The sequence below is a fragment of the Nicotiana tabacum genome, chromosome 13 (genome assembly GCF_000715075.1).
Source record: "Nicotiana tabacum cultivar K326 chromosome 13, ASM71507v2, whole genome shotgun sequence".
NCBI lineage: Eukaryota > Viridiplantae > Streptophyta > Magnoliopsida > Solanales > Solanaceae > Nicotiana > Nicotiana tabacum.
In genome coordinates, this window is record NC_134092.1 from 16,552,362 (window position 1) to 16,613,309 (window position 60,948).

General features: G+C 33.7%; 1 protein-coding gene, 1 long non-coding RNA gene and 1 pseudogene across 3 annotated transcripts; 2 read left to right on the top strand and 1 right to left on the bottom strand.

The window, feature by feature from the left end:
* Positions 1 to 39,527: 39,527 nt before the first annotated feature.
* Positions 39,528 to 43,678, bottom strand: LOC107763458 (pentatricopeptide repeat-containing protein At4g21170-like; annotated as a pseudogene).
* Positions 43,679 to 43,960: 282 nt separating this feature from the next.
* Positions 43,961 to 46,490, top strand: LOC107763459 (uncharacterized). 2 transcript variants are annotated; one of them, XM_075227759.1, is made up of 2 exons: positions 43,961 to 45,380; positions 45,833 to 46,490. In XM_075227759.1, the coding sequence occupies exons 1-2, from the start codon at positions 44,296 to 44,298 to the stop codon at positions 45,840 to 45,842; spliced, it is 1,095 nt and encodes a 364-aa protein (XP_075083860.1). In that variant the 5' UTR covers positions 43,961 to 44,295; the 3' UTR covers positions 45,843 to 46,490. The 2 variants fall into 2 exon arrangements, with proteins under 2 accessions (XP_075083860.1, XP_016437432.1); XM_016581946.2 differs by having other exon boundaries at positions 45,891 to 46,486.
* A 1,870-nt stretch (positions 46,491 to 48,360) lies between these two features.
* Positions 48,361 to 49,544, top strand: LOC107810429 (uncharacterized). The gene is made up of 3 exons (XR_012698249.1): positions 48,361 to 48,545; positions 48,641 to 48,665; positions 49,469 to 49,544. It is a non-coding gene; the product is annotated as an uncharacterized LOC107810429 (long non-coding RNA).
* The last annotated feature ends 11,404 nt before the right edge of the window (positions 49,545 to 60,948 follow it).

Below are 60,948 nucleotides of genomic sequence, written 5' to 3' on the forward strand. Positions count from 1 at the left end.
TCCTTATATTCTTCTCGTGTTATTACTTCTATTTCTTTTTCAGTCATTAGGTTTCATCATCTTCTTTAATTATTTCATCTTCTATTTCATCTTCTATATCTGATATTTCATATACACTATCTTCACTATCTAGTTCATAATCTATATATTCCATCTGCATATATTCTTCATCATTAATTATGATTTCGGTTATTTGCTTTTTCTTTAGGTTCCTAGGTGCTTTACAGTCTTTAGCTATATGTCCTAATTTTTTACAGTTATAACAAGTACATTCTGTTAGTTTCTTTTTTGGTCTAAATGGTCTTTTAGCCTGATAATTTTTTACATAATATCTTTTTCTTGGTTTTTTATTTTTATATTTTGACTTATATTTATTATATTTCTTTGTTTTCCATTTTTTATTATATTTATCTGTATCTGTACATCCGAATTGTGGTGTTGTTTTATTTTTACAACATCTTAAGTTTTTTATTAATATTCTTTCTATTTTTGTTTCTTCTTTATATTTTTCACATAACTGTACAAACCATTGTTGTAGAAATTTTATCCTAGCTCCTAAAGTATCTGTTACTCCTGCTTCATTCCAATCTTTTATTATTTTAGTATTAAAAGGTTCTGGTAATTTTGTGAAATATAATTTTCTTATTTCTTTGCCTTCTTCTGTATTATATGTTCCTTTATAATAATATTCTCTAAATGCACAAGTATATTCGTCTATATAGCACATATTACATATTGCTAATTTTGTTATTAGATTTCTATTTATTTATTTTTCCTTATTTTGTTCTTCAATTTCTATAGTCATACTACTAAATTCGTTTCTTATGGCTATTTCATATTTGTATAATATTTCTATATTTGTTGTTGCTATTTCACCATTAAATTTTTTATTACTTCTTAAGGTATCTATACTTTCTTTTGTTAAATTGTGCAACCATAATTTTACTGTTCCTATGAGTGTTCTTTCTATATATCCTGGTGTTTCTGCCATTCCTATTTTATTATCTACCAATTGTTTAGATAAATATCTTATCCATAGTTGGATTGTTTTATTTATATCTGCTACGCAATCTAAATCTAAAAAGTTATATTGTTCAGATATTGGTTTTGGTGTCCATTTCCTATTTAGTCTACTATCCCATAGTGTATTATTTCTATCATGTTGTTCATAGTTAGCTGTATAATAATTTGGGTATAATCCTTTTGGATTTTTTACACCTGATGTACTAGGTTTTTCATCCATATCTACATCTCCTGTATTTATTTCTATATTTTTTTATTTTTTCTATATTTTCTAAAAGTTCTGTATATGTTTCACTTATTTCACTTGATTCTGACTTTTGGTCATTTATATTGTTATCTATTTCTTCATTTCTATCTATTTCATCAATTCTGGGAATTTCCTCTGGTTCTAATATTTGTTTAAATTTATTTATCTCATCTGTTAATTCTATTTCTTTATTTTTCTCTCTTTGCTTGTTTTCATATAGTGCTTTTAACATGTTTAATTCTTTTTCTAATGCTATAATTTTTGTGTTTTTAGTTTCTTCTAATTGTTGTATTTCCCTGTTTGCTTGATTTTTAATAATTTCTATTTCTTTTTCTTATCAATTTCTTCATTCTATTCCTGACATTTTCCAGTATAATACTAATGATTTATCTATATTCCTATCGTTTATTGCTATTGAATAATTGGCACTTATTATGAATTTAAATTTTTGATATATAAGATTTCCTTTTATTGCACTTATTATGCTTTTTTCTATAGGTTGGATTATTCTATCATCTGCTAAATATATTTCTATAGGGGTATCTATTCCTTCCCTAAAACATGCTTTTATTAATATTTCAGTTCCTCCTATGTGTACATATTTAATTGGGTTTTTTGCCTTTATATCTTGTATTTCTTTATTTATTATTCTTTTGTTTATTATTGGTATTTTGGCTTTTCCTTTTGTATATTTACAGTCAATTATATGTTCTTTTTGGCTAACCACGTAGTATTCTTCTTTTTGTCTTTTGAACCAATTTTTTATTGTACGTACTTCAAATATTTTTTCGACACTGAGGTCTAATTCTTTTCCTTTTATTTGTTCAAATATATTATTATCAAATATAATTTTTTGTTCTGAGGATTCTTCATCCTTATATTCTTCTCGTGTTATTACTTCTATTTCTTTTTCAGTCATTAGGTTTCATCATCTTCTTTAATTATTTCATCTTCTATTTCTGATATTTCATATACACTATCTTCACTATCTAGTTCATAATCTATATATATCCATCTGCATATATTCTTCATCATTAATTATAATTTCGGTTATTTGCTTTTTATTTAGGTTCCTAGGTGCTTTACAGTCTTTAGCTATATGTCCTAATTTTTTACAGTTATAACAAGTACATTCTGTTAGTTTCTTTTTTGGTCTAAATGGTCTTTTAGCCTGATAATATTTTACATAATATCTTTTTCTTGGTTTTTTATTTTTATATTTTGACTTATATTTATTACATTTCTTTATTTTCCATTTTTTATTATATTTATCTGTATCTGTACATCCGAATTGTGGTGCTGTTTTATTTTTACAACATCTTAAGTTTTTTATTAATATTCTTTCTATTTTTGTTTCTTCTTTATATTTTTCACATAACTGTACAAACCATTGTTGTAGAAATTTTATCCTAGCTCCTAAAGTATCTGTTACTCCTGCTTCATTCCAATATTTTATTATTTTAGGATTAAATAATTTTGTGAAATATAATTTTCTTATTTCTTTGTCTTCTTCTGTATTATATGTTCCTTTATAGTAATATTCTCTAAATGCACAAGTATATTCGTCTATATAGCACATATTACATAATGCTAATTTTGTTATTAGATTTCTATTTATTTGTTTTTCCTTATTTTGTTCTTCAATTTCTATAGTCATACTACTAAATTCGTTTCTTATGGCTATTTCATATTTGTATAATATTTCTATATTTGTTGTTGTTATTTCACCATTAAATTTTTTATTACTTCTTAAGGTATCTATACTTTCTTTTGTTAAATTGTGCAACCATAATTTTACTGTTCCTATGAGTGTTCTTTTTATATATCCTGGTGTTTCTGTCATTCCTATTTTATTATCTACCAATTATTTAGATAAATATCCTATCCATAGTTGGATTGTTTTATTTATATCTGCTACGCAATCTAAATCTAAAAAGTTATATTGTTCAGATATTGGTTTTGGTGTCCATTTCCTATTTAGTCTACTATCCCATAGTGTATTATTTCTATCATGTTGTTCATAGTTAGCTGTATAATAATTTGGGTATAATCCTTTTGGATTTTTTACACATGATGTACTAGGTTTTTCATCCATATCTACATCTCCTGTATTTATTTCTATATTTTTTTATTTTTTCTATATTTTCTAAAAGTTCTGTATATGTTTCACTTATTTCACTTGATTCTGACTTTTGGTCATTTATATTGTTATCTATTTCTTCATTTCTATCTATTTCATCAATTCTGGGAATTTCCTCTGGTTCTAATATTTGTTTAAATTTATTTATCTCATCTGTTAATTCTATTTCTTTATTTTTCTCTCTTTGCTTGTTTTCATATAGTGCTTTTAACATGTTTAATTCTTTTTCTAATGCTATAATTTTTGTGTTTTTAGTTTCTTCTAATTGTTGTATTTCCCTGTTTGCTTGATTTTTAATAATTTCTATTTCTTTTTTCTTATCAAAAAGTTAATTCTATTCCTGACATTTTCCAGTATAATACTAATGATTTATCTATATTCCTATCGTTTATTGCTATTGAATAATTGGCACTTATTATGAATTTAAATTTTTGATATATAAGATTTCCTTTTATTGCACTTATTATGCTTTTTTCTATAGGTTGGATTATTCTTTCATCTGCTAAATATATTTCTATAGGGGTATCTATTCCTTCCCTAAAATATGCTTTTATTAATATTTCAGTTCCTCCTATGTGTACATATTTAATTGGGTTTTTTGCCTTTATATCTTGTATTTCTTTATTTATTATTCTTTTGTTTATTATTGGTATTTTGGCTTTTCCTTTTGTATATTTACAGTCAATTATATGTTCTTTTTGGCTAACCACGTAGTATTCTTCTTTTTGTCTTTTGAACCAATTTTTTATTGTACGTACTTCAAATATTTTTTCGACACTGAGGTCTAATTCTTTTCCTTTTATTTGTTCAAATATATTATTATCAAATATAATTTTTTGTTCTGAGGATTCTTCATCCTTATATTCTTCTCGTGTTATTACTTCTATTTCTTTTTCAGTCATTAGGTTTCATCATCTTCTTTAATTATTTCATCTTCTATTTCATCTTCTATATCTGATATTTCATATACACTATCTTCACTATCTAGTTCATAATCTATATATATCCATCTGCATATATTCTTCATCATTAATTATAATTTCGGTTATTTGCTTTTTATTTAGGTTCCTAGGTGCTTTACAGTCTTTAGCTATATGTCCTAATTTTTTACAGTTATAACAAGTACATTCTGTTAGTTTCTTTTTTGGTCTAAATGGTCTTTTAGCCTGATAATATTTTACATAATATCTTTTTCTTGGTTTTTTATTTTTATATTTTGACTTATATTTATTACATTTCTTTATTTTCCATTTTTTATTATATTTATCTGTATCTGTACATCCGAATTGTGGTGCTGTTTTATTTTTACAACATCTTAAGTTTTTTATTAATATTCTTTCTATTTTTGTTTCTTCTTTATATTTTTCACATAACTGTACAAACCATTATTGTAGAAATTTTATCCTAGCTCCTAAAGTATCTGTTACTCCTGCTTCATTCCAATATTTTATTATTTTAGGATTAAATAATTTTGTGAAATATAATTTTCTTATTTCTTTATCTTCTTCTGTATTATATGTTCCTTTATAGTAATATTCTCTAAATGCACAAGTATATTCGTCTATATAGCACATATTACATAATGCTAATTTTGTTATTAGATTTCTATTTATTTGTTTTTCCTTATTTTGTTCTTCAATTTCTATAGTCATACTACTAAATTCGTTTCTTATGGCTATTTCATATTTGTATAATATTTCTATATTTGTTGTTGTTATTTCACCATTAAATTTTTTATTACTTCTTAAGGTATCTATACTTTCTTTTGTTAAATTGTGCAACCATAATTTTACTGTTCCTATGAGTGTTCTTTTTATATATCCTGGTGTTTCTGTCATTCCTATTTTATTATCTACCAATTATTTAGATAAATATCCTATCCATAGTTGGATTGTTTTATTTATATCTGCTACGCAATCTAAATCTAAAAAGTTATATTGTTCAGATATTGGTTTTGGTGTCCATTTCCTATTTAGTCTACTATCCCATAGTGTATTATTTCTATCATGTTGTTCATAGTTAGCTGTATAATAATTTGGGTATAATCCTTTTGGATTTTTTACACCTGATGTACTAGGTTTTTCATCCATATCTACATCTCCTGTATTTATTTCTATATTTTTTATTTTTTCTATATTTTCTAAAAGTTCTGTATATGTTTCACTTATTTCACTTGATTCTGACTTTCGGTCATTTATATTGTTATCTATTTCTTCAATTCTATCTATTTCATCAATTCTGGGAATTTCTTCTGGTTGTAATATTTGTTTAAATTTATTTATCTCATCTGTTAATTCTATTTCTTTATTTTTCTCTCTTTGCTTGTTTTCATATAGTGCTTTTAACATGTTTAATTCTTTTTCTAATGCTATAATTTTTGTGTTTTTAGTTTCTTCTAATTGTTGTATTTCCCTGTTTGCTTGATTTTTAATAATTTCTATTTCTTTTTTCTTATCAAAAAGTTAATTCTATTCCTGACATTTTCCAGTATAATACTAATGATTTATCTATATTCCTATCGTTTATTGCTATTGAATAATTGGCACTTATTATGAATTTAAATTTTTGATATATAAGATTTTCTTTTATTGCACTTATTATGCTTTTTTCTATAGGTTGGATTATTCTATCATCTGCTAAATATATTTCTATAGGGGTATCTATTCCTTCCCTAAAACATGCTTTTATTAATATTTCAGTTCCTCCTAGGTGTACATATTTAATTGGGTTTTTTGCCTTTATATCTTGCATTTCTTTATTTATTATTCTTTTGTTTATTATTGGTATTTTGGCTTTTCCTTTTGTATATTTACAGTCAATTATATGTTCTTTTTGGCTAACCACGTAGTATTCTTCTTTTTGTCTTTTGAACCAATTTTTTATTGTAGGTACTTCAAATATTTTTTCGACACTGAGGTCTAATTCTTTTCCTTTTATTTGTTCAAATATATTTTTTGTTCTGAGGATTCTTCATCCTTATATTCTTCTCGTGTTATTACTTCTATTTCTTTTTCAGTCATTAGGTTTCATCATCTTCTTTAATTATTTCATCTTCTATTTCATCTTCTATATCTGATATTTCATATACACTATCTTCACTATCTAGTTCATAATCTATATATTCCATCTGCATATATTCTTCATCATTAATTATGATTTTGGTTATTTGCTTTTTCTTTAGGTTCCTAGGTGCTTTACAGTCTTTAGCTATATGTCCTAATTTTTTACAGTTATAACAAGTACATTCTGTTAGTTTCTTTTTTGGTCTAAATGGTCTTTTAGCCTGATAATTCTTTACATAATATCTTTTTCTTGGTTTTTTATTTTTATATTTTGACTTATATTTATTATATTTCTTTGTTTTCCATTTTTTATTATATTTATCTGTATCTGTACATCCGAATTGTGGTGCTGTTTTATTTTTACAACATCTTAAGTTTTTTATTAATATTCTTTCTATTTTTGTTTCTTCTTTATATTTTTCACATAACTGTACAAACCATTGTTGTAGAAATTTTATCCTAGCTCCTAAAGTATCTGTTACTCCTGCTTCATTCCAATCTTTTATTATTTTAGTATTAAAAGGTTCTGGTAATTTTGTGAAATATAATTTTCTTATTTCTTTGCCTTCTTCTGTATTATATGTTCCTTTATAATAATATTCTCTAAATGCACAAGTATATTCGTCTATATAGCACATATTACATATTGCTAATTTTGTTATTAGATTTCTATTTATTTATTTTTTCTTATTTTGTTCTTCAATTTCTATAGTCATACTACTAAATTCGTTTCTTATGGCTATTTCATATTTGTATAATATTTCTATATTTGTTGTTGCTATTTCACCATTAAATTTTTTATTACTTCTTAAGGTATCTATACTTTCTTTTGATAAATTGTGCAACCATAATTTTACTGTTCCTATGAGTGTTCTTTCTATATATCCTGGTGTTTCTGCCATTCCTATTTTATTATCTACCAATTGTTTAGATAAATATCCTATCTATAGTTGGATTGTTTTATTTATATCTGCTACGCAATCTAAATCTAAAAAGTTATATTGTTCAGATATTGGTTTTGGTGTCCATTTCCTATTTAGTCTACTATCCCATAGTGTATTATTTCTATCATGTTGTTCATAGTTAGCTGTATAATAATTTGGGTATAATCCTTTTGGATTTTTTACACCTGATGTACTAGGTTTTTCATCCATATCTACATCTCCTGTATTTATTTCTACATTTTTTATTTTTTCTATATTTTCTAAAAGTTCTGTATATGTTTCACTTATTTCACTTGATTCTGACTTTTGGTCATTTATATTGTTATCTATTTCTTCAATTCTATCTATTTCATCAATTCTGGGAATTTCTTCTGGTTGTAATATTTGTTTAAATTTATTTATCTCATCTGTTAATTCTATTTCTTTATTTTTCTCTCTTTGCTTGTTTTCATATAGTGCTTTTAACATGTTTAATTCTTTTTCTAATGCTATAATTTTTGTGTTTTTAGTTTCTTCTAATTGTTGTATTTCCCTGTTTGCTTGATTTTTAATAATTTCTATTTCTTTTTTCTTATCAATTTCTTCATTTTTTTTACTTATTCTCGTCATAGCTGTTAAGCTATCTTCTAATCTTGCTGTTTGTTTTTCTATCATTAGGTATAATTGGTCTCCTATTTTTTTATATCTTCTGCCTAAATTTGAAAATATTATTTTTATTTTCAATCCATCTTGATTTTCATATGTTTTTTCGTCTATGGCAAATTCTTCTTTATTCATTTTTAATCTACAGCTCTGATACCATTTTTAGTGGCCTTTCTTTATTTTTAGTATCCTTTCTATTTTTGTTTAATTTCATTTATAATTCAGTCATATGTAAAAGCTTTTTCATAATATTCTTTTTGTAGTGGAATTAGTCTAATTATTTCTTTTAAGCTTTCTAATATATATTCTATATATTCTATATCTTGGGTTCTTTGATATTCTTCTATATTAGTTTTTACTAGATTTGTTAGTAATTTTATACTGTCGGTAGTTTGTTGCCAATATTGTAGGTATATATTGTTCATTATGTGTTATCGAAATATAAATCTAGTTCATATAAATCTATTTCTGGTATAATTAATTCTGTCCAATTCTGGTCCATTATTTCTGTTATTTCAAAGGTGAGTAATTTTTCATAGATTATTCTTCTTACATCATTATTAATATCTTTCAGTATATATAGTATAAGTATTTTATAACTAAGATCGTCATCTATTAAGTAGGTGTTCATTTTATCATATGATTTGCTAAACATATTCCTTTTAATCTCTATGTCTATTATCCTTATTCATCATATTATAATAAGTTATTTTAATCATCTTTTCTGGTCACTACCATGATTTTCTGCTTCAATCAGTTACCCTAACAGCGCTTCAACTTTGTTTACTCCCCTAAACGGCCTCTCTGCCTACCGGTTTCAACCTTAGGATGCATAGTCTGGGCTTACTTATTCTTAGCATATTTTCATGGCAAACTTACTCAAGATGATTTCTATAACAGTACTATTATATGATGAATAATTATAATTTACATGTAAGAGATTATCAGAAATATATTAATTTAGCTACTCATGATTATAGTGTGACATACCTGTTTTTGTAAATTTTTGATATCTCCTTGTTGATCCATAGCTTTCATATCTTCTTGTTTATCCATAGCTTTCCTGTATTTTATCTTTAAGTATATTTAGTAAGAGAAGAAAGAGAGAGAAGAGAGAGTTCTCTGGATGCCTGAAGATCCAGCCTGTTTTTTATTCATAATCGAAAGGCTATTTAAAGATTACAAAATGACTCTTACTGTTCATGAACGACCTGTATTGTTCATGAAACTGAATCTTACTATTCATGAACGACCTTTACTGTTCATGAAACTGACTCTTACTTTTGTAAAGTAGAGAACTATTTACTTTAGGACTTTTACAAAAAACAAAATAACATTATTTAAAAAAGAAAAGAATCTAAATCTTTTACTTTATCTTGTCTGCCATAGTTTTTTGTCGTCTAGTTTGTTGTCTTCTTCTCGTTTATTCACGTTGTACGTCTGGAACAATGTTATCTTCTCCTTTGCATTTTGAGCATATGTGGTCTGGATATTTGTGACTGATTAGCTTGCAATATCTTGTTAACAGTTCTGGAGAAATGTAATTCGTCCTTATAGCTCTTGTAGTTGTAGGTTGTTCTGGTTTTAAAAGACTTAAGACCCATTGTCTTAATTCCTCCATATCTGCTTCTCGTATTTCTCTGCAATTTGAATATATCATTGTTTGTTCTCTTGAATAATAACTCCAAATAGCATTCTGATTTAGGTAGTTGTTTGCCAGTTTATTTAGTATAGTGGATATTCCAATAATCCTTTTATTTGCATAAAAGTCTGGAATATTTATTTTTTCTATCTCTTCTTGTTCTTCTATTCTTTCTGGTATGAGCATTTCTCTTGTAAGTCCGATCTTGATAAGTTGTATGATAGGCTTTATCTCTTCATATAATATCTCTGCTGTAGCTGAATAAAATCGTATATAGAATAATGTTCCTTTAGTTATTCTTTTGTATTGCATAAATGCTCTGTGTAGCTCCGGTATGGTAGCTATCTCCTGTCCTGTTTGTGTATATACAGTATCTAGTAATCCATGATTGTAGCAGGTGGCTACTAGTTTTGCATTTGTATTTGGTAGGGCTATTAATTTATTGTATCATGTTAGATAATGGGTAATATAATCTTCATTTGGATTCTGGGTAGTTTGGGATCTTGGGTTTTTGTTTAAAAAGTTTTGTATTTTGTGTATGTTGTCTATATATGTACGAGTTATATGGTTGTATGTCTTTTTGGCTTGGTTCAGACTTTCTTTGTAGGTATTTATCTGTGGTGGTAGGAATATTTCGTTCTGGGTATTTTGGATATTTTTCTATACGAATGGTTTTGAAAATAAATTGTTCATATTTATGTTTGTGTATCTAGATTTAATTTCTTCCTTCTTCTTTGCAGATGAACTGCTAGTTGTGCTGCTTCCTGCAACTGTATTTAACAAACTGTTATGAGTTTTTAGGTGTTTCTCAACGTCACCTTCTAGCTCTGGAATTTTAGAGACTTCCGATCGTCTTATCTCCGCATTTTTTGAGTCATACTGCTGACTACTAGCTATTTTTCTTATTATCTGTATCTCTTCATCCATACTTTCCACTTTCTTACAAAGTGTAGTCATGGCTAAGAGTAGATTTTTCATTGTATTATCTGGGTCGGTTTGGGTAGCTTTGTCTTGACAAGTAATCTGCAACAACATTCTTGTTAGTAGTGATTATTTCAATAGTAAATGTAAAGTTTAATATATTTAATACCAGTCTTCGTATTTCTTTTGTTGTAACTGAATCTTGTACTTTTCTGGTTATCCACCATTTTACTTGGGTATTATCTGTTCTTACAATAAATCTGTTGTAAACTATATATGGTTCAAATGCTAATAAACATTTACATAATGCAAATAATTCTTTTCTATTTATTTTCCATTTTTTCTGTGGTTCTGTATAAGATCCTGAATAATATCTGCAATGATGTTCTATTTTTTCTTTATCATATTTATATTTAAGAACTCCTCCATAACTATGATTACTCGAATCTGTTTCTACAATATAAGTAAATTTCTTGTTCTCATCTGGGAATTATAATTTTGGTAGTTTCTTACACAATATTTTAATCTTCCTTATTTGTTCCTTATCTTTTTCATCGAACCCATATTCTACATCCTTTTTTAGTTTTTTCTGTAAAGGTTTTAGGTTTTCTGCTAATTTAGGTATATATTCTCTTACTTGGTTTACTAATCCTAAAAATGATTGTAATTTCTTTTTTGTATCTATGTTTTCATCAAGATTGATTATTTTTTGTACTATGTGTGTTTGCATTTTTATTCCATTTTTATCTATTTGTATTCCTAAAAATTCTATCTGGTTTTTCATAATTTCTGCTTTGGTTTTGCTTAAGCTTATACCAGAGTTTTCTATAATATGTATGAATTTTTCTAATAATTTTATATGTTCATCTTGTGTTCTTGAATATAGTAATATATCATCTATATATACTATACAATTTTCTAGTTGGTTAAAATAATTATCCATAAAATGTTGGTACCTTCCTGTTGTATTTTTATATCCAAATAGTAAAACATTCCATTCATAAAATCCTTGTGGTACTGTAAATGCTGTTAGTTTTTTAGATTCATCTTCTAGTTTTAGATGGTAAAATTTTGATTTACAGTCAAATTTACTAAAGTAATTATATCCTTGGATTTGTCTTATTTTTAATATCTTGTTAGGTATTGGGTAATTATATGTTTTAGTTTTTGCATTTAAATTTCGGTAATCTATAACCATTCTGCTTTTTCCTCTTTTTTGTTCACTATATTTATTTACTATAAATGCTGGACTTGTATGTTTACTATTACTTTCTTGTATATACTTGTTATCTAATAATTCTTTTATATGCATTTTAAATTCTGCTAAATCATCAAAGTTATATTTTAAGGGTTTTTTGTGTTATTATACTATTTTCTTCTATTAATTCAATTTTTATTTTTGTCTTATGTTTATTCCATCCTTTTAGAGGGTTATCATTATATAATTTTTCTAATTTATTTTGGATTATTTTTACTTTGTCTATTGTAAATATGATAATTTCTAATTGAGTAGTTGTATTTTTACTTATATTTTCTAATTTTTGTGTGATTTTTTCATTTCCTCGTATCCATTCTGTAGTTTTTCGTTGTTTATTATTTACTCTTTTTGCTCCTACTTTATTTTTACATGGTGTGGTAAACCACCAGTGTGTTCTTGTTATTATGTGTGGGTATAATTTGTCTAAAAATGGCATTCCTAGTAACATATCTTTTGTAGTGAATTCAAAGTTATATATTTCTTCTATAGTTAATATTTTATCCCATATTTATATTTTTACATTCTTGGCTTTGTAGTTAATCATACTACCTTCATTATTAAATCCTGTTACTACCATAGGTGTTTTTAATTTTTTCCATTTATCCGTTGGTAAATAATTATATTTACATATATTAGCTTCTGCTCCTGTATCTATCATTGGTATATAGTATCTATTATAATATCCTTCCACTATGATTTTTGCGAGTATATATATTTTCATTCTTCTGTTCTTTTTATTATTATTTTCTTATCTTTGTATGTTATGGTTAATTGCTTATCTCCTAGACTGTATGGTTTTACCTTTTCTAACCATTTTATTCCTAGTGTAATATTTTCGTTTTCGTTTTCTTGATATATTTTAAATTGTATTATTAAAGGTATTCCTCCAATAATTATTTCTTTTTCTGTTATTTCTTCATTTATTATTAATTCTTTAGGTAATTCAGGGCATAATTGTTCAGTAGTTATTATTTCAGTTTCTGTTACTAATTCTCTTGTAATATAGTTTTCTTCTTGTCCTGTATTTATTAATATTTGATATTTTCTTTGTTCCATGATTCCAGTTATATAGTAGTGGTATGTATTTATTTTTTCTTTTGTGTTTCTTATTAAATTCTTTGGGATTATATATTCTCTTCTTGATGTACTTATTCTTGATGATGTTGGTGTTTCATAAGTTAATTGGTTTGGTATACTTGATGTACTTAATCTTTCTTTTACTATTTCTAAATCTTCTTCCATGTCAATTTCTTTATAGCTATATTCATTATTGTCAATAACTGTAACTATTCTTTCAAACGGGTTTTCTATTTTGATTTTATTAATTTTATTTTTTGCTGCTATTTTATGTTTTGTTGTTAGTACGTATAAATTTTTACATCTAGCTGTAAATATTTTACTTCCAGGTATTAATTCTATTCCTGACATTTTCCAGTATAATACTAATGATTTATCTATATTCCTATCGTTTATTGCTATTGAATAATTGGCACTTATTATGAATTTAAATTTTTGATATATAAGATTTCCTTTTATTGCACTTATTATGCTTTTTTCTATAGGTTGGATTATTCTATCATCTGTTAAATATATTTCTATAGGGGTATCTATTCCTTCCCTAAAACATGCTTTTATTAATATTTCAGTTCCTCCTAGGTGTACATATTTAATTGGGTTTTTTGCCTTTATATCTTGTATTTCTTTATTTATTATTCTTTTGTTTATTATTGGTATTTTGGCTTTTCCTTTTGTTTGGTTTTAATAGTTGTTCATAATCAATTACAGAATCGTCATTTAACCTCATGTTAACAAAAATCTCGTTGCAAACCTTCACAATACTGATAACTATATACGAGGCATGAAGACTTCATAATTATTTACCCGAATTAACGAGTCACATTTAATGCCACCTAGGCGGGCATCTATCTCGTAGGTTAAAAATTAATAATTACAACACGAATTTGACAACTATGCACAGAGAATTTCATATAAGAATTTTCAAATAATCCTAACAGGCATGACTCCCTATTAGTACTATAGTACAAATTTAATTTCACAATGGAGAACTTAAACACAAGAATTTTTCTCACAAGGATCTCGTCCTTATATAACTTCCACCGCAGCTCGTAGCCCGGTTTAAACATATCTATTTACATAAAAATGTGAGGATCTCGTCCTCAGTTCTGAATCACAAGTAATATGCATATCGTGCCAATTGAACATTTCCATTTTCTCCTTTTAAATAATTTCGGTTACACCAAATCATAACACATAATGAACCCCACACCGGTAGGGCATATAATTCATAATTTGCAATTAATTATTCGGAATTTACATCAAAATTTACCAAAATGACTAACAGAAAGCCACATTTAGTCTCGCAGCTCTTATTGGTGACCAACACGAAATGATAGGCGTAGTTTTCTCCATAAAATCTCCCAACAGGGGTAAACACATAAGTAAATTATAGAATTATGAAGCTCACTCATAAGTGGAGCACAATAGGAAGACTCGTTTCGATATTGAGAACCGAATCAACTTAAGGAAATTATTCCTTTATATTAAATCGAGGTCGTACCTGTAACGACACCATCTCTAGGATGCCTTCTACCCGTCTTTTCTCCACCCCTAACTGGTCGTGTGGGTGGTGTAGTAACTACAATGGGGCACGTAGCCTGAGTGCTTTGATGAAATAAGTCTGTCCCAAGGCAAATTTCTTCTTTTGTTATGCTGACTCAACACTGTTGAGCTGACCAATTTCTTAACAAACTCTTCGATTCTTCTTTGGAGTAAACCTTACCCCTATTTATACACAACGATCACGAAAGTAGAGCTCCATACAGACAAATCTTATCACGAACCACATAGTCCAGACTCTCGTCAACAAGTGTACTTACTCCGAAGCACCCCAAAATCCGCAACAATGACGTCCACGCTGAGTAGACCTTCTACAAATTTAGAGTTGTTTCTATAACTCCTTTGATATTGAAGTATAGGATTATTAAGGAGGCGGACATACCGCAAGTCCCAACCTTATCCTCCACAAAATCTCAGGTCTTAAACATGTATAAATTTTAGGGAACCTTTCAGTACCACATATATACATTTCAGGCCAAAACTGATATAATACATGACCCCGCAAACCACCCATTGGTAGTGGACTCCCCCCACTCGGCGCGAAGTCATAGGTCACAACGACCTGATCCTCAATAATAACCTTTACAGCTTGTATAAATCAACCAGACGCCAACGTCCATTGCACCCCGCACATGCTTCACTAGGTGATCACTCAATACGCCCACATCTTCAGTCGGAACCACACATTAAGGCAATGTTTGAGCATCTCTGGCTCCCTCATAGTCCATATACGGCATTACAAACATCAACGCACAACTGATACCGAGTGCGCAATGTCATATACGAGTGGATACAAAGGAATATAAGATATATGTTTCAAGCTAAATCAATGCCGCACGATAAGGAGTCAAAGAAGTGAATATTTCCTAACAGTTCCATAGCCTCTCGAAGATAAGTACATACATCTCCGTACCGATCCACAAGACTCTACTAAACCTACTTGTGACTCATAACACCTATGAACCTAGTGCTCTGATACCAACTTGTCACGATCCCAAATTCCCTCTGTAGGATGTCGTGATGGCACCTAGTCTCTAAGACTAGGTAAGCCTATCAATGCGGAATAATAATAAATATCTGAAATAAATAAACTATAATTCAAACAATTTCAACTCCCAAAACCCGGTAGAAATAAGTCACAAGCTTCTAAGAAATTATTCTCAATGTCTCTATATGTCAAGGTCTAAATAAAATATAAGGAAGCAACATTAAATGATAGAAGGGGGCTCCGGAGTCTGCGGACGCTGGCAGATATACCTCAAAGTTTCCGTGCGCAAGTAACTCACTGACGTCTAGGCTGGTAAAATGTACCTGGATCTGCACAAAAAGATGTGCAGAAGTGTAGTATGAGTACACCACAGCGGTACCCAGTAAGTGCCAAGCCTAACCTCGGTAGAGTAGTGACGAGGTCAGGTGAGGCCCTACTGGAATATAATAATGGCATGGTAAAATGTTTATCAATGTAGTAAAATAAAATGACATTGGAAATGAATCAAATAGTATGTCACATTTAATGACATCAAATAATTACAAATAATATCTCGTGGAATCAAAACAGAATTTCCTTCAACTTTATGAAAATCACAACAATTAATCGAAAGCAACTATGGCCATAAATCAATATCAACAAGGGCACTCCCGAGGTACCGCCTCGTAGTCCCAAATCATAAATAAATTCACAATATCTCATTTCCTTATATCACCGCAGGAGCCTTCACAATTTATTTAAAGAAAATATTTTTTTCCCGAAATAGCATCCTGCGTTTTAGCCACCCTTATCACACCGCATGACTTCTAGTAGTTCCCCTACTAGCCACGCCTATCAAGCCACCAATATCTCACCGCATGCATTTCAACACCCAGACCTTATACCACCGCATGCGTATCAATATCACAATATATCACAATTTGCACCTCAAGTGCTCAAATAATTTAACTTGTCAAAATAATTCAACAACAATATTTTTCCACAATAAAGAGCTCACGGCTCATGCCAAAATAAATCATCAATAATAGTTTGCCACAATAAAGAGCTCACGGCTCATGCCAAAATAAATCATCAATAATAGTTTTCCACAATAAAGAGCTCACGGCTCCCTCACAATGAGTATAAAAATATTCAGGAGTAAATAATTTAGGAAAATAATATTTCAAAATCTTTACTACATTGCTTCAATATCAAGTTTAAAAATATCAAATACTTCATATTAATAATATTTAATTTAAAGAAAATCAATCTTCAAATAATGCACAGAATAAAAGAAACCAAGTTTCAACTAAACAGGTAAAATAATTAGTAAGAAAAGATCAAACAAATTTGAAGTATATATCTCATATCAATGATGAAGAATATAACAAGATAAAATAATTTAATAAATGCGCAACAGTGATCTACACAATTTAAAAATATAATCTTTTACAATTTAGCCTGTGTACAAACTCGTCATCTCATGCACATGACTTTCAACACATTTCAATAATCACAGAAAATTTTCCCCACACAAGGTTAGACAAGTCACTTACCTCGACTTGCTCCAATTTAACCAAGTATTATGCTTTTTCCTCGAATTTCTGACTCCGATCGACTCGTATCTATTCATAATTAATTCGATACAGTCAACAAAAATTATAGTAATCAATTTCATAAGAAAATATTACATTTTCATTAAAATCCGAAATTAGCTCAAAATTTGTCCGTGGGGCCCACATCTCAGAATCCGGCAAAACTTATAAAATCCGACAACCCATTTAATTACGAGTCCACCCATACCAATTTTACCAAAATCCGATAACAACTCGACCTCCAAATCTTAAATTTTTGTTTTTGGAAGATTTTGCAAAAATCTTGATTTCTTCCATTTAAATCCGAAATAAATGATGAATATGACCATGGATTTATGAAATATAATCACATTTGGATATAGGACACTTACCCAAGTTGAAGTCTTGAAGAAATCCTCAAAATCGCCCAAGAACCGTGCTCCAAAACTCCAAAACGAAATGAAGGAAATGACCATTTTTGGTCCTTAAGTTTCTGCCCCAAAAACACTATTCCGGTCGCTAAAAGTCCAATCCCATCGCTAAAAGTATTATCTTTTCCTTTGGTAGGAGTATTAGGCTTGAAGAGCCTCATTTTTTCCCTGTAAAAATTCTCATGTTAGAAACCCAGGCATAGAGTTATTTTCTCCTTTAATAAAATCTATTTTGAAATCAAAGCTAGTTAGTAGAGCTTGTCATCTAGCAAATATTTATTTTGAAACAAGGTTTTTGACATCCTTTTGAAGAATCTCTTTAGCAGATTTACAATCAACTCTAACTAAAAATGCTTTGTTAATAAGATCATCTTGAAACTTGGTAATACATAGTACTATAGACAAGACTTCTTTTTTAGCAGTAGAATAATGTTTCTGAGCGGAATTTCAAATTCCGGATGTAAAACGGACAAGTTGTTCTTGATCTTCTATGGATATATTTTGCTTAAGGATTCCACCATAACCTATATCTGAAGCATCTCTTTCAACAATCATAAAGGCTTCTAGGTTCAGGATTCCTAAGCATGGAAGGTTTTGTACTAAACCTTTTATCTGGATGACTGAATTGGTTTGTTCAGTGCTCCAAGGAATAGGATTTTTCCTAAGTCTTTTATATAAAGGTTCACATACTTGTCTAATATTTGGAATAAAATTAGCTACGTAGTTGAGACTTCCTAGAAATCTTTGAAGTTGGGTTTTTTAAGTAATCTCATTAGGGTATTTTGAAGAGAACTCTATGGCTCTACAAATTGGTGGACAATATTCCTGTCCCTCCCCCACCTCCACCAATAGCGGATCCACACCGGGTGTTGCCAAACGAAGGATACGCAAGTGCCATAGTCCCACCCCGCATTAGGGCGGGCAACTTCCAAATCACCAATGTTATGCTCACATTGCTAGAGCAACGGGGATTCTTCATCATGGCTCCGACTCAAAATGCATACAAACACTTGAAAGGGTTTATGGACACTTGTTACGGGAGTAAACAGACCAACGTCTCTGAGGATGCTCTAAGCTTGAGGCTATTTCCCTTCTCTCTATGGGGGAAAGCCTTGGATTGGTCAGCAATATTGCCAAACCATTCTATCCATACATGGGATGAATTGACGGAAAAATTCATTGCTAAGTTCTTTTCTCCCAGGCATATGGCTATTCTTTGAGACGAGATTCTAGCATTCAAGAAAGAACCCAAATGAGCCTTTGCACGAGGTTTGGGATAGGTACCGTACTATGGTAAAAGAGTTCCCGAATAATGAGATGACTGAGGCTATGATTCAACAAACCTTCTACAGGGGTATCAATACTACCAATCAATGCATGGTCAACCAACTTGCCAGTGGGAATTTCATGACAACACCATATGACGAAGCTTGTGAGATTTTAGATGAAATGGCAGATACTTCATCGGCATGGCAAAGTAGAGTTAATGTTCCTCAAGGTGATCCGAATGTGATTCACCTACATAATGAATTGCATGATCATGGGCAAGAAATTGCCGAGTTGACCACAACAATGAATCAATTAGCCAAAGCTCAACTTCAACAAGTTCAAGGTCCTAAGCAAGTAAATGCAATGGAAGGTGTCAACATGATGAGGAACAAGCGAAGGCAAAAGGGTCAACAAGTGCAAAATCGTGTGGAACAATTTGTGCAAGATGATAGTGGGTTTGACCAAGACGAATCATACAATGAGCAAGAGGAAGAAGTGCAATATGTGAACAACTACCAAGGGCAAAGAAACAACTCTCAAGGCCCGAATCAACAACAATGGCGATCTCAAGGAAATGAAGGAAATTGGAACAATCAAAACCACCAAGGCAATTAGAGTGGTGGTAACAACAATTATGGTAATTGGAATAATAACAATAATCAAAGCAATTGGAATAATCAAGGCAACCAAGGCAGTTTGGGTGGCAACAATCAAGGATATTGGGGAGACAACAACCAAGGGGGTTGGAATAATAACCAAGGGAATCGGGGGTCGGGCTTTCAAAGGCCCATGATGTATCAACAACCAAGCAACCCGCCTCCTTATCCGTCTCATGGTTCTAGATCTTCCAATAATGAGATGGGACTGATTGAAAATATGTTCAAACAAATGATGAAGAAAAATGCCGACTCTGATGCTCAACTAGCCTCTCACAACACTTCAATCCGCAATTTAGAGGTTCAATTAGGGAAAATCTTGCAAGCTTTAAACACTCATCCTAAGGGGGCACTACCTAGTGACACGGTGGTGAACCCGAAGGGTGGGAACAACACGGGACATGCCATGACCGTAACCACAAGGAGTGGAATAGGTAGGGAGGCAACAGCCTCAAACCAAAGAAGAATTGTGGATGATGATGTAGTGATTCAAGAAGATGAAATTCCAAGCAATGTAGTTCAAGCTAATGACGAAGTGAGAATTGATATTGATGAAAATGTAGAGGAGACTCAAGAAGAAGTGAACCCGTCTAGGGAACACGTGATTGACATACCGGAACCGGTAGTGCCAAAGTCCAAGGCGCCAATGCCAAGGCCTCCTCCTCCATACCCTCAATGGCTCGCCACGATAAATAGCGAGAACTAATTCAAGAAGTTTATTGACATGATGAACAGCTTATCCATTAATGTGCCATTGGTTGAGGTGTTGGAACAAATGCCCGGCTATGCAAAGTTCATGAAGGATTTGGTGACAAAGAAAAGATAAATGAATTGTGAGACTATCAAGATGACACGTCAAGTGAGTGTTATTGTGGACTCAATGGCTCAGAAATTGGAAGATCCCAACGCTTTCACAATCCCTTGCACTATTGGGAGCGCCGACTTTGCCAAAGCTCTATGTGATCTAGGGGAGAGTATCAACTTGATGCCCTACTCGGTGTTCAAAACTTTGGGAATTGGGCAACCAAGACCCACATCTATGAGGTTACAAATGGTGGATCGTACTATGAAGAGACCATTGGGTATTATTGATGATGTGTTGGTTTGTGTTGATAAGTTCATCCTCCCGGCGGACTTTGTGATTCTTGATTGCGAAGTGGACTATGAGGTTCCTATTATCTTTGGTAGACCTTTCCTTGATACGGGGAAGGCTATTGTTGATGTGGAAGCCGGTGAGCTCACCTTCCGGGTGGGCGATGAAAGGTGGTTTTCCATGTATGCAAATCTATGAGGCAACCGAATAGCAATGAAGTTTGTTCTTTTGTGGACTTAGTTACTGAGGTGATTGTTGATGATGTTAGTGCCATGATGAATGTTGATGATACTTTGGAGGCCGTATTTCTTAATCATGATGATGATGATGAGAAGGAAGGCTATGCGTAATGTGTAAATGCATTACAAGGAATGGGGTCGTACACTTATGAACCCCAAAAATTGTCCCTAGATCTTGAGAACTGGAAGACTCCTCCAACAAAGCCCTCAATCGAGGAGCCTCCCACTTTGGAGTTAAAGCCATTACCTCCACATCTCAGGTATGAATTCCTTGGGACATGTTCTAATTTACTGGTTATTATTTCCTCTTGTTTGACTAACGTGCAGGTAGACTCTACTTTGGCGGTGCTACAAAAGAGGAATAAAGCTATAGGATAGATATTGGAGGACATTCGGGGTATAAGCTCTGCCTTTTGCATGCACAAGATTATTTTGGAGGAGGATGCCAAACCCTCCGTTGAACATCAAAGAAGATTAAATGAAGCAATGCAAGAAGTGGTGAAGAAGGAGATCATAAAATGGTTGGATGTCGGGGTTGTTTACCCTATTTTCGATAGCTCGTGGACCTCTCCGGTGCAATGTGTCCCAAAGAAAGGTGGCATGATTGTGGTCACAAATGACAAGAATGAGTTGATCCCCACAAGAACGGTGACTGGATGAAGAGTGTGTATGAACTATCGGAAGCTCAACAAAGTCACCTGGAAAGATCATTTTCCACTCTCATTCCTTGATCAAATGCTTGATAGGTTGGTCGGTGAAGCTTTCTGTTGTTTCCTTGATGGATATTCCGGCTACAATCAAACTCTTATTACTCCGGAGGACCAAGAGAAGACTACTTTCATGTGTCCCTATGGTACTTTCTCATTCTCGCGAATGCCATTTGGGTTATGCAATGCACCGACGACTTTTCAACGGTGTATGATGGCCACCTTCACCGACATGGTGGAGGATTTTCTTGAGGTCTTCATGGATGACTTTTTCGTGGTCAGAAATTCTTTTGATGATTGCTTGAACAATTTGGATAAGGTCTTGGCAAGGTGTGAGGAGACAAACTTGGTTTTGAATTGGGAGAAATGTCACTTCATGGCCGAGGAAGGCATTGTCCTCAGCCACAAAATTTCAAAGCATGGTATTGAGGTCGACAAGGCCAAAATAGAGGTGATCTCTAAACTCCCACCCCTACATCTGTGAAGGGAGTGAGGAGCTTCTTAGGTCATGCGGGGTTCTATCGCCGATTCATCAAGGATTTTTTCAAAGTGGTGAACCCCTTGTGTAAACTATTGGAGAAGGATGCCAAGTTCCATTTCAACAAGGACTGTATGAAGGCATTTGAATTGCTCAAATTCAAATTGACAACTACTCCTATTATCACCGCACCGGAGTGGAGCTCGCCTTTTGAGCTCATGTGTGATGCAAGTGATGTGGCGGTTGGAGTAGTTTTGGGGCAACATATCAACAAAATCTTCCATCCGGTCTACTATGCTAGCAAGACCATGAATGATGCCCAAGTCAACTACACAGTGATCGAAAAAGAGCTACTTACTATTGTCATTGCTAAGAGAAGTTACGCCCGTACTTGATGGGTACTAAGGTGATTGTCCACACCGATCATGCGGTGCTTCGGTACTTAATGAGCAAAAAGGATTAAAAGGCAAGGTTAATGCGGTGGGTGCTTCTATTAAAAGAGTTTCATCTAGAGATTCAAGACTGAAAGGGTAGTGAAAACCAAGTGGTGGACCAGTTGTCTCATTTGGAGGAGGAAGGGAGGCCACATGACATCCTCGAGATAATTGATTCCTTCCCCGATGAGCAAATTCTAGCCATTTCAATGATCGGGATGCCATGGTTTGCCGACTTAGCAAATTATCTTGTGATGAGCCATATCTCTTCCGGATTTGTACCGATGGTGTGATTCAACGATGTGTTCCGGAGGAAGAACAAGTGGAAATTCTTGAGGCTTGCCACTCTTCACCATATGGTGGTCACCACGGTGGAGCTAGAACGGCAACAAAAGTGTTGAGTTATGGATTTTATTGGCCTACTCTTTACAAGGACACTAGCGATCTCATCAAGCGTTGTGATGAATGTCAAAGGGCCGGTGGGATTTCTAAGAAAAATGAGATGCCCCTCACCACCATCTTGGAGATTGACATTTTTGATGTGTGGAGCATTGATTTCATGGGTCCGTTCATGAGCTCTTGTGGGAACACTTACATTTTGGTAGCTGTGGATTATATGTCAAAGTGGATTGAAGTCGTGGCTTTACCCAACAATGAAGCTCGAAGTGTGGTGGCATTTTGAAAAAGAACATCTTCACAAGATTCGGCACTCCAAGGGCTATTATTAGTGATGGGGGATCGCACTTTTGCAACAAAGCTTTTGATACCTTACTCACCAAGTATGGTGTCACTCACAAAGTCTCGACCCCCTATCATCCTCAAGAAAGCTTATTTAGTTTATAAGAATTATACATGTATTTTTCATAATCCTTTAGCAATTTTTAGAGCTTTAAAGCTAATTCTCTTGCACCTAAATTACTTGAATCTTTACTAATTATTCCTCTAAATTATTTTGTGATGACCTAATCATCTAAAATTATTATTTTCCTCCATATACATATTTCAAATATATTTTACTTCATTTCATATAATTATATTAGTAATCTGGTCGCTAAAGGTGCACACCAGGACTATTTACACAAGCAGTTTTATTTCACTAAAAAGGCTCTAACTCCATCATACGAACTCAGAATTCGACGATTCTTGTTCCTATGAGTCAAAAATATAACTATGAACCCATTAGTTCAATCGAAACTCAATTCGGAGTTCATTTGCTTAATGTGATACCAATTTCGCTCGTTAACTAATTAACTCATATTTCGCGCTTAAAACTCAATCGCGACTTGATGAAATCAGACCAAACTTTCCAGATCACTCCTATAATTCATTATCAAAATGTCAAAAGTCTCGAAATCGAATTTCGATCTTTAGAACTAAAAATAGACTTTTGGATCATTACATGCTTATGTTGAAAATATCAAACTCTTCCTCGACAGCCTGTAGTGTATCAATCATAACTTCTTGTACTCAACTCCAACTGCCAAACGGTTTAAAGTTCTGCAAACTAGATACAAAGTACTACAATTTTCATGTTTTTCTCATCGCCCAACTCCTTATAGATTGCGAGATATAAGCTCCCAAAGTCAGCCCTGTGCAGCAGAAATTTCTGGCGATGCACACTGCTGTAGCAAAAAATCTGCAGTACCAGCTTCAGTCAATCGATCATAACATTTTGTATAAATATCTGAATGATAAATGGTTTATCATTCTGGAAACTAGAATCAAAGAGCTACAACTTTCATGTTTTGAAAATTTTAAGATTTCTTATAATTTTCGAGATATAAGCTTCCAAAATTAGCTCTGCGATTGCACCGGTTGCTGTCCAAAAATAGCTTCTGCAGCAGAAATATTCCAGCAGTTCCTTTTTGTCCGAAATCCATTTCGTTAATCTTCCAAAATCCACCCGAGGCCCTCGGGACCTTAACCAAATATACCAACATGTCCCAAAATACAATATGAACTTAGTTGAGACTTCAAATCATGCCAAACAATGCCGAAATTACGAATCGCGCATCGAATCGAATTATGAGTTTTCAAATCTTCCAACTTCTATATTTTGCGCCGAAATATATCAAATCAATTCCGATTGACCTCAAATTTTGCACACAAGTCATAAATGACATAACTGAGTTATGAAAATTTTCAGAATCAGATTTCGACCCCGATATCAAAAAGTCAACCCCTTGGTCAAACTTACCAAAAATTCAACTTTCGGCATTTCAAGCCTAATTCTACTACGGACTTCCAAATAAAATTTCGATCACGCTCCTAAGTCCAAAATCACCATAAGGAGCTGTTGGAATCAACAAAATTCTATTCCGGGGCCGTTTGCACATAATTTGACATCCGGTCACTATTTGAACTTAAACTTTTAATTTTCATCAAAATTCCATATCTCTGGCTAGGGACCTCAGAATTTGATTCCGGGTATACGCCTAAGTCCCAAATCACGATCCAGACCTACAAAAATTATCAAAATACTGATCCGAGTCTGTTTTCTCAAAATATTGACCAAAGTCAACTCAGTTGAGTTTTAAAGCTCTAATTCACATTTAAATTCATTTTTCACCTGAAAACTTTCCGGAAACTTTTTACGGACTGCACACGCAAGTCGAGTAATGATAAATAGTGCTTTTCGAGGTCTTAAAATACAAAATTAATTATTAAATTTAAAGATAATATTTTGGGTCATCACAAAGGCACCTGCGGAAATCATTTCGGTACCGAAGCACTGGTCCAAAAAATAATTAGGGTCGGTTACTACTGAGTCGACATGGAAATAGATGCGAAGGAATTCGTACGAAGATGTGATGAATGCCAAAGGCATGCTCCAATGATTCATCGAGCCGGAGAGCTGCTACATTCGGTCTTGTCACCATGGCCATTCATGAAATAGGGGATGGACATCGTGGGCCTGCTTCCACGAGCACCCAGTAAGGCCCAATTTATTTTGTTTATGACTGACTATTTTTTTAAATGGGTGAAAGCCCAGACATATGTGAAGGTTAGAGAGAAGGAGGTCATCGATGTTATCTGGGACCATATTATATCATAAACTTGAAAAAACAACACCACCAAAAATATCGTTATATAGATTTAAATGTACAAACAATAGCATAAATTTTAAAAGTAGAAAGAAACAACATATTTTGTAAGTGTAAGATAGAGTCCGTCTTAAGTGTAGGAAGAGCAGCCCCTTAAATAGGCAAATACAGTCACTTGTTGGGACAGATTTTGGTTCACCAAAAATCTGTCCAAAAGACTGACTTTGTATGCTAAACACTGTTCAAAATCTGTCCAAAAGATGAAAGGGCAGTCTGAAAATCTGCTATGTCAGAAGCAAGGAGAAAAAATATCATTTCAGCCACCCTACTAGTAGAAAGTAAGCTACTAGTACCTTATTTTATGATAAAACCCATCTAAACTTCAGATTTTAACAACATCAATACCACTATATTGATTTTGAACCAAATCAAACTCAAACAACTAAAAACAATTGACAAAACAGAAACAAGACTTCAAATGGAACTAAAACTCAAACTAACTAGATTAAAACAATTGATTTGTGCAAACTAACCATAGAACAAACAACTGAATTCACAAACTAATGCTCAAAACAGAAATTAGACGAGCATCGCTAACAATCGGACGACTACATTCAACAACTAAATAATCGATTAACTAAGTAAATGATTGAACTAATACATTAAAGATCACATTTAATCAATAACAATCCAACTAACAACTAAACTAAATAGAGATAACTAATTAAATAAACCTAACTTGAAACTCTAATTAACAAGAAATAACCAAAACAGAAAAATCAAAAATTAGAAAACAAAATTAAAATCAGGAACTAAACTATTACTACTAAAAAAATTAGAAATTAAGTAAAAAGTTGACGGTTATACCTAACGAGCGTGCTTGAAGCTGTTCGGGCCACGAGAAGATGCCAGAGATGCTAAAATGCGACTGCTGACTCCGAAATGCATATTCCTTTCAGGTAGATGCTAGAACGAAATGAGTTTCAGCATCTCGCCAAAAGAAACGAGTGTCTTTGAGTCAAAAAATAGCTAAGATGGGGGTTCGGGGCATTTTGGTGGTGGTGAGGCAGTGGAGGCGCGACGACGGTGAGGGTAGCTGGCCGGCGGCGACGGGAATTTTGGGGGTGAAATGGGTAGGAAAAGATAGGTCGCGCGGAGCTCTATCTATTCATGTATGTGTTGTAGGGTGGTGTTAGCCGGAGCTTCAAGAATTTGGGCCAAAAAGTGACTGCTAAAGTTTCCTAGATTTAAAATTCAAGGAGTTTGAGAGGGTTTTGAAGGAATTGGTTTGGAGATATGGAAAGAGGAGGTTATGGAGATTACATGATGTGAATTTGGAGGTGTTTGGAGGTGGTCCGCCGCCGGTAGGTGATTTCCGGCGGCGGCGAAAAGAGAGAGAAGAGAGAAAGAGTTATGAGGGAAATGAGGGAATTTTTTAGATTTTTGAAGCTTTAAATACCTCTTGAGAGATCAAATATGCACCATTAAATCAAGGGGTGATCAATGGGTGAGATTTGATCTTGGGTCACTTAATGAAACGACGTAGTTTTGAGGCAAAACTACGTCGTTTCAGACCCTTTCAAGGGCAGCCCCTTATCTTGCACTTTTGGTTACTTTCTCTTTCAAATTTGGCCCAATTTCTTCCTTAATCCTACTTATTAAACTAAATTTACACAAACAAATTAATTAATTAACTTATTTAAATGATCAATTAACTAAATTAATTCACCAATTGAATAGTTAGTTAATTCCTAAAATGCACAAATGAAGAAAGAACTATTTTTTGGTATTTTTATGTAGGAAATATGCAATCAAAGACACCAAAATTGAGAAAAATAATTAAAGTAACAAAATACTAATGACTTTAGGAGGTGTTAAAACAGTACAAAAATTAGGTATTCACAACTATGGTTGATCTTAAGTAAGATTTTATCAATTTTAATTTTTAAAAAACTTCTTTCAAATTTCTAGTTTGTGATCGAAGGCGGTCAGAGGCAACTGTTATCATTATTCTATAAGCAATATAAGCATTTGAAAAAGAATCAAGTCTTTTTATCTTATTGAGTATGTGGATTAGAGTATTATCATCTCTTCCTTTTGGGATTGTATCAAATATTTTACTTTTCTTTTTTTTCCTTAAGTAATTTTAAATAGCCAGATTCATATTTTCTATTTGACATATTTAGATTTTAATAAATACTAAAAGAATAATATATGCGTAGGTATTGAAAATATCAAGAAAAACAAACGTTAGATGAAATCTAATACTAAAAAGTTGGAATAGGAATCATGACTCATTAACTTGATGTGAAATAAATATTTGTTGTTCAATATACTTCTTGTAGGCTTTAGCTTGATAGACGAAAAATATAGAACAATAGGATCTCTTGGAGGCACAAAGGAAAAATATAATAGTAGTAACGTTTGGTGAGAACATAGAAAAATTAAAAAGAAAATTGAATATTGTGGTGAGGCTTGCTCAGTTGGTAAAGTACCTCCACCCACGACCGCTAGGTCTTGGGTTCGAGTTACACTAGAGGAGAAGTATGGAAACACTGTAGATCCTCCTAGATAGGGAGGGATAAAAAAAAAGAAAAAAAAGTGGAAAGGTTTATATAATATTTAATGAGTAAAAGACTAAAAATTAAATAGAATAATCACTTGATTCCTTCTACAAATTTTGCAGTTACACGTTAGGGGGCATTTTTAAGGAACAAAGATATCTTTAGTTTTCAGTTTTTACCAAAATATGTAATAGGAGTGAAAATACTTAATTAAAAAAAAATATACGGTAAAATGTAGGGGCCCCTAAATTGGGGGCCTAAAGCTTAGGCTTCAGCGGCTTTACCCAAAAGCCGGCCATAGTAACTACAGGTTTGTGGAAGTTGGCCTCACGCAAAACCACCTACTGTTGCAGCTTCTAAATCTATACAGTTGGACGATATATTTTTTAATCAAATTTAACTCAAGATTGATTATATAATTGTGTCTTAATCTCTGCTACGACAGTACATAACTATTCTTATAGGAAGTAGTCTTTTGTTACTAATTTTTTAAAAAATATTGCAGATTAAGGCAGAATTATGAGAAAATTTCAGAGGTAATGGTAATATTTCCACTTTCTTATATTATTCTTTTAATTTCAAAGCTATTTGAAAGCTCAATTAAAAAAAAATTTATGCAAGGTAGTTTGACTCGGCACAAAATTTAAAACAAAAAAATAAGACTTTTGAAACTTGAATTTGTATAAGCTTATAGGGTAAAAACTTTGTTAGGACATAACATTTGCTATAAAAGCTTCTCATTGAAGCTAAAATAGATAAAATAAAGAATTTAAAATTAAATTATTTCTAAATATAAATATGTATCATTCTTTTTGGAACATATTAATAAGAAAAGTATATCACATAAATTAAAAGAAGAGTATATCTTAATTGTTCGAAAACTGATGAAAAGTGTGTTGCGGAAGCCAAATGTATATAGTGTGAATGAGTCACAACTACTATACCAAAAATTATGACAACCACTAAATAATAAACAAGACAATAAGACAACAATAAAAGAATACCAGAATTTACGAGGTTCGGCCAATTTTGCCTACTTCCTCGGACACAATCAATATTTTATTCCACTCCAAAATTACAAGTGAAATAATACTAAAAAGAGAAGATACAAATGCCTTAAGAAGATAAAAGGCAAATGAGAGGTGTAGTAAATGAGAGGTGTGTTTAAATCCTAAACATTAGGCCTCCTTTTATAGGGTGAAATTCTCATTCAAAATTGTCATCCAACGATGTGGGACTTTTGACAATATCAACAAATCTCCACCTTGGCAAAATTTCACATCTTCAATTTTCTCTCAATAACAAATTTTGGTTGTGTCTTCATCTTCAATCTTTAGTGTTCAACAATGTTGATCAAATCCAAACAATGTTGAAACTTGACCGCAGTCACCACTTTTGTCAGCATATCAGCAGGGTTCTCCGTAGTATGAATTTTCTTCACCGTGACTCCACCTTCCTCTATTATTTCTCGTACGAAATGATACCGAACATCAATGTGCTTCGTCCTTGCATGATAAGCTTGGTTCTTCGTTAATTGAATAGCACTTTGACTATCACAAAAAATTGTAATATTTTTTTGTTCAATACCAAGCTCCTTTAGCAACCCCTGAAGCCAAATTGCCTCCTTCACAGCCTCTTTAATAGTCATGTACTCTGCCTCTGTTGTAGACAAAGTAACTGTTGACTGCAAAGTAGACTTCCAACTAACTGGTGCCTTTGCAAAAGTAAACACATAACCAGTAGTTGACCTTCGTTTGTCCAGATCACCCGCAAAATCTGAGTCACAATATCCAACTACAGACCGATTGCCTTCCTGCTCAAAAACTAACCCAACATCTACAGTACTATGAATATACCGTAGAATCCATTTCACAGCTTGCCAATGCTCCTTTCCTGGATTATGCATATATCTGCTAATAACTCCAACGGCTTGTGAAATGTCAGGTCTCGTACAAACCATTGCATACATCAAGCTACCAACAGCATTTGCGTATGGTACCCTTGACATATACTCCTGTTCAGTTTCATCCTTTGGCGACATAGTAGTACTTAGCTTAAAATGGGGAGCAAGTGGCGTACTAATTGGCTTAGTCTTCTTATCTATGCCAAAACGCTGTAGTACTCTCTTAAAATATTCTTTTTGAGATAAACAGAGTTTCTTTGAACGTCTATCTCTTATTATCTCCATGCCAAGAATTTTCTTTGCCTCACCCAGATCCTTCATCTCGAACTCCTCCTTCAGTTGAATCTTCAATTTATCAATTTCTTTCGAATTCTTGGAAGTTATCAACATATCATCAACATATAGGAGAAGATATACAAAGGAACCATCATTAAGTTTGCGCAAATACACACAATGATCGTATTTGCTTCTCTTGTACCCTTGCCGCAACATAAACTTGTCAAATCGCTTGTACCATTGTCTAGAAGATTGTTTCAATCCGTACAATAATTTTTCAAGTTTGCATACCATATTTTCTTTTCCAGCAACTTTGAATCCTTCTGGCTGAGTCATGTAGATTTCCTCCTCCAAGTTTCCATGTAAAAACGCAGTTTTTACATCCATCTGAACTAGTTCCAAATCCAACTGTGCTACCAAAGCCAACATAATTCTAATGGAGGAATGTTTTACAACTGGAGAAAATACTTCATTGTAATCAATTCCCTCCTTCTGAGCATATCCTTTGGCCACCAATCTTGCTTTGTAGCGAACATCTTCTTGGTTAGAAAATCCTTCTTTCTTTGCAAATACCCATTTGCACCCAATTGTTTTCTTTCCCTTCGGGAGATTGGCCAATTTCCATGTATGATTATGATGAAGAGACTGCATTTCTTCATTCATGGCAATCCTCCACTTATCTTCTTCTGAACTTTGGATTGCGTCTTTATAAGTGGTAGGAACACCATCAGCTACAATTGAGGTTGCACAAGCAACCGTCTCTATGAGACGAACAGGTTTCGTTATTGTCCTTTTTGGCCTGCTGGTTGCTATTGATTCAAGTTGTTGTCGAGGTTTCTGAGTTGGAATCTCCCTCTCTACTGGCTCTTCTTCCAGAGGGTAATCTTCATGAGTTTCCTCCTCTGCTTCTTGTGTAGGAAAAATAAATTTTCCCTCAAACTCCACCTGCTTTGATGCACCACCAGTTTGTTTGACATCTTCAACTGTCACCTTATCTGTTATGGCAGATTCATCAAAGGTAACATCTCTGCTGAATATAATATTCCTTGTCTCTGGACACCATAAGCGGTATCCTTTGACTCCAGAAGTAATCCCCATAAATATAGCCTTCTTTGCTCTCGGATCCAATTTTGACTCTTTCACATGATAGTATGCAATTGAGCCAAACACGTGCAAAGAGTCATAATCTACAGCAGGTTTTCCATACCATTTTTCAAATGGTGTCTTGCCATCAATAGCAGCAGATGGTAGACGATTAATGAGGTGGCATGCATATGTAATTGCCTCAGCCCAAAATTCTTTGCCCAAGCCAGCATTGGACAACATACACTGTACCTTCTCCAGTAAAGTCCGGTTCATACGTTCTGCCAGTCCATTCTGTTGTGGTGTATGTCTGACAGTGAAGTGTCAGACGATGCTATCATTTTCACAGACCTTATTGAAATGATCATTTTTGTATTCACCTCGATTGTCCGTGCGAATACACTTGATCCTCCTGCCTGTTTGATTCTCCACCATCGTCTTCCATTTGAGAAAAATTTCCAACACTTCATCTTTCCTCTTCATTGTATACACCCACACTCTTCGGGAAAAATCATCAACAAAGGTTACAAAATAGTGCTTCCCACCCAATGAAGATGTTTTGGAAGAACCCCAAATATCAGAGTGTACATAATCCAAAATGCCTTTAGTATTATGGATCGCTGTACCAAATTTAACCCTTGTCTGTTTACCTTTGACACAATAGTGCTTCCCACCCAATGAAGATGTTTTGGAAGAACCCCAAATATCAGAGTGTACATAATCCAAAATGCCTTTAGTATTATGGATCGCTGTACCAAATTTAACCCTTGTCTGTTTACCTTTGACACAATGCTCGCAAAACTCCAAGTTGCAAGTCTTTATGCCTTTTAACAATCCTTGATTAGATAGAGCTTTCAAGAATTTCCCTCCAGCATGTCCCAAGCGCATGTGCCATAGCCTGGTTACTTCTGCCTCTTTGTCATCATTGGATGTCACTGTTGCTGTCCTAATAACTGTACTACCACGATAGTGGTACATGTTATTGTTCTTCCGATTGGCCTTCATTACCACTAGTGCACCGGAGCATATTCTCATCACTCCATTTTCTGTAATGATTTTGAACCCTTTTGATTCTAGGGCTCCCACAAATATGAGATTCTTCTTCAAACCCGGTACATATCGAACATCTGTTAATGTTCTGATCATTCTATCATGGCTCCTTAATCTTATTGAACCAATGCCATATGAGGTAAGAGGGCTGTTATCCGCTGTGTGGATGACTCCATATTCTCCTTCTTGAAAATTTACGAACCAGTCCTTGTTGGGACACATATGATAGCTACAAGCCGAGTCCATCAACCATATGTCTGATGATGTTGATAACTCTGTTATAACTAATGAGAAGTCTGAATCATCACAATCAGCTACATTTGAATCCATAATGGCCTTTCCATTGTTATGTCTGGCCTTATTCTTCAACTTCGGACAGTCTTTCTTCTAGTACCCCTTTTCTCGACAAAAGGCACATTCATCTTTGCTGGGTCTAGATCTCGACTTGGATCTTCCCTTCTTAGTCCTCGTTTGATTTTGAGGACGACCCCTCACAATTAGTGCTTCTCCTTCTCCGCCCTTCTGTTTTTCTCCCTTTCTTTGTTCATAGCTGTACAAAGCCGAACAAACTTCTCTGAGAGAAATTTCGTCATTTTCATGGAGTAGAGTAGTTTCAAGGTGCTCGTACTCATTAGGAAGTGACCCCAACAACATCAAGGCCAAGTCACCATCATCAAAAGTTGCATCCATATTTTGCAAATCTATGACCAACTTATTGAAACTGGTAATATGTTCATTCATTGTGGTACCAGGAATATAGGTGAAGCGAAATAGTCTCTTCTTCATGTACAATTTATTTTGACTGTTTTTCTTCAAAAATTTATCCTCCAGTTCTTTTCATAATTTACTTGCAGAAGTTTCCTTTGTGTATGGATATTTCTGCTCTCTAGCAAGGTAGGATCGAATGGTACCGCAAGCAACACGATTGATAATTTTTCAATCTTCTTCTCCAATAACATCTGGTTTCTTTTATTCAATGGCAAGATCTAGCCCTTGTTGAAAAAGAACATCTAGAACCTCGCCTTGCCACATCCCAAAATATCCTGACCCGTCAAAAATTTCTACCGCAAATTTCGCATTTGACACAATTCTTGTCATAAGCGAAGATGCCAACGATGACGTATTATTGACACTTGATGTAGATTCTTCTTATTTATTGTCTTCCATTTTGACACAAATATTATTTAGTAGCTGACGACACAAATCAAGATTATTTTCTTTCTGGTGTGGAAGATCAGACTAAGCTGCAACCACAAAGTATACTCAGACAGAACCTTGACTCAGTTACCAAGATAGATCTTTTCTGATGTGGAAGATCAGACTATGCTGCAACTACAGAGCATACTTAGACAGTACCTTGGCTATGATACCAATTGTTGCGGAAGCCAAATGTATATAGTGTGAATGAGACACAACTACTATACCAAAAATTATGACAACCACTAAATAATAAACAAAGCAATAAGACAACAATAAAAGAATAGAATTTACAAGGTTCGGCCAATTTTACCTACTTCTTCGGACACAATCAATATTTTATTCCACTCCAAAATTACAAGTGAAATAATACTAAAGAGAGAAGATACAAATACCTTAAGAAGATAAAAAAAAAAAAAAAAAAAGGCAAATGAGAGGTGTGTTTAAATCCTAAACATTAGGCCTCCTTTTATAGGGTGAAATTCCCATTCAAAATTGTCATCCACCGATGTGGGACTTTTGACAATTTCAACAAAGTGGAGTCGCATTAAATAGGATGAAACTGAAGATTAGAAGAATTAATTGTAATTTAATTTGCAAGAATTGATTTCTGGTAGAAAGCTTAAAATTACATCCTATATATTAATTACATTTTAGAAACATTCCCTTCAATCCTCTCATGAAATTGGATATAGGATCAGAGGGAGAAAAATTATGACTACTTCACGAATTTTTGTCCTTCTGAGTTGTTTGATTTTCGTCTTTGTATCACTAGGTGAGTAATTAAATGAATGAGAGGTGATTTTTGCTTAATTCTATGATTTTGATTTGATATCGAAGCAAAATTTACTAAATATATAACCAAAGCTCATATTTTATTTTCTTTTATCGTGCAAGTGCTTAATCCTGCATGTAAACATTTTTATATCTGATCAGAATATTATTTATTGCTAATTTTTTTCCTGTTATTTTCTAGGATCAAGAGTTAGAGGGACGAGAAAATAAAATTTATATTTAAGTATACGCTCTGTGCTCGTCATTTATAGTAAAATTAAAATTGTTTACCTAATGGATTGTCATTTATATTTAAAAATCTTTATATTAAAACAGTTATTGTGTTTTGTAGGAAACATTATTATGGATGGTGCTTTAGCGATGATAATTGTAATAATTACTGTGTAGACCTTTATCCAGAATCTTTTAAAACGAGTGGCGAGTGTGATTGGTTCAAATGTGTATGCACCTATTGGGATCTTTGGCCTAGTAAGATGCCCCCGTTAAAAAACAATTAAGTTATACATATACTGATAATTTAAAATAAAATAGTTATTAATGTAATTTAATTAACTATAGCAAGTTATTAGTTTATTTCCGTTTCCACATCCATTCCATATTTGTATTCATTGTTTACTAATAGGATCTTCCGGTATAATCGAATGGTAACCGAATAATTTCAAATAGTTGCAAACAAATTTTGCATGGGCTCTTTGTCGAATGAGTTTGTATTCCTCAATTCAATCTTTAAACTTCTGATATTTAGAATAACTTGCTGGCGCACCCCCTTCATTCACCTTTCGTTCCCATATGCATCGACTTTTTCTAAACCGACACATCTCGATTCTCCCTATTTATTGTTGACGTAGGTTTAGAATGCCCCGCTAATTGATTAAGAGTTCAAGGCAGTGGTATAGGTACAGGGCTTAACCTATAGTGACGTCGAAGGCTCGGTTTTATTATTCAACTTATTATATTAGGTTTGTTTTATAAAACATTAATTGTTGTCCGTATGTAAACTTGACATGGTAATTTAAATTAAATTTTGTTGCTATTAATACACAAAACTTAAACTCGGGAATGAAAGGAAATAGCTGAATAGCTGATATAGTTAACAAATTTGAAGCGGAGTTTGCGTTTTGTCTGGAGTGATAAATGATATTAACAAGAACTTTAATACAAACAAAATAATGTGCAATATTAAAGAAAATATGGACATATTATTTCATACCTTGTCTTGGGATAACGAAAAGTGGTCGTGCAGCATCATTAGGCCTTTTTTTGTAATTAAATGCTTTAGGAAAAATTAACTATCTTAAAGTGCGTCAAGATTATCTTCATTAACTACTCCCTTCGGTCCACTTTAAGTGATTTTTTAACCTTTTTATTGTGGTTCACAGTATTTGATTTTTTCAGATATCAAGAAAGAATTAACTTCTTTTTTTCCAAAGTTGCCCTTGGAGTAAAGAGCCTAGGTAGTTTGTTATATTTCCAATGAGCAAATTAAGGTTAATATGGTCAATTTCATTGTTAATTAATGCTAAAAGGTCAATTCCTTAATATGTGAAAAGAGCAAAAAAAATCACTTAAATTAGACCGAAGAAGTAATTATTTGATACTCTGAAATATAGAAATGTTAACATTTTCATATAGCTCTATATATCTAAAATAATGGAATATTATGCAGCGAAGGTGTGTTAGCTCTTTGAATGAAATTTGAGCTAGCACAAGACTGGAGGAATGAAGCTCTCTGGACTGAAGTGTATAGTGTATTAATAATACACAAATCACAGTTAAATTGAACATGAAAATACGAGAGGGGTGTGAAATGTAGCCTTTTAAAATTTTAGTTGACTGCAAAGAAATGTTAGTCAATTAGAACAAGTAGTTAAGCAGAAGCAAATATATAGCAAAAAAGTAAAGTGCATGAAATAGAAATGACACACAGTTATATTTATATTGATTCGGAATCAATGTGGTGTTTTAATCCTATCACAGTCCTAATATGGGGAGGGGCATGATTGACACCTAACCCTTACTGCCCATTGAGTGAATTTATCTAGCCAATATTCACTTTTGCACTGACATGCAATTAACTAGTAATAAAGTCTTCAAGTATTATTGTCTGAAGTAATAAATTAAATGTTAAAATATCTGTAAGCCCAACCAATTGTCAAGTCATGAGCTTTTAATTGAAATTTGATTACATAAATCTTCGAAGCATTCTTTGAGAATAACATAAATGTCTCAAATAGATAAAGAGTCCGAAAAAAGCTTGATGCCATTGGATAAATCAATGGAGCCTATCAACTGACCTCTAGCTTTATGCCCTGTCACCTACGTCCTCAACATATCTAAGCGGAGGAACAAGACTATTTTGGGACAAACTTTTACAATGGAATGCAGTAATATAATTTAAGAAATGTATTTAATTAACACTGAAATCTGAGAGCTGAAACTAAATAGTAACATCTAAATCATGCACTAATTATGCTTTGAGAGAGTTGAAGAAGTGAGAAACACCCAAGACTTGCAAGAAAAACAATGAAAATTGAGTAAAAGGATTGAAGAATAGCTAAAAAAAAAAAAAAAATTAGTGCTATCTCAATGAAAATGTTCATTATTGGTTTGGAAAAACTCTCTTTGAAATATTATTTTTTATATTTACTTATTATTTAATAAATTTCTTTATCTTTCAATTAATGGGGTGAAACTAATTGTTGCTAACTAATCATTGGAGCAACACCTATATATATAAGGTAATTTTTTTGAAAACTAGTATACAAAATTCTTCTAAATCATTCTTCTTTCTCCTATAGCTTCTTATAGGCTGCGTTTTTCTTTCTTGACTTTCTGTTGTTTTTGTTCCCAATTTATAACTAAAGGAGTTTGTTGAACCCTAAGAAATATGCCTAATTTTATACTTTATTGTATGGATGAAATATTTTTAAGGATAGTGTTTTGAGCGCGCGAACCTGCTAAAATCGAGCTTTTTCACTCGATGTTCAGTAATTGTATTGGGGTCCAGTCAAATTCGAATTCATGTCGGGAAGTCCCATGTTAGGGAAAGCGCTCCCTTACAAAGGTGGCTTCATACCTAGGGCTCAAAGTCGAGATCTCTGCTTAAGAATAAATGAGTACTTACCATTCCACCCCAATCTTTTTAGTGAAGTACTCTATTGTTATTAAGTTTGAAAGGCCATTTTAGACGAAATATCGCAGATTCAGGCACAACTATGAGGACTCACGGATGTAAATGGTATTGTATTATTCTTCTAATTTTTACGTACACGACTTAAAAGCTTAATTAAATCATTTGTCTTAATTGTTCGAAAACTGATGAAAAGTGTAGTCGCATTAAATAATATGAAACTGAAGATTAGAAGAATTAATTAGAATTTAATTTTGCAAGTATTGGATCCTGTGAGAAACTAAAGCTTAAAACTTCTTATATATAAATACATTTAGAAACATTACCTTCAATCCTCTCACGAAAATGCATAGAGGACAAGAAGAAGAAATCATGACTACAACACAAATTTTTGTCATTTTGAGCTATTTGATTTTCGTCTTTGCATCACTAGGTGAGTAATTGCATCTATAACCAAAGCTCATAATTTATTTATTCTATAATGCAAGTGCTTAATCCTGCATACAAACATTTTTATACCTGATGAGGATATTATTTATTGCTTTTTCCGTTATATTTTAGGATCAAGAGTTGTAAGGACGAGAACATATGCATTGTTTATACAGGAAATTCAAAGCTTTATTGATTATAAATTAATTACGAACCTATTGTATTGTAAAAAAAAAGTAAAAATAGCACGGGCTAGCCAGTTTTTGGACTGGTAATTGAAAAATAACCAGTGTTTACAAAGTCATTGAAAAATAGCCACTATTTTGCTGCAACACGGACCGGTCCAGCATAATATACTGAAGATTGGTGCACATGTGTATGAACTTCCATCATATTATGCTGGAACTCCAACACGCGAAAAGTTCCAGCATAATATACTGGAGATTGGAGCACCTGTGTATGAACTTCAAACATATTATGATGGATCAGTATATTATACTGGAACTCGAACTCCAGTATATTATGTTGGAAGTTCACATGTAAAAAATTCGAACTCCGGTATATTATGCTGGAATATTTTTCGGATTTTGAACAGTGTTTTTGTTCAGATTTATCTTTACATGAAAAGTGGCTAAATTTCGATTAATTTTGAAACTGTAGCTATTTTTCAATTACCATTTACATCTGGCTATTTTTGAATTTTTCCCAAAAAAAAAACTATCACTTTTAAAAGGTAGAACCGAGAACGGAGGACCAACACAAATGAAAATGGTAGCAAAAAAAAGACTTAAAATTTATGATAGCGTTTAGTTTCCTCATTATCCATATATAGATAAATAAAAGCGACCTTTAAGTATACGTTTTGTGCTTGTCATTTATACTAAAATTTAAATTCTTTACCCAAATGGATTGTTATTTATATTAAAATTTTTATATTAAGAGTTACTGTGTTTTATACGAAGAAAAATGACTTCCAGAAAATATTTTTCATGACTAAGTTATTTACTGGTGTTTCGTATAACAAAAGTACGAAAATATTTACCACTCACCGACAAGACTCCAGGAAACAAAATTATTTTCCACGAAATCTATTTTTTAAAGCACATGACTTCGGCCGTATCAAACACGTATAAAGGTAATTTTCTTGTCCTGGTAACTACTGATTACAAATTTTTGAATTCGTCAGACAAAATATATTTGCAAATAAAATAAATAAGTAAATAAAATTTTGAGGTAGAAAAAAAAAGGGTGTTTTAGTTTGTTAATTTTCTTTGTTTTTGGACGCAGATTTGACAGAAGCTCACGACTGGGAATTGGTAACTACTGGTAATAATGATTATGGATGGTGTTTTAGTGATAATAATTGTTATAGTTACTGTGTAAGACGTTATCAACAAACTTTTACTGTGAGTGGTAAGTGTGGGGATTGGTTTAAATGTTTATGCACCTATTGGACTCAAGGAAAATGGTAATTATATGAACATTCATTATCAATGTAAGTTGTAATTAATAACAGCAGGTTATTAATTACTTTAATTTTCAAGTTATTATATTAGGTTTGCTGGGAGAATTAATTGTTGTCAGGATCGTATGTAAACTTGATATAATAATATTAAAAAACTATCACTCTCGGTAAACATAATTTAAACTCGAAAGTCAAATGAGATAAATTGATATAATTAGCAAATTTGAAACGGAGTTTGAATTTTGCCTGGATTGATAAGCAATAATGACAAAATTTTGATACGCTGACCTTACCCCTACCTTGTATGACGTAGATAGGTTGTTTCCGATAAAATATCTTCTCATCTTTTGGGATAAAGGAAGAGGGAAGACAAGGGCAATTTGCTGCTGCTTTAAACTTGCTGCTCTAATCCACCTTTTCCTTATTTTTGGATTCACTTCAACATTCCAGATTTTGGCTATGCTATTTGGCGCTTAAAAATGGATTAAAATAGTAAAAAGAAAAGGAATATGGCTTTGATAGTTTCAACAAATTTGCATTAGAATTTAGGCTTTGCATGTATACATTTTTTTTCATAATAAAATAGTAAAAAGAAAAGGAATACGCTTGTGTTAGGTAGGCTGCCTACATCACACTCCTTGGGGTGCAGTTCTTCCCCAAACCCTGCGTGAATGCGGATACTTTGTGCATCGGACTGCCCTTTCTAATTAACTACTAGTACTCTAGTCCTTAAAGGGTACTTGCTACACATTATTACATTCCATTCTCTAGATTTCTTCCTTTCAACATTGTATAATAGAATCTTTACTCAAAAGATAGACAAGTGGAGATGCTATATGTATCTCGAAAGATTACCCCTAAGGGGTCGTTTGGTTGGGAAACAAGTTATCCCATGATTAATTATCCCGGGATTAGTTATCCCTCGTACCAAACGAGCCCTAAGAAGAAGAAAAGGAAAAGGAGGAGGATATTGACAAATATGTAGTTTTATTCCCTAGTTTCTCTTATACCATGTAGGGGAAAATGCAGATTCAACCATCTAAGAGTACTCAAATCAATTGCACCTCTCTTTTGCACCTTTGACATGTGATTTTTCTATTAAAAGAATATGTTCATGATACAGAAGCAACAAATGAAGTGGAAAAACAACTTATCATCATACAAAATGTAGGAAAATTATTGGTAAGAAGAGAATGACCTGAATGCAATGTCACATCTGGAAGAGCTCAAGTCAATGTTACTGGCCATTGCTTTATGTGAAAGATAGTCTGCTTCTGCTTGAAATCAACAAACTTCTGAACCTACGAAGCAAACAATAAAAAACCAAGGAGATTATATCAGCAACCGAAGCAATTTGTGTCTCATGATTAATCATCAAGTTAACATAGCAATACAATATGAAGTCACGCATGACAAGAACAAGATCAGTATGTCATATCTGAAGTTGTACGTTTCATTTCCCTAGTCGAGTGTGAATCAAGATATTCAATTTGCAGAAGTGGATACTCCCCTTAACATATTACTAAAATTCCTCATTATAGCATGAACCTGGCTACTACTTTGGTAAGTATGGACAAAACCTACAACGTATCAGGTTTATATGAAGGTCAAGCACAATTTTCCACCTTACTTGATATCACTGCCACTTTGAGCTACAAATCTCAGACTCTTTTTTTCCTCAGAGTGAAGTAAATAAATGGGAGGAAAGAATTAGTCCAAAGAGTCGCATATCCCTAATAAATGTTGTTTCCATGCAATCAACTGCTCATCAGAAAATTTGGCTATTGATATGCTATGCATTAACTAACTATTTTAGGAGTAAAAGAATATAAAGATAATAAGATAACTTTAACAGGAGAGTAAAGACAGCTTACACAGTGAAGGAGTTTATTTTCTGCCAGCTTGCTTCAAGTTTTCCTTGCCGTCCAGCTTATTTTTTGTTACCCTATCAAGGGAAACAACAGCTGCGAGTTAAGGAACAGTTGGGTTAATACTGAAATAATTCTCTCACCTTTCACCACCTTTTTCTACTTAAAACATCAGCACCTCTCAGTAGTCAATATGTATAATAATAACTCAGATACCAAACCCTTCGGGGTTGCCCAGCTGGTTTGGAGAGTCGAATCCCCCTCAATGCCTTCTGGATTGAACCTGTCGCACTAGGCTAGTGCGACAGGTTCAATCCAGAAGGCATTGAGGGGGATTCGACTCTCCAAACCAGCTGGGCAACCCCGAAGGGTTTGGTATCTGAGTTATTATTATACATATTGGTTTAATCCCCTGTGTGGTTTGCAGGCTATTACACAGGAGGAGGTTTAGCAAGTGCGCACCAAGTGTAGCGGCTGTGGGTTTCCCTCTTATCAAAAAAACAAATAATAACTCAGATACCATCCAAAACATTATGATACCAACAACCAAACTACAGTGTAGAAAATCATGTTACCACTTGCCAACCAACGCTCACCAATACTATCACGAAAAACGTTATGAGAAAACTTTTATTTTTAATCTGCTTATTGATGCAGCTCGATTGCTTTCAAATAAAGTAGAAAGATCAGAAACTACTCTATTGTATATCGTCAGATTTCTCTACGTATTTGTCTGTACAGCTGATGAGCCCTTGTTTCATCGCCCTCTCCAAGTGGCTTGCGATCAATTTCTTGTAAACATGAATGCTTGGTGTCAACGATTGACCAATCATTAAAGAGAAAAACTCGTCCGCTTCTTTCAATCTCCCACATTGACACAAAGCAATAATCAATGAATCAAAAATAGAAGCATTAGGGGAGATCGACCTATATTGCATTTCATAATATAGCTTAAGTGCTCCTTCAATGTCACCTTTGTCGGCATAACCAACAATGAGGTAAGTATAGATGCTTTGATCTGGAATAAAACCCTTATCCATCAGAGAAGTCAATAGCTGATCAGCAGACTTTGCACTTCCATTTTCACAAAGCTTAGCGACAAGTTTGTTAAAAGCCAAACTACTAGGAAGCAACCCATTCGCTAACATTTTATCACAAAACTTCATGCTTTCTTCTAATCTTCCCACTTCTGAACAACCCTTAATCAGATGATTGAATGTTTCGCCAAATGGTTTCATATGCAAACACTCCATTTCATCCATCAGCTTAATTGCTTCATCTATCCGCTTCTCCTCACAATACGCCCCAATGAACGAATCGTACACTAGTGCATTCCCTTCAAAACCCCGCCTAAGCATTTCATCATAAACACCCAAAGCGGACTCCAAATCTCTCATCTTCACCTTTGCAAGAACAACTAAAGAACACGAAATCATATCAAGTATCATATTCTTTTGCAACATTCTCTTCATCAAACTCAACCCGCCTTCAATTCTACCGTCCTCAATCATCCCATATACCAAACACGTATTCACAACAACCCCAGGTTGTTGACATCTTTTTCCATGACTTTTCTCCACAACATCCAAAAATCGTTGCAACCTTCCTTCTTTACACAAAGCACTAATCATAATTCCCGTAGTCATTTCATTCGGGTATATCCTTTTTTCAATCATATACTTATAAATACCCCAAACCATACTAGTCTTTTCCGATTTCTGCACAACATGAAGCATAGTATTGTAACTAATAACACTAAGCATAAACCCATTTTCATCCAACAATTTACAAACATCTAAACACTTATCTATCATTCTCAACTTAGCACAACATTGCACAAATAAATCAAACACAAACGGGCACGAATCAACTAACTTATAACTTCCAATTAAAGAATCAAGAACAACAAATAAATTTTCATTTTTCAAAGCAGAATCAAGCAGTGCCTTTGCATCTTTCACAAATTTGGATTTTGCAAGAATATGAATTGTAATGCAATAAATAAAAACCCCATGTCGAGAATTGCAATTTCTTGATGACCAATGGAAGAAACTCAGGGCATTTTTGGAATCATTTGGTTCTTTGAGGGTTAAAAGCACTTGTTGGATAATTGAGGGTGTGAAGTGAAAAGATTGAAACTTTTTGGTTAAGGATTCCCAATTTTCTCCTCTACGTAGGGAATTGCATATAGAGGTGATTATATTGAAGGAATCTTGAAGAGTTTGGGTTGAAAAAGTAGGGTGGTGAGTTGGAATTAAGAGATGGGAAGTTTTGGAGAGTAAATGGAAAGCTAAAGGGGGAATAATACGAGGTGATAAGTTCATTTTTGAATCATAGGAGGGAATTTGAATCTCAAATAGCTAGCTAACTAGCTTTATGGGTAGTGGCGGTGGTATGTGGTGGCGCTGGGCGCTGAGAAAGGAGGACTGGCTGCGGTGGCGGTGTGGCACTGGGGACGAGGCAGGGGAGTTGGGTAGTAGAACTTTTTTTTTTTCCTTTTTCTGAAAGGTCAATTATTCTGCAAATTGAGTTAAACTTTTGAATTATATTATTCCGTCTTTTTGATAGAAACTTATTTTTGCTTTATTTTTGTCTTTAATCCTTAACGAAATTTTGATCTGAAATAATTTTAAAATTTATAATAGTAAGAAATTAGAAGTAAGTTTAATTTTTTTTTCTCAAGGCATTTGGACATGTGGAGATATTTATTTTTTAGTCTCTACGGAAAAAATGAAAGTTGTAATTGTGTTTTGGCCGTTTCACTTGAAAATGGAAATTATGTGAGTGATATTATTTCATTTGAAACTAATACTAAAATAAAATTTTCAATAAATTTTTACCAGTATTCCATAAACCAAAGTTCAATATTCACAAATAATGATGTCCAAATCATTATTTGAGAATAATGGAAAATCCTTAATGACCATATATTCAAGCAAAATTCGTTACATTATTCAGTAACTAAAATTAACAAAATCTCTATTTCCTTTTTTACAAAGTCTTCACCCAAAACCGAAAGTAACGCTCAAACCAAGCCACAACCAAAAAACCAAATCAAATTAATCAAATCCAAAATCAATCTCTTAATTAATTGTTCAACCTCTTAAACTAAACATTTTTCATAGCCATGGACTCCACCCTTCCCCTTTCTCAATCCCCTACTGACACTGCTTCTAAGCTCCCTATCAAACGCAAAACAACCGACGACCCATTTATCTCCTCCGCCGGTTCAGACCCACAAAAACCACCACCGTTTAAATTCCATCGAATATGGACTGAACCGGATGAGATCCGGTTTTTACAAGGCCTTCTTGATGACGGGTCCCTCTTATTCCCTCGTGATCTTAATATTTTTTATACTCGGTTTTCAAATACCATGTCGCAGCCTTACACGAAATCTCAACTTTCTGAGAAATTACGTAGGCTGAGGAAGAAGTTTCGGGTGATTTCTTCTCGTTTGTCTAAAGGGTTAGATATGTCATTGTTGTCGCCACATGATATTGCTTTGTATGATCTTTCGAGACAGCTTTGGCACCCTGATTTTGCTAATACGTCGCCGTTTAATGCTGACAAGTCTAAAAGATCCAACTTGGTTGGGGTTAAAGTTAGCTTTTTGCCCATCGTCCCTTCTGCTCCGGGCCCGGGCAAAGGTCTCAATCAATATGATACAGGCCCGGGCCAAGGGAGCTTTTTGCCCAATACTCCTTATGTTTCAGGCCCTGACCCGAACAAGGGCTCGGGCCAAGACCCGAATCAAGATGGTACAGGTCCTTACCAAGACAAACTCTCAATGGATATCGATTCTTTGTCCATTGGGAATAGTAATCGAATAACAGGAAAAGACCCGACCCATGGCGGGGTTTCAGTCAGTAAGGAGAATGTTGAAGTGGGACAGGTAAATAATGAGAACACTGATGAAATTGGTGAGTTTTGTGATGGAGATGGAAAGTTGAGTGAGGTGAATGTGGAATTCGAAAGCGGGGATGTGGGGGATAAACGGGTCGGGTGTAGTTGTTTGGATGGTCCAGTACGGGTGGGGTTAGGATGTCGTATTGGAGAAATTGCTGCAAAAGTGGTGATGGATGTGTTTGATGAGTGTTTGAAAGATTCTAAGAATGGTGGTTTTTTGAAAGATGAAAGTTTGGACAAGTTTGAGGAGAGGTGGAGGGAACAAAGAGTTGCAGAGTTGGATGTATTGGCACGTCGTTTGAGGTTGGTGCTCGAGCAATCTCTTCAAAGTTAATGAGTAAATGTATTACTTGTATATGGAATTTTCTGCTAACTTTTTTTAGTATGAGTTTAGATTTTCCCTAGTAGTTTTTTTTTCTTCCTATACTGTAGTATTACTACTTTTTGTTCAAGAAATTTTATAAAATTTTGGCAAAAGAAGATATTTCCTTGACATATATGGTATTCTTCTGGCTTGTGACTGGTTAATTCCTGCATTTGATCCATTGATATCCGTAGAATCCTTTAACGTGAGTTCGAAGGGTATCAATTCATAAACATGTTTAAATGGAATGCAGAAACTTACCATGTCTAGGTGTAGTTTTGTGACTCTGCTACTTTATATCATGTGATTGATTGCATTAATTTGTTTATAGTAGGAACACAAATTTTGTAACTTTTGAAAACATAGTTGTGGGCTCGTTGTTGATGTGCAGTGTGTGTTGATAGGATGCTAGGATGGCATACTAAAATGATGTCATTTTGGTCGTACAGGCTAGAGATTGTATCATTTATCACTTGCAAATATTGGTATGTTGGCATTGGCAGCAAACTATATGACATGAATCACCCACGCCCTGAAATCTTTTTCACAGCAAGTCATTGTCCACGTGAGATGTAACTTGTTGGAAGGTTTTCTTGCCAGGTTTGGCCAACCCGTAAATTAGGGGAAGAACAAAACATTGGTATTATTCTTTATCAAAAATGAAAACAGAATGGTTTTGTGATCACTTTTAGTTAGGCTAGGCAGAGAAACAGTCGTTGCAATATGGACTAAAAATGCTTATTATACGATTATGATGTGTATGAAAAATATGCAGTTGTCCCTGTTTATGTAGTTTTAGCGTTGGCAGTGAAGTGCAAAGGTCCTAATGTTATGGACTATGTTACTTAGACTTTGCAAAAATGTCGCCGGATGCGTGTCGGATCCTTCAAAAGTAGTGCACTTTTGGAGGATCTGACACGGGTGCGGCAGCATATTTGGAGAGTCTGTACAATATAGGTTATGGTGGATATAGGTCCCGGCCAGTTGTCCTGTACCTCCAGGTAAACTGGTAACCGAAAGAAACGATTTTATACTGCGCATTATCTTGGATAGTACACTGTTTATTGGGGCACCGCCGGTGGTACCATCAACAGACATGAATCTTTTCTTCTCTTTACTTTTGATCAATTTTCCCAGAGGACACTGTCATTTTTAGAGCATGGCTGAATTATGAAGTGTGCAAACTTCAGTAACCAGTTGTTATTGATGTTGGCTAGGTTGGTTGTTATTGGAAGTTAGTCTTCTTTTTATTTTGTATCCCGTTATAATTCGCATTGATTAGGTTGCGGTCCAGTTTGTTCTATGCTCATTTCATTCATGAAACAGGTATATTCCTCCAAAAATGGTCCAGCGGAAGTATAGTTCTGAAAATTAGTTGGACTTCTACTGCAATTTTCGCGTTTAAGAATTTAGGAAATTATGAGAAGCGGTGTTTTAAAAGGCGTGGGCGTAAGGCGAAGCGTTTTACATATGCCTCAGCGAGGCGTAAGCCCCGAGGCACGTATGGGTATTTAATTTTTAATATTTTATAAAATAATATAATTACAGTAAATATTTATAAACAAGTAAAATTGCATAAAAATTGAAGAAAACTATAAATATGTGAAAAATATATATATATATATATATATATATATATATATATATATATATATATATATATATATATAGAGAGATAGGTGTCAAGTGGAAGTGCAGTGATGTATGCAGCTGAGGCATCCTAACAGACCGGTAGACTTGAACCTTGTTCCTACCAAGCACTAAGTAACTTGAGTCGAAAAGAATAAAGTTTTCTACGTGGAGGAGCAAAAAAGATGACTAACCTGCAATTTGAACTTTGAAGTTAATTTGCTGCTATGAAGGAGAATGGAGTTCTCTTTGTATTTGTTAAAAAAAAATTGAATATTCATTGCTTTTGGGAGATATTAGCAAACTAGCAGACAAAATAAAGAATTGGAAAAGACCATAAATTAGGGCGTCAATCAATAAAAAAGGTCTTGAGTTTTAAATTTAATACATTTCAAGACTTTTGAGAATTTGGGTATTATATGAAGGGCTTATTCAACAAAATTTATTTTAATTTGAAAAAGTCTCTGGGGCTTACGCCTCACTACAAAAACGCGCCTCAAACGCCTGGGCGTACGCCCCGAATTGCTGGGCGAAAGCCTCTTGAGACTTTCGCCTCACACCATCATCTCGGGGCATTTTTGGTGCGCCTCGCCCTAGGACTCGCCCCGAAAATGCCTTTTAAAACACTGATGAGAAGTAACATCTTGTTTGGATGGTTGTTACATATTGTATTGTATCGTATTGTTACTTTAAATCCAATATTTGTTTTGATTGTTACTTAAATTTTATTGTATCGTATCTTTAAACCCGTCGTTACGCAATGATAAAAAGTGTCACTTTATGGAATGACAGATTTGGTGTAATGGTGTCATTACCTTATATTTTTCTCTTATCTTGCCCTTCCTTATTATTAAATAATTATATTTTATCCTTTACTCTACTTTTTTATTTAATAATTATACTATGTATCCTATTTTTCTTAGTAATGTTGCAAGTTTATTCTTTATATAGTTTGTGCGTGACATCATGAAACGATGTCAAACTATACTATCTATCCTAACATACAATGCAGTATAATACAATACGATATATTATGAAACGACATATAAGAGCTTCCAAACAAGCTGTAACGGAAAAGGCAATCTTTATGCTTTTTAACTGTTATACCAAAATCCAATGAAAATGACACAACTAACATACTAGAAATAGTTGACACAATCAATCCAAACAAAATTAAAGTACCAAAAATACTGGCGCTCTCACCGCTATTACTTTTTCATGATTTCTAAGATGGACTTGTCTTACCAATTGGCCCCAAATATCTCCAATATTTTCTCTTTTTTCGTCCCTAGAAAACCCCCCTATAAATATACACAGTTTATTCTTTCCACTTCACCATATCTCCTCTTTCCTTCTTAGATCTTCTGTTTTATACACTGCAATATAGTCAATCCTTTGAAGAGATGGCTTACAATGCTAGGTTGTTGTTTTTGTCAATGTTCTTGGTGTTGATCACTTTCTCCAATGTGGTTGAGGTAAACAATATTGGTAATTATTAAAATTAATCAATTTAGGATCTTGATTAACACCGTGTTAATATAAAACTTGTTTTCCTTCTTCATTTGAGCAGGGTTATAAGAAACTCCGTCCTGAAGGTATATAGTTTCCTTATTTCTTCTTTTTCTTTAGCTTTACTGTTATACTAATTAAGAAAGGGTTCTTTTCCTCCTCGGGGAATAGCCACTTTTTAAACTTTTTGATTTGTAGATTTCCATTTTGTTCTTCTTTTTGTCGTCTGTTTGTGACAATTGGTGTAAAACTGTCTTAAAACTAGTACTTTTCGGCGCGAATCCGGATTATACGGATATCTCGAACATCGAGGAGGAAAAAAAATAAATTAAAGGTAGTAATTGCATCCGCTGGCGTAGCTACATTATAAGAAGGGGCTTCAACTTAAGCTGTTTCACTTTTATACAAGTAAATTACATGGTAAAAAAAAAAACAAATACGCACATACATTGTGAGAAGGAAGTCAAATTAAATTTGTATGTAATTTTTGTTGTAAAAAAACAAAAAAGTTATTATTTTTCTCTAGATATATCCTTATTGTTCTAGTTAATGAAGTATTACTTAAATAAGACTTGTAAGGTGAGATAACGGATAATTTAGACTAGTTCTTTTGGTATTAAATCAGGGAAAACCTTAGAAGACAAATAATATAAACGGTAGATAGCAAGGGAGGAGCTAGGGTGGCGGAAGGGACTCATACGATTTGCCAAAAAAATAACTGTATATATTATTTTATGCGTAAATAATAGATGTTGAATTCCCTTGGCTTGTTCGTGTATTTAATTTTTAATATTTTGAATTCTCTTGAAAATTTTTTTGGCTCCGCCACTGATAGGTAGAAAGTGATAATATAGTTATGTAACTTTAATATTACATTATGTTATAACAGATTGCGAACCGAAATGTAAATACCGATGTTCAGCAACGTCACACAAAAAGCCATGCTTATATCTCTTTCACAATGCCAATCAATGACCAGGAAGCAATAGTGATACTCCACAACACTCCTTACTTAGCCCAACTCATAACGGAGGGAATCAATTGGAAGGAGGTCCTAAATGTCCTTAGACATAATGCACAATTTTAATTTCTTTGATTTGTTTCTTTAGTAGTTAGAGTTAATTCTTAATTAGGATTATATACAATTTTAATTATTCTATTGTTACATGAGACTCTTCGGTGAATTTTTTCTTAGTAGCTAGAAGAGTATTATGGTAAAATAAGAGACTGATGAGGAAGTATTATCATGTTCCAATTTTATTGAATGTTTATTGAAAGTGAGTTTATTTCTAGCTTAATTTTTTTCTCCCCTTTTATATTGTCTTTGATGAACGCCCTTTATGACGAATGCCTTTTAAGTAAAATATATAAATAGATTGCAAAAAAAAAAAAAATTATACTTTATTTTTAAAATAAGAAATTTAAAGTTATTAAGAATAAAGTGAGAAATTTAGAATTAAATTGTTTCCGAATAATAAGTAACTGATGTTAGGACTAGTGGTAGAAACTCACAGAATTGAAAGAAAAAGGAAATGCTTTGACGGGAAAAATTTACAGTTGTATTTGCATTAAACCAATTAATGTACGGCATGTATTTCAGTGTTTTGTCAATAATCTTTTATTACTTAATCATGATAAGTTTTTCATTTTAGATTCAAGAATAAAATCCAGTTTATCCCCTTAACCTTTAAGGGTTGAAAAACAATATCCCCTCACCTTTTGAACGGGAAAGTAAACCTCCTTTGAGAACATTTTCCGGTGAGTATTAGAATTTTAATTCAAGGAAAAAGTATTGCTGTAATTTTATTTTTCTTTTTTTCCCCCTTAAACTCTACAAACAAAAACATAAACTACTAGTTCACGGTTGTTGGGAAGAGGAGGCTGCACAGCTAGTTTCAATTTTACTTCTGTAAAATCAAAACTTTCTCTCCATTTACGAGATACAACACGACTAGTTGTCCAAGTCTAACTAGTATTATTCAGCAAAATGTATGTGTCTGTTAAAATCAAAGATAGCTTCTTTTAAATTTCGGACGATGGCTACATTTATTCTGTTGCAAAGTAATTTTTGTTGCGGGTATAGTACTAAAGTCCTCATTAGCGACCATCAAATGGCAATGTGGCTACGTTTAGCTATGGCTGTCTAAGGGGAGGGTACTGGTAGGGGCGGCTCCACTGATCTCGTGGCCTAAGGCGAAATCATATTGGGAATCCCTTAAATTTATTTTATAAAATATTTACACTAACAATAAAATTTACTTTTTAAATAACAAATTAATCATTTAAGACGAAAAAAGCAAATTTCGAAAAAAATATAAAATAATATCACAAAAAATAAAGTGGTAGATTATCGGATGTTGAGGCCCAGAACTCTAAGTGAAAAATTCGACTTGACTATCATCACAAACAAGAAAAAGAAATAAACGTATATAATGTAATAGCTTAAATTTTGAGCATTAACGGTGTCAAAAATATTTACTCCTTTTGATCAATTTAAACGATAATTGTAGTTCATTTTATTAAGTAGCACTTATTGGTGAATATCCAAAATAAATTATAAATAACCTAATATAATATATCGAATTACACATAAAAACAAATCGATGCATGCATCCTTTTGTGTTCATGCAATTTCAGAGAACATTGTAAAAAAAATTTATTATAATGTCGATACATATAACTTAATTCATATATAAAAAGAAAATAATTAAAATTGGCGTGTTAAGAAAATATATTAATTAATGAGGGAAGAAAATTATTATAATTTATAAATTTATTGGTATAAAATAACCTCAATCAAGTAATAAAAAATATATTATAATACGTTTCTTTATACTAATTATTTATATAAATTATATAGTATATAGTAATAATAATAATAATAATAATAATAATAATAATAATAATAATAATAATAATAATAATAATAATAATAAGAAGAAGAAGAAGAAGAAGAAGAAGAAGAAGAAGAAGAAGAAAAAGAAGAAGAAGAAGAAGAAGAAGAAGAAGAAGAATTTATAATAAATTAAGGCAATGGCCTCACTGCCCAAAGCCTTAGAGCCGTCCATGGGTACGGGGACATTAAGGGTTAAGGGTACGGGGAGGGTAAGAGTAAGAGGAGGGTTTCTTAAGAGTATTTTTCTTAACGGTATTTAAGGGTATGGGTTAAGGCTATTTTTTTGGGTACCCTACCAGTGCCCCTACTGGTCCTAAGGGTGCGATACTTAAGGGTGCGATACCGGTACTTTAGGGGTACTTAAGAGTAATTTTAAATTAAAAATTAAAAAAATTATATTTAAATACAAACAACCTTTAATGGATGAAAAATATTCAAGGCTGTGAAGTGCCTTTTATTTTATTTTATTTTATTCAATGTAAACATTAGATTTCTAATACAAGTTGTATATTTTGAACACTTATAAAAATAAAATTACATATTTCTTTTGAACGATTTACGTAGTTTTTCAAAAACTTTTCATGGCTCTTCAGTTGGAATTGGTAGCACTTGTTCGTCTGCGTCCCTGCCATCTCCGGTTGATAGTATTTCATTATATGCATCATTGTCTTCTGAAATTATTTCTGGAAGACTAAAAAATTTTCTCTCCGCTGTAATCCAATCTCTGAATAAAACGGTAGTTCCAAAGTGTCTTCTGCCAATGAGTGTCTGTGGTCTTCAAGTTAAAATCGTGTTGCATTGAAAGCGCTTTTTGAAAAGTTATACCAAAATAATTGAGTGCTATAAATGTTAATTATAATTAGAGATATAGAGAGATGGAGAATTAGGGAGATATGAGAGTTTTTGAATGAAAATTGAAAAAATAAAATTGGGTATTTATAGTTTTAAAATAGGGCTAAAGTATATTTGAACAAACTTAGGGGTTAAAAAATATAAATTAGGGGGTAGGAGGGATGTTGCGGGGCTAGGGAGGCAAAATAGCCATTTTGGTTGTTGCCAACGGCTATATTTAAATAAAACAAATGTTGGGTACCAGTCCAGTACCGGTGCGGTACCTTAAGGGTACTTACGGTACCGGTACTAAGGGTACTAAATCGGGTACCCTACCATTACCCTTACCTTTCATCCCAAATTCCTCACCCCTGCCCACCCACCGAAGCGGTACGGTCCGATTCGGGTACCCGTAATACCGTACCATTAGACAACCCTACTTTTAGCTCATCCAGAGGCATTGCATTCAAAAATCCTAACGTGAGAATGCTTTAGTAAGAATCATGTTGAGGGTAATAGAAAAAATACCTTAATAAATCGGCATGTTATTTGAGTGTATGTTTATGCAAATGGATGAGCAACTTATATCTAATAAATAGGAGTTATTTACATATTTTAAATAGGAGAAGACTTTTATTCAAAAAAATGTCTTACCGGTAAATACTGCATAAAAGGGATTTATCTTTCCCATTCAAAAGGTGAAAGCGGTATTGTTTCCTAATCCTTTAAGGTTAAGGGGGTAAACTGAATTTTACTCTGAAAATGTGTACGTATTTTTTTAAGTTAAACTGTTTTATTTGATAAAACAAAATAGGTTCACTTACAAGTATTTTTCGTACTTTGGGGCACTTTTAGGTAGGGACGGGCTTCAAGATTAAAGTTTTTTTTATTACATTCATCAATTTCACCCCTTGATTGACCAGTATAGCAGAATTTTGAGCAAGTGATGTGATTTATACAAGTCAGTTGAATAAGCTATGATTCTCTTTAGATCATTCTGTGATATTCCAGTGGTTGCCGCAAGGAATGACATCATAGCTCAAAGACCTATCTGACCTTGAAACCTAGCGCATAACGTTGAGTTCTATTCGATTGTTGTCAAAGCAGCTTGTAAACTCCGACCATCGTCTTAATAAAGTAGCCCACCTCTCTTGTTCGAAAGAATTGAAACACATCAAAATGGTACCATCCATACTTAATAATAGAAGGATTTGGCAGAAATATATAAAATTGTCCGTCATTTATGACTTATCGGGACTGGTCGGATCGATTTCTAAAGGAAATGCCCGACTGAAGTCAAAGACATGTAAGGGGATAAGAAGATCAGTCTTTCTCCTCTGCAAAGCTATCAAAGAAGAGGAATAGAAAGGTTCAATCCTGTCAAGGAAACATCAATAAAGACCCTCTAAAATTACCCAATAGAGTAGAGTAAGAAACACTAAAAAACAAGCTACACAAGTAGTAGCAAACTATATCAACAATGTCTTTTTAAATAAGTTTGTGTAATGAATAAGGGTTTGGGGTAGGTTTGAGAAGGAAAGTAGATGAATTAGGAAAATGGCATTACAAATGAGGCATCTGATATTATTATTAGTAGAAAAGGACATATGGCAACTTATTAGGGAATAAAGGGTTACAACTGGAGATTAACATAATAAATCGGACGGTGGAGATTCAAGGCAGATTAATAAATATCAAAGGCCATGATTATTCCACACTCTAACTAAATACCGTTAAGGGCAACTAGCTGGGCAGTTATGATCGGGTATTTCCAACTTCCTCTTTTCTCTCTTCGATTCTCTCTTCTCTTATCTCTTACACTCTCTATTCTCTTTCAGGTACAATCTGCCATGGAAGTAGATTAGAGTGGGCTTGTGAAGTTTAGTGTTACGATTCTACATTTATAGCTAAAGTCAGAATTTGTAACAATTTCCATATTCAATAATAAATCCTTCCAATTTTGTGTCATTCAATCTTCTTTACTTCAAGTATATTACAACTTGGTATCAGGGCATCGATCTGGCCCAAAATGATGATTACAGAAACACGATAAAAAACTACTGAAGATTTGATTAAGAAATTAGACTCTCAACTGCAAAATTACATAGAGTCAAATAATTCAAAGATGGATGAGCTGGGTAAGAAATTAGACTTTCTAATAGAGCGCACCCTTCCCACTCAAGAAGGAATCCTTCTGGGAAGTGGGCCCAGAGACAATTTTCAGCTAGATGTCTCAGGGGGTAGGTCACATAGAGGAGATCATTATAAGGTGAACAGGAACCAGCGGAGCAATCATCATGCAAGGTTTGAGTTCCCCTTCTTCGATGAAGTCGACCCTTGCTCATGGTTGAGGAAAGGAGAAAGGTATTTCCACTATAACCAGATCCACGACCAGGATGAAAAGCTAGAGATTGCAGTTCTTCATTTGACAGGTAAGGCTGAGTCTTGATTTTTCTCCTATCATATTAGAAAGGGCACAGTTAAATAGAATGAATTCACTGATGAAATCTGTAAAAGGTTTCAAGGAGTTGCTAATAGTAAATTCAATTCAATTGGAAAATTCAAGAATATTGAACAAAAAGGTACAGTAGATGACTATCCAGAGAAATTTGAAGACATAAAAGCATGGGTACTCATTAGAAATCCAACTATACCAGAAGATTTCTTCTTAGGATTTTTTGTAGAAGGTCTCAAGGAAGAAATTAGGCACATAGTGAAGTTGCTTAATCCTTAGTCAAGCTGTAGATAAGGCTAGACACCAAGAAAAATTATTGCAAGCACAAGTTAAGAAGGATAGGTGGTCAGGTAATAATAGCTCCAGTGCAAGGCTGCCACAGTGAAGTAAAGGGCTGGCACAGTGCAGTGGAGGATATACTAGGGGAAATGGAGGACCACTTGTGAACTTGACTAACAAGTTGTTTGAATTAAGGAAGGCCCAAGGCTTGTGTTATAAATGCGTGAAAAAGTACTTCCCTGGACATCAATGTAAATTGAAGCAACTCAATGCTATGTCAACTTCTACTGATCAAGATGAAATGGAACAAATAGAGCTTATGGAGATAGGTGGTGAGAGTACAGAGGAACTACAAGAGGTGGAAATTATGTATGATGCTATTAGTTTGAATACCTTGTCAGGTACTGAGGTCCCTAATACCATAAGGTTGAGGGGAGAATCTAAGAAGAACAAAATCACCATTTTGTTGGACTCTAGGAGTACTCACAGTTTCTTGGATTTAGAAACTGCCAAGAGAATTGGTTGTGTGATCTATAAGGCTATACCTATGAGAGTAACAATTGCTAATAGGAATCACATCATGAGCCTACATACTTGTCCCAGGTTCGAACGGAGAATACAAGGGTGGAATTTGAAGATGTAGTGAGAATGGTAAGGCTAGGAGGTAATGATATGGTGTTAGGAGGTGATTGGATGAAACTACATAACCCTATACTCTAAGACTTTGTAGAGTACATGATCCAGGTTACTCACAAGGAAAAAAGAGTGGAACTCAAGGGAATATACAGTCAAGGAGAGCTGAGAAGTATGACAAGTGGGGGAGTTTAACAGTTACTGAAAAAGGGCCAAGCTATATGGGCATACCTGTTTACTATATCAGCTATGGAACTACCAACAGTAGAGGGAGTACTTGAGAAGATAACCAAAGTGATAGCTGAATATCCAGATGTATTTGCTGAGCCCAAGACCTTGCCACCAAGTAGAGCTCATGACCACTTCATACCCCTGAAAAATGATGCAATCCCTGTAAGTATAAGGCCCTACAGATAAAATTACTTTCAAAAAAATGAAATTGAAAAATAAGTGAGTGAGATGTTAAACAATGGAATAATATAACCTAGCCACTCTCTCTTTTCTTCACTTGTGTTGTATGAAGAATAAGGATGGAACTTGGAGGTTTTGCATTGACTATAGAGAACTAAATAAGATGACAATAAAATACAAATTCCCTATTCCCTATTCCCTCGGTGGATGATTTAATGGATGAATTTAGTAGTTCTTGTATCTTTTCCAAGGTAGATTTAAGGGCTGGTTACCATCAGATAAGAATGGGGGTAAAGACATATACAAAACTGCCTTCAGAACTCATTTGGGGCATTGTGAGTTCAAGGTCATGCCTTTTGGGTTGACCAATGCACCTGTCACTTTTTAGAGTCTGATGAATCATGTATTTTAGCCCTTTATTAGGAAGTTTGTGCTTGTATTCTTTGATGATATCCTAGTTTACAACCCTACTGTTTAGATTCATGTGACTCATCTCAGACATGTATTGAAGGTACTGAGGAAAGAGCAGTTGTATGTTAAGCCGTCTAAGTGCTTATTTGGTCAAGTTAAAGTTGAGTACCTAAGGCATATCATATCAGGGAAAGGAATGGCAACTGACCCCTCAAAGATTGAGGCCATGGTCAGTTGGCCCTAGCCTACAACCATCAAACACTTAAGGGGATTTCTGGGGTTCACGGGTTATTATAAAAGGTTTATTAGGCCCTATGGAATGATCAGCAAACCTCTTACCAATCTTTTGAGGAAGAATGCTTTCAAATGGTCAGAAGAGGCAGAGCTAGCCTTGCATCAGCTTAAGACAGCCATGTCTACATCCCCAGTGCTGGCTTTAGCTAATTTCAACAAAACCTTCATAGTAGAGACTGATGCATGTGCCACTGGAATGGGAGCAGTCCTATTACAAGAGGGCAGGCCCATAGCCTACTTTAGCAAGTCATTATCCTCTACTAACAGGGGACTATCCATTTATGAGAAGGGTTTTTTGGCTGTGTTAGCACTTGTTGATAGGTGGAGACATTATCTTATGGGGGGACATTTCATTATTAGAACAGATCACCAGAGTCTCAAGTACTTGTTAGAGCAAAATTTGACTACTTCTTTACAACAAAAAAGACTCATTAAATTGTTGGGGTTAGATTATGAGAATCGATATAATAAGGGAGATAAGAACAAGTGTAACGACCCGATCGGTCGTTTTGAGGATTAGAGCCCCAATCGGTGGCTTAAGGTCTTGAGTAGCTTTGTGTGATGTATTATGACTTATGTGTGTGGTCGAGTTTGGTTTTCGGATGATTCGGGATTGATTTGGAAGGATGATTCTTATCTTAGAAGCTTAAGCGGTAAGAGTTGATCAGAGTTTGACTTTTGTGTAGACGACTCTGGAATGGTGTTTTGATGATTCCAATAGCTTCGTATGGTAATTTTAAACTTAGGTGTATGCCCGTATGTGGATTTTGAGGTCAGTAGGTTGACTTGATGCATTTTAGCGAAAATTAGAAAGTTGAAGGTTTGGAAGGTTGGGAGGTTTGACTGGGAGTTGACTCTGTGAATATCAGGCCCAAATTACGATCTCGAGAATTGAAATAGCTATGTTATGTCATTTGGGACTTGCATACAAAATTTGAGGTTATTCCGAGTTGATTTGATTTGATATGATTCGGCGCGACTTGTAGAAGTTGAAAATTCATAAATTCATTAAGTTCGATTTGAGGTGCAATTCGTAGTGTTGATGTTATTTGATGTGATTTGAGGACTCGAGAAGGTCTGCGTTATGTTACTGAACTTGTTAGTATGTTCGGACAGGGTCCTGAGGGGCTCGAGTGAGATTCGGGGTGGTTTCAGAGGATTTGTAGGCTATTTTTAATTGCTGATATTTGGCCACAGGGGTATGCATCACGATCGCGGACATTTGGTCGTGTTCGCAAAGAGAAAATTTGATGTTTGGGCTCTGTGAATCGCAACCGCGAAAGTATTTTTGCGATCGCGTAGAGGAAATTCTAATGTCACTGACCAAACTTTGGAAGCTTATATATTGCAATCTATAAGGCATTTGGAGATGATCTAAAAATCAAAGTTGTAGTCCTTTGAGTCTAATTTTCAGAAAATTAAACCTTTTGTCATTTGGAGTTTTATACAAAAGATTATGGTTGTTACACTACAAACTGTCTGAGAAGAATTTGGGAAGGATAATGGAAATTTGTTCATTGCGATCGCGGGGAAATGGCCACGATCGCGAAAGGTAAAATTTGTGCGATCACAAGATTGGTGACCGCGATCGCGAAGGGTACCTCTAGGGCAGTGTTTAAAGTATTCTATTTCGAAGGTCGTGATTATTTTATCATATTTTGAGCTATGGAGCTCAGATTTGGGCGATTTTGAACGGAATTTTCACACTTTGAATTAGGGTAAGTGTTCTTTATCCAAATTTAATTATATTTCGTAATTCCGTCTTTATTTATTAACATTTAATTACTGATTTAAAAGGGAGAAAATGGGAACTTTTGTATAAACTTTCAAAAAAATAAAATAAAGATTTGAAGGCCGATTTGATGTCGGAATTGAATAATTTTAGTATGGTTGGACTCGTATCGGAATGGATGTTCGGAATTTATGAATTTTGTTGGGTTCCAAGGTGCGGGACCGAGGTTGATTTTTTGGGTTGACTTTTTAGTTTTCATTAACGATCGAAGATTTATTATCCGAAATCATTTTCTATGGTTTTTATTTATGATATTAAGTTATTTTGGCTAGATTTGAGTCGTCGAGAGATTATTTCACACTAGAAGGTCATTTTAGAGTATCGGTTTAGCTTCTTTGAGGTAAGTAACTAGCCTAACTTTGTGTGGGGGAACTACCCCTTAGGATTTGAGTCGTTTGTGCTATTTGTGTTATGTGAAAGCCGTGTACGCGAGGTGACGAGTACGTACTCGGGCTTATATGTGAAAAATTGACCGGCTTAGACTCTTAGGCTTCTTTCATGTACTTATTTGGAATTGTTAGCACATGTTATATCTTTTATTCGTCATGTCTACTATCACATGCTTTATTTGAAGTTGTCATTACATGTCACATTCTTTACTTGTCAAGTTTGCTCATATATGCTTTATTTGAAGTTGTTATCACTTTTATTATTATGTGATTTCTTTTATTGTGGAGTTACTCTTAGTTGAAATTGTTGTTGTATGATGTCCTTTTGTTGCCGGGTTATTCTCACGCATTTAAAAGTAGTGCTAGAATCCAAAGTTTTCCATTTCATAGAAATACTTTCACCATTAAGTTTATCCTTAAACAATTAATTGGGATTGAGGTTATCTAAAGTCATTAATCTATTCTAATTGAATTTGTGTTTAAAAGGGGTGTTGTTCCTTGTTGAGTTACTTTCCCATTCATTTTATTGTTATTTAGATTCTATACACATTGTGTTGAACTGTGGGCTATTTGTTGTGAAAATATTGATATTGTTGGGTCTTTGGAAAGGTTGTGGCCTATGAGCACTTGTGATACGAGTTGATATATCGTGTTGTTGTGATGTTAGCACATGTGAATTATTGTGTGGTTTGGTTGTTGTTATGCGGAGTATAAGGGTGGCATTTCACCATTGTTGTTATGTAGGGCATAAGGGTGGCATCTCACTATTGTTGAATGTACGGAGTGATAAAGGTGGCTATTGTGTTATTGTCCGGGTGGAGCGATAAGAGGTGGCTATCGGAGTGATACAGGTGGCTAATGATGTTGTTAGGGCGGAGTAATATGGGTGGCTATTATACAGAGTGATACAGGTGGCTAATGATATTATCAGGGCGGAGTGATACGGGTGGCTATCGGAGAGATAAGGGTGGGAATGTCAGGGATGGTGTGTGATGGCTTGGGGACATTGTGTTGGTGATTTTCGTGTGATGGTGTGATTTTCCTTGTGTATGTCATACACCTTACGTGATTTGTTGTGTTTCTTCGATAAGCTACTTAATGTATTTGATATTACTTGTTGACTTGGGCTACAGTAGTACACTCGCACAAGCATACACCATAGCATGCCACTTATACTAGCTCAGGAGTATGAAACTTGACATTTATTACTCATGCCCATGTGTTCTTATATTATCAGTTTTCATGTTGATATTGAGCCTGTGACCATGCCGGGTGGATTGTGATTGTGAGCCTGTGACCATCTTGGGAGGATTGTGATTGTGAGCCTGTGACCACGCCGAGTGGATTGTGATTGTAAGCCTGTGACCACGCCAGGTAGATTATGAATGTGAGCCCGTGATCATGCCGGACGGATTGAGATATTAGCACGTAAGTTGTCCATGCGGTTGTGATTTGAATTATGGGAACAAGGTGTCGTTATCATATGATGGTGGGATGAGACCCGTGACTTGTGGTGATGAGATGAGGTATCACAGAGTGATTTCATTGTGAAACCTATGTTAGAACTACTTGATTAATTGGTTGTTCTTTGTGTTACTTATTTGGTTTTAATGATACTTCACAATGTTCTTGTTACTTTACTACTTATATCACTTGTTGATTCTTGTTGCCATATACTAATTTCTGCTTTCATTATTAGCTTTATGCTTCTATACTGCACAAGTTATTTTGTCTAGTGAGTGTCTTGAGTTGTACCTCATCACTACTCCAACGATGTTAGTCTTGATACTTATTGGGTACCGACCGTGGTGTACTCATACTATACTTCTGTACATTTTTATGCAGAGCCAGGTATTAGAGATATCGGACTCAAGCAGAGTTAGCATATTGGACACGAGAATTCAAGGTAGAGCTGCTTGGTCATCACAGTCCCTTGGAGTTCTTTCCTTTCATTGTACTATCAGCTTATTATTTGAAC

What these genes read in the sequence shown, in the direction of transcription:
- LOC107763459 (XM_016581946.2), top strand. Translation starts at nt 44,296, where the DNA reads ATGGACTCCACCCTTCCCCTTTCTCAATCCCCTACTGACACTGCTTCT. An exon ending in GTATTGGCACGTCGTTTGAG is followed by an intron (nt 45,381 to 45,890) that starts GTTGGTGCTCGA and finishes TTGGTCGTACAG; the next exon opens with GCTAGAGATTGTATCATTTA.